Source organism: Tinamus guttatus, unplaced genomic scaffold (assembly GCF_059628265.1).
Source record: "Tinamus guttatus ecotype Peru unplaced genomic scaffold, ASM5962826v1 Tinamus_guttatus_pri_ptg000142l, whole genome shotgun sequence".
Lineage (NCBI taxonomy): Eukaryota > Metazoa > Chordata > Aves > Tinamiformes > Tinamidae > Tinamus > Tinamus guttatus.
Window position 1 is genome coordinate 380932 of NW_028288676.1, and position 72089 is coordinate 453020.

Below are 72089 nucleotides of genomic sequence, written 5' to 3' on the forward strand. Positions count from 1 at the left end.
CATCCTCTTTATATTCTCCCTTCAGGTATTTGTACATGTTGATAAGATCCTCTCCCTATCTTCCCTTCTCAGGCTAAATAGGCCCAGGTCACTTAGTCTTTCCTCATATGATAGATGCTCCAGTCCCTTAATCATCTTTGTCGCTCTACGCTGGACCACCTCTAGAAGCCCCATGTCCCTCTTATACTGGGGAGCCCTGAACCACAGACAACCTCTTTCTGGGCATGTTTTAAGAAACAAGTTCCAGTACCAAATTACCAGCTGATCAATAAACAAATAACCAAACTCCCATTTAGGCTTGACACAGTATATCATAGCATGCTCAGGCTTTTTGGCCTGTGCCTCAGGAAAAAACCTCCAAGTGTGCCTGGACACATGTGGCACATGCTACAGCCCAGCACATGAACAGCCTCTCCTTGTTCACCCCCTTGCCTGCCCCTTCTTGCGGCTGCCAGTTTTAAGGAGCTGTGCTGAGGTTGTCTTCCACAGAGAAGAACGGTTTCTCCCGTTCATGGCATGACTCAAATTTCTGGGGCCTGGGCAAGCTCTTGGCACACTGCTGCTAGTTTACAGGGCAATTGTTTCATAGTTAACTGGATTACAGATACCAATCTAAGTCCTGCTTAGCGTGGATTGTACTGTGGACTAAACCTGATGCCTTTGCTTTCAATTTATGCTGAAATCACAGGGCAATGGCCACTGCTACCAATGAGTTCATTATTCAGCTTTACACATAAGGCATTCTTAGGCCTTAAAAAGCTAAGAATTAAATTTAAATAATATATAGCCAAAAGAAGTTCCATGTATGGAACTCCTTTCTTGCTTTGTAAGAACTTTTCCTAAGGTAAACTTGTATTTTTAATTTTGCTCTTGAAAATAGAAATACTTTAAATAAACAAGATGGAGAAACTAAAAGCACAGATTATAAAATATTTGTTTTATAAATAAATATTAATACAAAAATCTAGCAGGCTAAGCAAAAGCAGAGCTGCCATCCAAGTGCTGGCTTGCAAAGAGATATAAACCAAAACAGTAGCGGCAAGTTAATGTACTAATGTTTGTGAGTATAAACCTAAGCATATAATACAGAAATAAAACAATTGTCTCAAAATCTGGGTTGATGTCAGTATACTGAATGTGGAGAGTATTAAAAACCCTCCAAGAGGTTTTTAAGAGTTTTTTTTTTCCCTGTTTTTAGCAGCCCTGCATATTTTGAGTCTTTGTTCTGAGCTTTTAAGTATTGCGAACACCAGGTGAAATCCCAGTTAATATTTTTACACTTAAGACCTCATGAAGTCCCTGCCCTCTCTCACAAGCAATGGGTTTCTTTAGTTGTTTTATTTTATTTGAGTGCCATTTTTGTAGCAACCTTCCTGCCTCAAATCCCTAGACAGCTGCAGGCATGAAAAAAAGAACTCAGATCATTTCCCAGCTATTATCTATCTAAAGAGGTAGAAATTTAGCATTACTATCTTGCTTTCTTGCTTTCACATAGTGAAATTCCTGCATCATATCACCACACACGTATTTTACGCACATCAATGGATATTTTCTGTTTGTATCCCATGAAAAGAGTATTTCCTAAATGGAAAATTTCACTTACATTTACAGAAGAATATTGCAAAATCATCAAGAGTGTGTACATTCTTGACACATTGCAGTGTACCTACTCACACAAGTGGTCCTTTTAAAGCCAGGTGGATAAAGTGCTTGACATAGGTATAGTGAAAGAAGAAAAAAATATTTGCTCAGTGATGAAAGCAACAGGGTATCCTAAAAGCCCAATAGTTTAAGGATTTCATTCTGATTATATTCCTGTGTAGCGCTTAGGAATCAAGTCCAACAAGTGGCACATTTGGGCACATTCAAGAATCAGCATTTGTAATTCAACCTAAAAACTTCCCTGAAAATTCCTTTTCCAACCCTTTGGGATCATTTTAAGTTTTTTTTTTTTTCCTTTTTGAATGCTCTTTCCAGAAATTGGTGCATTATATGCATAGTTCCCCAAGACAACAGACCCATTTCAACAGAATTTGATTTAAAATTCTCTGCTTGTGAAAAGTTAGAACTGTTCAATGAAAACACCAGCAGTGTGGCTGATGTCACATTGCTTCCAAGTGTCAGTCGGGACACATGTTAGCATAACTTTTTGTAATGTATTTGTTCATATTAACTACCAATTTAATGGGTATGTAGTGAGGACAAGGTAAGATGGCACAAGATTTGCCAGCAAACTCCCCTTCTGATGTGTTGTGTTTGTAAAACAGCTTGAACTGTGATATTTAAACAAGTTCAGCTTTTTGCTTCCTTTTCTATTGAAGTTGTGACAACCAAGAAATCTTGGATTACATGTCAGCCTTTGTTTATTTAAAATCCTTTCCATTCTGTTTAATTGCTTCTCAAACTTTCCCTCCGATGACTGGCAGTCCTCCAAAGACAATGTACTCTAAGTGGAATCTGTTTGTCACCTTCTCCTGGGGTCAAGTCTAGCAATCTGAAATGTTACTAAAGTCACAGGTAATTTTGACAACTAATTTAAACTAACGTAGCTGCATGCTGGTGAGTTACACACTTGGAACAACTGAAAGGCAACCTAAGGTTCAACTAAGATGGTTAATAGCTTACAAGTTGTGGTAAGAATAACTGGACATAGAAATGGGTGCTATTAAAAAAATGTTCTCCCTAGCCGCACAACCAACTAGCTTTTATTTCCATCTATATAATGGTGTGAAATGGAACAAGAAGAGCATGCGGTAGTAACTAAATAAAAGGTGCCAGCAGGGAACATCTGGCGCTATTTAACTCACTGTCCTCCAAGGATATTTCAGCAAATTTTCATATGCAAGTTTTTTCTTAATCCAATCTGTCAGGGTCCTGACTGTATCAACAAGCTCTGCAACCTCTTCCTCCTGTGGTGGGATTTGGTGCCTAGCACAGTGCCACTGCGGGAAGGAGCACGAATCTCTGCCCACCGTGCTTATGACCTAACACCGAGGTACTGAGTCCAGCTATTGCTCACTTTCTTGTCTTCTATCATCTTTGCTGTTCATTTTTTTCACATCAATCACTCAGGCGGATTACAAAAGTCTGCTTATCATGTGTTTCTATGACAAGCTGGAAAATACTGGAAATGTCCTCAGACTTTAAAGACGTTTGGAGTTATTCCTGAGGGCTTGTTATGTCTTGATATCTTAGGTGTCAGGGCCTGAAGGGCATTAACAGACGTTGTGGCCTCCCTGCACACCCAGCCCATGGGTTCAGGGGTTCCTCAGACCTGATTTTCACTCCTTTGTTGAGTTAGACTGTAGCAAAACGTGGCTCTAGCTCAGTCGCACTGATGCCTCTGCCAGGCGATGAGCCCTGTTGATCTGGGCTCTGCGTCATGCATGGACTTCCCAGCTTGACCTTGGATCTGTCTTATCACCTGGTGAACTGGACTCCGCATTAGAGTATGTATTCCTGGGCCTGCCCTGCTTGCTCTGCTCAGAGCCGGTGGGATGAGACCTGGGTGATGAGGCCCCTGCCCGACAGGCCATGCTGTTGCTCTTTGCCCTCTGTCCCTCAGGGAGCAGCTAGCCTTTGCTGCTCCTGACCTTTGGTCTACGCTTGGGCCCTCTGGTCATTGAAACATTCAAACAATTGTCACCTTTTACCTTTTTACCTCTTACGGTCTGTTGTAGTGTCCTTGGCTGCACCTCCATGGCTTGTGCTTTTCCTGGCCTCGTGCCAGCAGGCTAGCACTGATGTCTCCACATGCACAATGAAGATGTTTAGTGGAGGACACTGAGTAGACCAGGAGCAGATTGATGGCTCATCTCCCACAGCCTGGCTCCCACTTGTTGAGATGTACTGAGTAGCAGCAGGTGGATTCAAGGATTGTCTTGTGTTCTTGAGCCTCCCCTTGAGAGTATTAATTTTTTTAATCTCATGGAAACCTCTAAAGATGTAGCAGCCTTATAGCTCGGTAGATTGAGCTGCCACTGCTTGTGACCGGTCACAGGCTTTATATTAAGCTAACAGCATAAGCCTTAAGACTTACCAGGCTTTGTAGGGACCTCTCTTTGCCTGCCTGTAGAGTTGTCTTAACTTGTAAGAGCCATTATCTTATGACGGAACAACTCTTGCTTACTTTGCTTTAACTTTGCCAGCTGCAGGCTGTAGCACCTACACTGATAGGTATTTTTGTAGTTATTCTGTGTAGTGAACTACCTATGACTCCAGAATAAAATACAGTGTGGAAAAGTAAAGACATCAGATGACAGCAGAGTCTTTGAAAATGCAGAGGATGATTCTGGGCGACCCAGGGCTACAGACAACTCCCCAGGCATCAACTGCTGGTTCTGAGAGGAATGCAGACTTGGGAGCTGAGGAAAAACAGTTTTCAGGACAATGAGGAATGAAAAACAAGTATCCAATGCATGCAAAATACACCATTCCTAACAGTTCGAGGAATCATGTGGGCTTACAGACCAAAGAGGAAACATCAAGTTGTGAAGCATGTAAGGGCATGCATGAAGCATGCGGTGTTTGGGATTTCTAACGTGATAATTTTCATCATAACTTCTCTGGAAAAATAAACTGCTGGCTAAGAGCAGATTTTCCTTTGCAATCTATTAAATAAAGCACTTAATAATAACAAATCTTTACAAAAAAAAAAAAAACCTCAAACTGCTGTGGCTTAATTAGACAATTTGGGAAGTTCTAACATATGAAGGAGATGGCAGCTGTTTTAAGCATCCTATAAATTAGATCTGCTACATAAACAGGATGTTCAAAGGACTATTGGAGCAGGAAACTTGGTTAACCTTCAGCTAAAATATTTTAAACTCCAGCGAGTGTTTAAAAAAAGTTTTTTTTTTTTTACATTTGCATGTAACTTTTACAGGAGTTTCTTAAAAGTTGATATCAGTATCAGTATTTTGCTGTTTTTCCAGGTGAAGAGAGATATAAAAGGCTATCATCACAAAAAAATCATTTGCACATCCTTGTATATCAGTTCACAACAACTTATTAGAGCTTAATTAGCTAACATCATTATTTTGATAGTGATTCTCCAGTGTTTTTGACACCCTAATAATTTTAACATACAACTTCTCCATTCTTTAACATGCATATTAAGACTTTCCAGCTTCTATATTTCACACACACAAAAAACTATGACTAAGCAGACATTAGGAAAGCTGTGCAAGAACCATTAATAGTAACAGTCTTCTGGCTAGGAGGATAATAATGAATGAAGTTGGACTTGGGCAACTTCAACAAACAGATGCTTTATGTATATTTAGAAGTTGGGAAAAGTCTTCAAAAACCCCGGGCAAGTTAAGTGACATCAATAATAATGTGGTCAGTTGTGTAATTTCCACTTTGCTGCAAATTGGCAGCAAAAATGACTCAAAAAAAGCTAAGTCAGTTTAGTGAGGCATTTGAGCTGTGCATGTAGTTTTAGTAAGAATCAGAATTAATTGCTTAGAAACTTGCATATCATTATCATTGCAAGTTATCATCTAAATCATTGCTGACTGCCTGCCACTAGAGGTCATGAAGCTGATCAAATTTAATTTGTTTTTGTTCAAACTAGGAACCAGGAAATAAAACAGAAGAGGTCGCACAGTTCTAGGAAACACTGAAGCTAGTGTTTCTGAAAAGAAATGAAATAATTCTTCTCTGTTTGCCTACTCACTACATTCCATGAGCAGAAAACAGTTAGTGGAACTCATTATGTGAAAAATCAATGACTATGGTAAGGGATTTTGTCATGTTTCCACTGAATTTGTTTATAGGTCGAAGAGAACATGAAGAAGCTCACAGAAGGCAAGTAAGGTTTGGTTAAAAATTTAAGAACATAACCTGGAGAATAACAGTAAAGTGTGTTCACATTGAGGTATAGTTGTCTAACGAATTTCACTGGTACACTCACTGCATATGATATGGGAATAAAGATAGAAAATCATTTTTAGGATGCCAGTATAAGCTACTTTATAATCACAAGCATACCTAAAAAGGTTGATGTGCATGCCTAAATATATATTGCTACAGGATATGTTGTCATTCCTTAGAGATGAAAAGGGCACAGAAGCAAGAACAGAGGATCCACTAAAATTCTAAGAAAAAGCATCCAAGAAAGCTCTTCTTTGCCATATATTCTGAAAAGGGGAAACTTTGACGATGCTTTGGACCAACACTTAAATTAGATGTAGGACAGATTAAATTAATTGAGGTAATGTAGCTATAAGACTCCAAACATGCTGCCAGCTCTAACAGGTTAAGTTTGCGTTGGCAGCAGTACCTTACTCTGCTGAGCTATGTGATGCAATTTAGAGATACCTTGAGCTTGTTTGGATCCCACAGCAGAAGAGTACACAGCTGTATGTTTTTGTCTACTTTCAAAAGAATAATGCATTTAAGAAGAAACAAAAATGGATTATTCTTGCATAAAGAACTAGAAAAGTGTGCAGAGACAATCAAAATGATGATTTGACATTTTTTCCACACAACAAGCAAATAATCAGGGACTTAAGTGGAATTAAGACTTTATTAAAAATATGAAACAATTGAGACAGTCATGAAAACTTCATGAACTCTTGGTACTGCAAGCCAAATAGGCAGGCTAATTTCTGCTCTCTTATGACTCTCATGTGCTAACATACTCCAAGCTATGTGTCCCTTCCTAAGAGGGGAAATATATTTTGAAGAGGTGGTAATTAATTTTTAAATATTGTAAAATAGGAGGAAAAAGAAAAAAAAAAAAGGAAAAAAAAAGTCATGACCTGATTCTTGTATCAGAAGAATTAGTTATCCAAGGTTTCTCTTCAACTGAGTGGGGACAGGAAGAAAAGCAGAAGCAAAGGAAAATCTTTCATTAAAAAAGAAGCACTGTTTTTTGACAGCCTGCTTTGAGTGTATTCCAACCTAGACTAAATACTGGAATGATGTGGAGAGAGCTACCATAACAGAGATAAGATTCTTCATGGGGGAGAAGAAAAGTATTCAGATTGCCAAAGTACCAGAGACAAAGAATTTGATGGCTCAAGCACTCAGCAAACACTGAAAAGCTGTTTGGGAAAAGTCTTGTAAAAATCCATTGTAATCTATTCTGTATCTTATTTTATAGCCAGTTGATGCAAAAGGAATACTAAACTTACAAAATACAGTGCAATGTTTCAGGAAGGTAACCTTTATACAAGGTGAGAGGGACTCGGTGCCCCACTTGGCTTCGAAGTGAAACAGGAATGTCATAGCACCTACTCGCTCCACCTGGCAGGTGTTTTGACAGGTAAGTTTTCCCCTCCTCTCCTTAGCCCCTGAATTCTTCATAATAAAGAGTAACACAATATAGCTTTATTTCTTTTAATTTCTCTACCCGTTCTTATTCCTAGCTGCAGCCTTATTAGTGACAGTTTATGTTATCTACCAGCCATTGATATGATCTCTGATTTTGACATACTCGAAAATAATTCTATTCAGTTGGTTGTCTTTTTCAAAAGTGAATAAATTTTAAAATATGCATCTTTTGCCTTATCTGAAGTAACCTGTGACAATTTTCCCAATTCTGGGAATGACAGGTCTCACACTTTTTACAGCACACTCTGTTCTCTTAAATAATTCCACAAATCGTACCTAGTGATACTAGGCGGGGGGTTGGGGGGGGTGTGTTTATTAGCCATCGATATATACCAAGTAACAGAAGAATTCCCAGGAATTTCAGAGCCTGCAGAAATAAATTATCAAATACAAAACCTCAAAGTAAGAAGGGTGATTTTACAGATTATATTCCTTCCACAAATTTAGCAAGTTCCTTCTTTAAAACACTTTATGACAGCTCTGCCAGGTATTCCAGCATCATTTTTACAATATTCTCCCAAGTGAACCACTGATTTTCTTTTAGCTTGTTAGTACTTTTCCATTTGCATCTCACAGAAAATTTGGATCAGGATTTTTCCTAGATGAATAATTCTAGTTTTGTTTTTCTATTCATAAATTGACCAACCTCCATTTAAACAGTTCTAGAATTCACTATATCAGTTAGAAAGTTGTTCCAAAACTCCACTCCTTTGAAGATCAAAAGCCTTCTCACTTCAAGGAAAAAAACAAATATGATCAGTTTGCTCATTTTCTCTTAAATTTTCTGTTGCCTCAGTCCTCCTTTTCCTTAGGGTAATTTATAATTTCATGGAGAAGGACTGTATTCCTTTCTGCCTTCACTTTGCCAGACCAAGCAAGCCTGTTTCTTGCAACTTCTTATTGGAAAATAACTTTTTATAGTAAGCTTTCTGCACCTTTGCTCATTTAAAGGTGATTTTTGGAAAGCTGAAGATCTGATCAGTGCAGCACAGTGCGAATATCCATCCTTTTTTATTTCCTTCTCTGTATCTCCCCATCCTTGTGTCTTTCTCTGGAAACCTTTTTTATAGTTCTGCACTCTCTGAGCAGAGCCTGAATCCTGCTGGAAAGAGAGTTTCTCTTTAGTTCTCTGGATTGTTCAAACTAGGCCTGGTTCAGACACCGCAGTATTTATTAACCTACCAAGGTTTCCCATAAATTTTGTTGACCAAGTTGGGCTGACACTATTTTTTTTTTTACAGCATTGCTCACTTCTCCTTTTTCCTTCCCTTCCAGTACCTTGCCGCGATGACAAAACTAAAACCATCAACTGCGAGGGGGAAAAACAGTGAGTACAAGAAGATCAACTTTCTTAAACAGGCTTGTCCTGCTTTGTAATGAGCCCTTGCTTTGACCCATCACATCGAAGGAGGACTTTATTAGTCGCAATAGGTTGGGGACATTCAGTAGGGGGAATATTCACCTCTGCAAAAGTGCCGTGAGATGGTGGGCAGTGGGGCAGCCCCAGCGGTCCTCCACTGGCAGCTGCACTATACCTATATATATATATATACACACATACTCACACACACAGATATATATGTATTTCTCCTTTTGCAGCAGATTTTTGGCCCTCTCTTACAGGACTGTGGTTGGCTTTCTTGCCTGTCTCCTCGGGTGCAGCCCCGGTGCTGCTGCTGTCATGAAGCCTCGTCGTGATGCCTTGCCCTCATCATGGAGCCTGCGCCAAAGTGGCTGCTGATGTCTGTTTCAGTTTTATTTCGCTCATGCCCGAAATGTTAATTTTTGAAAGGGGAAGCAGTCTCCTGTGTGAGTTGTACGGCACTAAGATTCATGCTAGCGGTGGTGGTTAGCTGACCCCTCAACCACCTCCTAGTTGCACACTGGTGAAAACGTGTGTGGTGCTTCCTTGTACACTTCACAGCCTGCGACACTGCAGCTTTTCAAGTGACTGGGAGCTCCCGAGGCGGAAACTTTTCTGTGGCACTGGAGAGGATTACTATTTGCCAGCGGTGGTGTTTGCAAAACGCCTGGGCTTTTTTGCTTAGTTATCGATGTGTTTCCCCATCCAAGGGGCTCCTCTGCCAACTCTCTTGCCTAATGTGGGGAAGTCCGCTAGCTGTAATATCAATTTCACTTTTTTTTTTTTTTTTTTTTTTTTTTCCCCGAGGGTTATAAAGAACATTATGGAGTGTTTGATTTCGGGAAAAAAAGAGAAAAAGAAAGTCAATGCGGGCTTTTTTTTTTTTTTTTTTTCCCAGGCACTTGTCAGTGGTGAAGCCGCTGCGCCCCGCTCGCGGCTGCGGGCCGTCCCGCGGGCCGTCCCGCCGTGACCTCCCGCCCGGGCCATGGCGCTGGCAGCTCGGGCGGCCCCTCCGCGGGGCCCACGCGCGCCTCCCGCAGCCGCGGGCCGGCGCTTTGGGGAAGGAAACGTGGCCGCGCCGCTCCCGCGGGGCCGGCGGGCGGCAGGGGGCGGCCTCGGGCGCCGCCCGCCTCGAGGCGGGACGAGGAGGGAGGTGCCGGCACCTGCCCGGCCAGGGCGGCCCGCCCGGCCGCTATTTAGGGCAGCGCCGCGGCCCCCTACGCTCCCTGCGTTGCTTCTGGCCGGCTCGGGGCAGCGACTGGGCGGCGCCATGAAGGGTGGCGGTGTCGAGAACCCCGTGTTTGAGCCCCCCAGCCCCGACCTCTCCCGCCAGCGCGGGGCGAGCGCAGCCGCCGCCAGCCCGCAGCCGCCGCCGGGGGCCGAGGAGGGGCCCTGCGGCTGGGGCCGCTGCGCGCCCAAGGCCCTGCAGCTCTGCAACAACCCCGAGGGCTACCTGGCTGCCTACAGCCTCCTGGCCATCTTCCAAGGTAGCCGCCGCTCGCCGCGCGGGAGCGGAGCGGCCAGGTGGGCTGCGGGCGCCGGCAGGTGCGGGCCCTGCGGGGTGAGGTGGTGCCACCGCTGGGACAGGAGCTCGGGCCGGGAGGAGGGAGCTGTGCGGGTTTCCTCTCAGCGCTCTCCTTGTGGCCCTGCCTTGCTGCTTTCCGGTGGCCCCCAGTGTGGGATGGGCTGTGTATGCTTCATGGGATGAGACACATGAGCCAGAAAATTAGGCGTATGATAGGACCAAAGAGCTGCATGTGTGCCCTGTTACCTACCTGCTGAGGTGAGGGTGCCTTGCCTTGCTTGGGTGAGACCTAAGGCAGTCAATGCAACCTTGGTTTACTTCTAACTTCTGCTGTTCAGGTGTTCTGATTCCTGTTTTTGCCTTACCTACCTAGCCTTGGCTAGCCCTAGGGTTGGAAAACCATGGAGGTGCATGGAGGAAAGAATTGCATTGGTGTGTGTACTTAAAGCGTGTTTAGATCCTCATCCTTCAAATGGAGTGGGTTGATTAATGTTTGCAGCCCTTCAGCTGCCTCCAGAGAAGGGAGCTGCATTTCCTGAACTCTGTCAGGGCTTTAAGCTCATCCTCCTGCATAAACAAGGAGTGAGACTGCTGTGCTATATAGATGCTGTACTATAGTAGTAACCTGTGTCTAAGGCGCAGGAGGCAGATGCCTGAGTTGCTGCCCACCACCAACCTGAGATAATTGGGATGCTTTTGAGGTTTGTGGTGGAAGCTCCTAAAATCTAGGTGGATCTCATCACTGCTTCCATTGTTTAGAAAAGCCTCAAAAAGTTTAGGGTCTCTGAACTCAGAGCTTGAGTAAACACATCTATCTGTTTAGATTCTGGGCCTTGATTAGTACACTTTTCTTTGGGGTTAAAATCAAGTGTCTGTGTAGTTTTGAGGTAAAAGCTTTGTTTCCTTCTTGTATTTGAAAGACTGCACTATAACTGGTCCAGGAAGGTGACTTCTTGCAACTACCTTGCAGTAGCTCAGACTTGCCAAGAGGAAAAAGGGAGAGGTGGAAGAACTTCATACATGGCTGAATTCAATGACAGCAGAGTTAGAGAAGGCACATTTATATTATCCCGTTTAGGATTAGGAAGGAAAACAATGTCACAAGTTCCTAAGTCAAGGAAGGGTCTTGAGTTATGTCATACTTGATGTATTGAGTATGACGAGTATTTCCAGCATTTCTAAACTTGCTATAGCAATATCTGTTAAAATCTAGTTTGCACCAGTTGTCTTCTTGGTTGAGTAAAGATTTTTAGTATCAGTTTAAATTTATCTTTTAAAGGTACTATGGACAGGTTTCCAATCACAGTCTTTTGTATCGTAAGAATCTTTGCCCCCATAGGGGCAACATTTGTTCCTTATGCAGCTTCTCCAGGTCTTGGTTCTTCGCCTAAAAGTAGGTGTATGTTAGCTTTCTGTGTATCTAACCTAATTCAGATTTAGGGCCTTAAAGTAAGACTGTCTAATTGCAATTCTTGGTAAGTGAGGGGAAAGAGTGAAATTCAGTGTCATATGTGCAACTTTGCAGAAACAGTTAGGTCTTGCTGTTTCAAGGTCAAGATAACCTGGCAGCACACACAACTGATTTGCTGTTATCTACTGCTTTGCTCTAGTTTTAGGTTCAACTATTTTGTTTACCCTTCAAATCACAGAAGTCATCCCTGAAGAACATAATCTTCTCTGTGAAAGAGACTGAAGAACCATAAAGTAATTCTTAATAGGGATTAATGTCTATAGCCTTGCATATGCATGCTAGACAATTGAGTGAATACAGTAGGTAGGCATTTCCAGTGAGCTGGTACAAGTATGTGGATTTTAGCTATGTAAAATATATATATATATATGTATATGTGCTTATATAGTTAGGTGACTAAAGGGATATTCTCATTGTCTAACTGCCCTGTGAAAGGCTATTGCTGTCACTAGCAGCTGATTTCCCTGTATTTTAGCTACTTGAAAGGCTCAAAGTGGAGCTTAATTCTTCATTTCTGCTGGTTTCAAGTACAGGTGGAACCTGTATTTCTAGAGTAGAAAACACTCTGTGTAGAACAAGATGACATGACTAATAGCTGATTCTGTATGGCACTTGAGTTGCCTAAAGGTATGATTGCATCGTGTAATACAATGATTTGCTGCACTTCCTAGCTTGTAGCAGCAAACAGGGTAAAAGCTATCTCAATATTTTGAGTACAAGAAGGGCTGTTTATTCCTTGTGTCAGTAATACTTACATTAGACAAAACAACAAAACCTAGTTTTGAGATAGTTATGTTGGCAATATGTTTGAAGAAAATATTCTGCTCAAAAGCTCTGGATGATGCTAATGATTTATAGCCAAGTTAGATTGATGTGGGTTCTTTGCTTTTGTTTTTTTCAGCTGGGTGTCTGAAGAGCCCCTATTTCAGGATGGGAGTGTGGGGGCAGGAAAACTTGTATTTGGAACATGTTTTATTAAGTAAGTGAAGGGAAAAGAAGCTCATGTTCTTTAGTCCGTTATAGAAAGTGGAGCTTAATCTGTTTTTTTTGGGGGGGACTTTGTAACATATCTGTCAGGACACTAATGTATTGAATGAGAATAGCTGGAACACAGTTAAGTGTAGAAATGTCCTGTAGGATTTTTTTTAGCTGGTATAGCGTTAAGATCAACCAGGTTCCATCTGTCCTGAAGAAAATCTAGTGAGTGTTGGAGAAATTTGAAAAACTGCCACTCATCACACCTAATTTTTTTTTTTTTGCAAAGGACACCAGATTATCTAGTCAAATGAAGTGCAAGGTTTTATGGCTTTAGGGGCTATAGATTAAAGGTGCCAACAAAACTGTAGACAAAAGATAGTGTCTTACAATCCTGTAATCGACTTTTTGAGCAGCTCACCGGCTTCATATAAATGTTCTAAGACCTCAGTAAATGTTTGAAGTGTTGTGCAAATGGGAGAAACTTGTTTGTTCATTCCTTCATGCCAGTATTGTTCATTGTGGGCACCACTCTTTCATGCCTTTGGCAGCTTTCTTTTGTTTTCAATAATGGCTGTGGAAACATCTGACTGCCGTTGGTCCCGTATGAACTGAAAGGTAGTAGTCGGTCTAACAGATAGGTGAAACTCTCAGCCTAGATAAAGAGGGTATGGGAGGGATTTAGGAACACTCCAGTGGTTAGTGAAGGCACCTACGCTGCTTCCTTTTAGAAAGCTGTTTTTAAATAGCTGAGGTGTCTTCTCATGGCAAGGATTGCCCTGGTTAAAGAGGATGTAGTGAGTTAGTTCATCACAGTTTTGGAGCAATATCTCCCTTTTGTAGAGCTCTCCAAGCAGGTCTGTTGAACTTCAGCCTTACGTAATTTCACTTCTGTCTCTAGTCAGCTGTCCCATGCTGTCAGTCTCAACATGATGAAATCTTCTCTGAATTTGGGCAGTGGGAAGGATAACTGAAAGGCCTATGTCACCAGAGAGTCTGGGTCATCTTCCTCACATGGCCTTATATATAGATATGCCCCCACAAGGCTCTGCTTGACGTGTCTGTCCTACAGGATGAATGACAGTCTTAATTATATCTGTAAGTAAGAAAGCCAAATGTCTCCTGAAGGATGCGAATAATGAACACTGCAGCTTCGTAAGTAGTTGATCCAATGGAAGTGGATTACTAAACAAGAAAACAAGGGAAGGTTAAGCATTTCTTAAAATATTTCTGTTACAGTACTATGCCAGCACCAATTAAGAAAAATCATCTTGAATCACTTTTTCTTATTTGGAATAAAGGACTTTATGTCAAAATTCTACATTTTTCTTAGGTGTCTTGTTACAGGATTGTGAAGAGATGCTTTGTAATTATTGTTTTCTCAATCTTACTAAGTTTTTCACCATTGGTAAAAGATGGATGAAAAAACAGGAATTTTAATGTTATGAAACAATTCTGATCTAGCATTAGTGTCCCTATCATGAGGTTTCCAAATTCTTGTTTACAACTGACTTGACTCCCCAACTCTTCTTGGTAGCTTGTTTTGTTACAGCTAACTTGTAACAGAATCCTATTTTGGGAGTGTAAAATGGAAGAAAAACAGAGGTTAGCATCTTGGTGTCCCACACTGAAGAGACACCAGAAGAAAATGATAGATAAGATCAGGATAAGACACAAGTTATATCTGATGTTTTTTGGCAGTGACTAGTGTGTGCACTGGTGACTGTGGCCAATAGACACCTGCTCAGGCTGTCTTTTTGATCTCTATTTTTAATTCTGCCTGAAGAGAGTAGCTTTTACATGCCTTTTTTGGGTCTTGTCTGATGGAGCTGCCTTAGAGGACTTTGAAGTACAGTATGAATTCTCAGCAGTTAATGTCTAAAGTAAATTTGATAAGGAGCTAAAGTATTTTTAAATAGCTTTATATATGTATATACTTTTTGCAATTCCAAGGAAGCATATCATTTTAAAAGCTTCCTTGTTTTGCCCCTTTTTGATAGGTATTAAGTGGGAGAGGCAAGAATGACCTTTACAAAAGTAACTGTTTGAAAACCATATCTTGTTAAGTAACTTGCTTCAGTTCAGCTTGCATTGTCATGTTTAGCAGAATAATGTTCTTGACTAATTTCCTGTCAACTCAGATAGTATCTTATGACACTGTAATGCACTGTGAGGAATTTCTGTGCTTCAGACAGAATCTAGAATGTTAATATATTAAAAAAAAAAAAAAAAAAAAAAGCTTGTGCCACGGTGTTTTGCCAGCTTAATGCTTGACTGTTAAATGTTTAGTGTCTGCAGGAGAGAAGAGTTGAATAGAACCTGTGTGGTGTGGCTGGTTTGTTGGCACTGTATCAATCCACTACCTGGATTTTAAAGCTAATAAATATCTTAAAATGTTTTGCTTTAAGTATATTCATTTCAACTCTTCTGTCATACAATGATGAGTTTACTCTTGTGTCTTTATCAAATTAAGTACCTTCCTTGACTGCTGTTTTTTTCTGTTGTAGGTATTGTGGTAAACGGCCTGATCAACATCAGTATTTCTACCATTGAGAAGCGTTATGAGCTGAACAGTTCCCTCACTGGCCTCATTTCTGCGAGCTATGACATTGCTTTCTGTGTATTGTCACTGTTCATATCCTTCTTTGGAGAAAGAGGGCACAAACCACGGTGGCTTGCTTTCTCAGCATTTATGATGGGGTTGGGCTCACTTGTATTTGCCTTGCCACACTTCAGTAGTGGAAAATATCACTATGGATCTAAACTTGAAGGTAAGATTATTTCTGTTCTGCAAATAACAAGAAAATCTTTGTAATTAGTTGGTGCAACTCTGTTAGTTAGTACACTATAGTTGGTAATACTGTTATCAGCTGTTTGGTTGGTATTTATTGGTCTTAAGAACAGAAAAATCTTTCTCATACTGAAACCAGGTGATTCTCTGAAATCTGTAAGATGAAGAGATCTTTCCCTGCATGCTGAGCTCGTTTCCAGATCTGCGTCAATATCGGCTCTAAATACACATCTAGATATCTATAAAATGCAGGCTGGCGTAATCTTTCAGGGCAACTCATTGCAATTGTTATTGCAATGCTTGAGCAAATTTATGCTTTCGGTGACTAAGCATGTTACAGTAATCACCCAAACAGTTGGTACCTGTTAAGTGATCTGAGAAAAGGTTCTCTGTCTTCCAGTTGTTGATGACTTAGAAACAGATCAGTTTCATTCCAAGTACTAATCACATCATGAACTTCTATGCGGTGTCCAGACATGGGCCATTAGTTAAACAGCTGTTGCTCCCCATCAAGTAAATGAGGATTTGAGGCAGAAGTCAACTGAACTTTTAACTAAGCAACACCAGAAAAGATGCTAAGTATTTGGCGTCTGTGAACAGATGCTTACCTGTTAATCCACAGCAGAGAAGCAAAAACTTGCTTGCTCCTGGCTCCATTGCAGTCCTGTTACTCTAGAAGACTACTTCCAATATTATGCTTCCCACCAGGTATGTGGTGCATGAGATCATATTCCCTTATCCTTTTGCATATCCAAGAAAAGTGCAGGAAAGGCAGCTGTGCAGCTCAAGTAGATGACTTTTTGCCTCAGCTTTATCTGAGTTTAAACATGATAACGTCTTGGGTGACCAGGAAGTGTTGAGCAAAGTAACTACCATGGAAGGGAAGCCGAACTAAACCTATAGAAAGATCTAATCTATGTTCGTTGTTGTGGGCAGGTGCTTTGATTATGTATGCTTTTATGGACGGCCCAAATGTAGCTTAGATATAATCAGCTGTTTGTTACTATGACTTAAGTTACTGAGGGGTTTAGCTTCTGATCTGGCTCTAAAATTTATAGCCTAAACAGGAGCTCCATCTAGTGGGTTCTATAATAAACCCTTTCTGTGTTTGATTTTTATTTTTACTGAGGGTAATACAGAGGGTTAAAAATGCAATAGGAGGCATGTCATGAGCAATGAACTCTTAAACTTGCATGTCACAAATATATGCCACTTTGTACAAGATGAAATGTAGATCTTAACACAACTTTGTTTTGAGGCTAGTCGACTGTTGATGTCTACTTTTTTTTACACATATTTATACATATGACTATTTGTCATAGCCCCCTAGCCATCTGGGTTGAAATGTGTGTTGTGTCTTTGAGGAAAGGAAGAATGGGGAGGAAAGGCTCAAGTGCCTTTCTTCAGTTCTCTGTCAGGAAACTGTGTGGGTATGGGGATTCAATGTCCAGTACCCCTTTTAAGAAGGGTGATAATTGACTCCTACCCCTTTCCTAGAAGATATTGAGGACAAGTAAATTTAACTATGACGTTTGCTCACTAACAGTGACATGTGAACCTTTCTTTAAAAGTTGGAGGGTGGTGGTGGATATGTTTTAAGCCTCTAAGTAGGTGTTTGTCTGTCTTGTAACAGCAGCCTGTCTGATTTAGGTTGGTTTTGCTCCCTGAACAGACTGCTTGACTAGTCAGGTAATTTGCAGCACTGCTGCCATCTACTCCACTTGACTAATTTCTCTGCTCCATGTAGATGTCCCACTGCTACAGAACATCTACCTTTAGAAACTAGGAGTTCTTGGTATTTATTCAGCATGTTCGTTGAAGTCTTCAAATATGCTTTCCCAGTCTAAACTTAGACAGATCTTTATGCCTAAAATGATAGAGGAAACCGAGCTGTTCCTTATTTATTGTTCTTCACAACTCTTTCCTTCCCTCACATCCCACTGGCTGTAGTTTAAATGCGGTTAAAGCTACCCTTGATCTGCCTTACTTATAACTAACGTTATTGCTAAAGCATCTCACAGTTGATTACGCTTTGGCTTGGATGTTTCATTAGATCTTTGGAAACACTTTAGCCTTTATGGAATTTGGATTCAGGTGGGTATGTCACGATCAAAACATATGGAAGATTTACAATGATTATTCCATTGGCTGATGTTGCAGTGTGAGTACTTTTCTGCTCTTCAAGATATAAGTCTAGTTTTAGGAAAGGAAAACAGGTTTATGGCAGGGGATGGGGTGGTGGTGGGGAAGGTAGTAAAAAGATAACAAGCTAAAAAACTGTAGGTAAAGAAACTCTGTAGGTTTAAAAAAAAAAAAAAAAAACTCTTCCTGTAGCTTGGTTTATCTGATTTTGACTTTTTGTGATCATGTGAAAGCCAATGTCCTCTCTCCAGACTTCTTATGACTGCAGCAAACAGGCTTGTGGATCTAATCCAAGTTAAATTTAACTGGTCGCTTTCCCAATCTGTTTAACTGCTCAAAATCTTTAGCTGGCAGAAGTGGGTGGCATCATTTGATAGCAGTTTTGGCTGGCAGAGGTTGGCTTAAACTACTCTTAGTTTCGTTGTTAGTCATCCCTGTTTTGTCCCTAGAATATTTCTTGAGTTGGACTATATGGTGTGTGATTCTACTCTGCAAATGCATCTGTTGATTGAGTCTTCTGAAAGAAGCCTGTTAGGTGCTGCAAATAACAGGATTTATAATTATGTTAAAATCTTTTATGGTAGTTCTCTTTGCAGCTGGTGACCTAGTTACGTGGTTCTGAAAACAGACTAATGTGATGGCTTTTTTCCTCTCAAAATATCAGGGTAATTATTCTAGGGCATATAAACTGAAGGGCTGGAAGACCCATGAGAGAGAGACAGTAATCAATTAGTTATCTAATGACACAGGTTCTAAAAACTCAGTTCATATGAACAGAAACATATAGAATTTGTTCACCATTATAATATGTAGCTCTCAAACTAGGCTATAGACTCTTTTAACATTTGTTTGCTCTGTTACTGACTTTGACTTGGATGTTTTAATGAGAACATAGCAGTCTTTTTATTAAGCTAAAATAATAAGATAAATGCAGGTTTAGATTTGTCTAGTTGTTAGGTAGTAACGTAACAGCAGATATATTCTATACCGTCTATGTATTCTATAAAATCAGTTGGATGAATAATTGGTGTCATAAGACATGGTGTCTTTTTACAGTCAAAGAATTTAGAACTCTGCATACAAATAAATATGACGTTCATCTAATGGAGGATTTAAAATTGCTTCCTGCAGAAGAAAGGAATATTGATGAAGAAAATGAATTTAACATTAAATGGAAAGTACTCTCTAATAACTTTAATTTTAGAGCAGTGATTCATAATAAACTGCCCGCAGTGTGACCACAGAGCAGCATCAAAGTGCAGGCTATTGCTAAGTGGAAAGCGGGGGGAATGCTCTCTTGAAGGGAGGAATTTCTGTGTCTCCCTGTTGTGCACCAAGTTCTTTCCTCTATTGTGCTGTGCCATCCCTTCCACAGAAGGGAATAATTACAATACCTATGGATGTGCTTCTGGTAATTTGGGTGTATGCTGCTGTTTAAATGCCTCCTCTATGGCAAGCTTGTCCTCGTGCCCTGGGAGCCTCCAGCATGGGTGAGCTTGTCCTCTGTTTGCATTTGAGATCACCTTTTACTTGAGCAAAAGGAGCTGAGAGAACAAAGTAGTAGTTTTGTGGCAAACTGGTGAATATACTGGATCTGATCCTGAAGGTGGCTTTCATGCAGTTGGTCAATATGTACTGCTCCCACCAAACTGATGGGTTTACTCTCTTTCTTGGGGTTGTGTGTTCTTCTGGAGAAGTTTGGGAAGAACTATGCTTATTTTTCTTTTTGGTGCTATTGGGACTGCAGCAAAAGTGTAGTGATACCTAGAGGAAGGAGAAGAGAAAGCCGATTTTGTCTTCATTTCCTCCTTTCCCTTCCTTTTTCCTAGTGCCAAACACAATGGGAGTAGGCACAAGCTTAACCTGTTTGACCTTCTGACTTTTATTTATAGACAAATGCATCAGCTCTTCATTCTGGGAATGTGACAGCATGCTCTGTGAACTAGTTTCTTGTGGTTGCTTTTAATAGAGAAACACTTTTTTCTAAGCAGGATAGAAGAGAGAAGGAATTATTTTTGCCTGGAACTCCAAAAGCTGCACTTTCTCTAACAGTCCGACTTCCCTCTTGTGCTTCAGGCTGCTAATATTCTTGCTTTGTCTAAAAATGGAGAGTTAGTGTTCCTCAATCATCATATGGTACAGGAACAAGTTGAAGCATCTCTTACCTATGAGTTTTTGTTAAATAGGATTGTATAACTATTTGACATTTCTTTTACATACGTTTGATCAATAATGCTTTCAAAGGTCCAAAGGATTTTAATATGGTTGTTTCTTCCATTTTTCTGTGCTTACTAAGGAAACAAAAATGGGGTCATTTTTGTAAGAGGAAATTATCTTGTAGAAGGTCAAGGCCTTGTCTCTTAGGGCAAGTGGGAATAGTAGGGCTGAATGGGAGCCTGGCAGCATCTGTGCTGTGTGTGGAGCTTAGCTTTTGGCACGTGTGTTTGCTTGGTGGGATATGTGATGAGCTGGATAACTGAATTCCCAAGTCTTGCTATTTCTGTCTTTCAGATACATGCCAAATTCCAGGAACAACCTCCACTAACTCTACCTGCAGTGCCAGCACAAAGTCTTCCCTCTCCAACTACCTCTATGTGTTCATCCTGGCCCAGCTGTTGCTGGGAGTTGGAGGAACACCACTGTACACTTTGGGGACAGCTTTTATTGATGACAGTGTCCCAAAACACAAATCTTCCCTTTACATAGGTGAGTGTTTTTTTTTTTTTTTTTGAGCTGATTATAATGCATTGCCTGTATAGATCATGAACTACAGCATCTTAAAATGTTTTTATGGAGTGACCTTGGGATTAGTCTTCTTCATTGCTTGCTTGTGTGCATTAAGTAGTTCAGTAATACCAAACTGGCACAGAACCTGACAGCCTGCTGTACGTGTCCAGTCTTTTTAATAGCTATTTAACTGAGCACAGTGTGGACAGTTTGTGCACCTGACTTAACCTGCTGTTTCTTTGTGGCAGTAACTGAGCAGGAGAAGCTAATTGGTTAGTGCAGCCTGTGAGTACATGAAGGGATAAGCTGTTCTAGCAAAATGTGCTTTCTTCTGTCATAGGTATTGTGAAATGCCTGTGTGTCAGCTCTGCAACCACATTTTACTGTATCCTCCAGTTTTTATGTACTTCCCCTCTCATGCCACGTTGCCCCCTCAGTGTAGGGACATTTCTGTGCAGTGCATCGCATTATCTATGGAGCTCTCTAGTCATACATAAATTTGATGCTTATGGAGGAAACATTGCAAATAGATTTCCTTAACTGAAGATAGGAGGATTGCTTAGGAACATGGAGAATGGGGCTGTATTTCATTGTGGACTATTAAAAACTAAAAGTATTAATTCTTAGTTGTGGTCTTTAATCTCTTCAGTCAGTGCCCTTTGGTCTGTGTGCACTTTTACTGCTTAATTTAATGCAGTCCATGTTTTCTGTGGTAGTGAAATTTCTCAGCGCTTACGCATTTTTGGTCTGTGCTGATAGAAGTGTGTTAATTGTATTGATAACTTGCAGTAGGCAACTCGAGCATTATAGATGCTTGGCTTCCTTCTCAGATTTGAAGTCAATGTTTAATTAGGGCTTTGGTTCTGTCCCTGTTGCATAGAATTTTTGCTTAATAGATCCAGACGAGCCACTTGATACTAACAGATAAACCAGTTTCTTATACTACATCTTCAACAATGATTGCTTTTAGTTCTGTTGCTTATCCGCAGAGACTCTTAAGCTTTTTCTGAGGCTAGTGAAATGGAGAAGGGCTACCTGCCTAATTAAGGGGATCAAAAAATAACATCCAAACTTGGGAAAATGGCGTTGTCTTAAAACATAACTGACCAATTCAAAGAACTGATGCTACTGCAGCTAGTGTATCAACTCTGTTTGCATTTTTTGGTACTTAGATATTCCTTCCTGTTTTCTTTTTTTGCTGTTAAAAGAGATTGGAATAACACTGAATATTTAGGAAGCAGGTACCCTGAAAATAATTCAGGCGCCTGGATTCTTCAACCCAGAAATGTACAGAATATACCTGTCTCATGGTTTACTTAGACAATTCTAGTTACTATGAATTGCAAACCTTTATCTGCAGAGACACTGCTCTTAGCTAGCCACAAACACCTGGCTGGTAGGGCAGAACAACTGCTGGGGGACGGAATAAATCTTCCACTCAGGCAGAACTAGCAAGTGAAGCAAACAGGGCTCTTTCATAGGACTTGGCTACATCTTCCACTTTTTTTTTTTTTTTTTTTTTAATTTTGTCAAGAGCTGCTAAGAGCCCTGATGTGTATGTGATTCAGTCTTCCACAGAACTTCAAGTGGCAGATACTACTCCTGTCAACTTAAGCAAAATTGTTGCTTCTAATCTTGACTGATTTAAACTCCAACTAAAATTAAATATTTAGCTTCTTGCACATTGCTTCCATGTGCTGTTAAATGCTGTTCAGGAACTTTTAACAAGGTAGCTTACGAGTATAGGCACAAGACATGATAAAGGCAGTATAGGCAGAAGGATGCTGTCAGAGAGGTGTCTTTTAGTGTGTTGAATCTCTGAGAAAAGGCAGGCTTAATGAGCTGCAAGTTTACAAGTAAATTGCCACAAGTATGGACTTCTGTCTTCTGCACGCTGAAGGCTAAATAATGACACTGAGGGAACAGGCTGAATTGCAGAAACCATTTTGTCTTAAGTTTACTTACAAATTCTTTAAAATAAAGCTTTGAAAGTGTATGGTGAAGCTCGACACCTTCTAGGACACCTATTGACACCTATTTTTCCTTCTAGGAATTGGCTATGCCATGTCACTGCTGGGCCCTGCTGTTGGTTATGTCTTAGGAGGGCAGCTGCTTAATATTTATATTGATATCCAGATTCCAGAAAGGCAAGACATTTAGTCTTTTGCTTTATATTTTCTTTTTTTTTTTTCCTGTAATCTTTAAAGTCTTCAACCTCTCCCTTTGGGAGGGGGGATCTAGCATTTCCTTGGGAAATAGCTTTTCTAAACTTATTTAATTTGGTAACAAATTGCATTGCATGAGCTTCTTGCAAGTAAGATGCTTCCCACAGCGAGTAATCTCTCCCCTGCAAGATCTTTTTGTGTGAATAGTTCAAGCTTTTGGAGGTATAAGTTATTTTAAAGCTGATGAACAAAAGGGGCTTCTGATTAATCGCTCCTTTAGTTGCTGGAGTTTGTCTATTGATACAGTGTGGGAAATGTTTTCCTGAGGTGGTATATAAGCAGTAGGACCCAGCTTCTTTCTTGCCAGGGGAGAGTTTGCTAGAAAATCTCATCAGCTGAGTGACAGTTCACCCTTCAAAAGGTAATATTTGAATTGTAACAATGTCTTAAACCGACAACTTTGTGTATACTGTACTTGCATTTCCCATATTTTAATGACTTGATCAATGCAGTAGCATTCCCCCGAAGTATTCAAACTCATTGATTATGAAGATTCTTAGGAGCAGCTTTAAGTATTACAGTGCTACAGCTTCCTAAAATCAAGGTCAGAGTAGCCTTCAAATCAGATTGAATTTAATAAATAAAGATCAAAGCTGGTTTCACTAGAATAAGGTGTTACTATAATAGATTTGCCAAGTACACTTAATAGTATTCAAGCAAATAAATAAATAGAATACATGCAGAAAATAAGGAAAAATAAATAGCAATATCCAAAGGTTTTTAGGAGCAACTAGTGTAATAAAGCTTGCCAGTGTCTCAAACTTGCTGCTTTTGAGTTCATAACTGTTAAACCTAATTTTCCAAATTATCTTTTTAGTACAAAGCTGGATCACGATGACCCACGTTGGCTTGGGGCATGGTGGATAGCATTTCTTGCATGCTTTTTTGCAATTTGGCTTCTGATAATACCGTTTTCATGCTTTCCAAAGCACCTGCCAGGTAAATGTTTAACAGTAATGAAATACTTTGGAAGGGAGGGAGATTTGTTTATCTGTTTATTTGCTTGTGTGGATTATGCAGTGCTGGACTGAGAATGATTGATTCTTGTCTGGTTCTGTTTCTCATTTTGCTGTGTTTTTGGCTGGATTTTGGAAAATGCCTGCAGCTAAGCTTCTACAACTGTATTTAAGAATACTTTCAATGTACTTTTTGCCTTTTTGTTCAGGTAGCTACTGTCTAGGAATATCCTCAGAGGAGCATTTTAAGGAACCTATCCTGCTTCTTTGGAAGAGAAGTAGAAGACAGGGAATAGTGAAGCAAACAACTGAGAAGAATGGGAGGGTTATAAAAACATTGATCAGGCTTCAGACTTGTCAGAAATTCTTAAGATATTTCTGATAACATCTCACAGCTTCAAAAGGATGTATGGTATTCAGTAAAACTCCTCTTTCAACAAGAATAAGTTACTGATCTTTATATTGATCTGTATCAATAAAATAATCAAAATTCACAATTTGAGCTTGTTTTCTGAAGAACTCAGAAGTTGTGACTTCTGACTTGTGACAGTTTATTGTGATATTGCTCAATATTTACGGAGTTTAAGAATACCGTTCAATGAATCCATTGTCCAAAAATATTTCCTTCTGTAGGCACAGCAAAAATACAAGCTGAAAAAATCTCTGAGACCCACAATGATGGAAGTGAAGCACTTGTTAAAATCAAGAACATCGGAAAAAGCTTTAAAGACTTTCCTGTGGCTCTCATGGTAAGATAATCCGGATTTTTTTTAATTAAAAAACACATTTCTTACTATTATTATGGGGATTTTTTAGGTTTTGCATGAGTATCTAGAAAGGTAAAAGTTTTTCTTTTTAATCATGCTATGACAAAGAAGTTTACAGTGATGCAGAAAATCTTTAATGCATGCTGCTTCGTTTAGCTCATGCTTAAGATGGTTAAAGCAGGAAGAGCATACTAATGACCTTCAACATAATAAGTATATTTGAAAACAGATCCTACTTCTTGATTATCTGGCTTTACAGTGAGATAATTTCCTGAGTGCTATGCTACTTTTTCCCCATAGATACTCTTGAAGAATCCTGTGCTCATGAGTCTAATAATAGCAAGTACTTCAGAAGCTTTAATTGCCACAGGTTTTGCCACATTTCTACCCAAGTTCATAGAAAATCAGTTTGGACAGACATCAAGTTTTTCAGCAACTCTAGGAGGTAACGTGTGTGTGGGGGTTTTTTTATGTTTAATCTTACATTATACCGAACACCTTATTATAGCTGAGTGATTCATTGGCTGTCATGTACTTCCTATCCAAGACACTTCTGTGGAGGTATTTATATGAAAGCTGTAGAAATGCAGCTTTTTAAAGTTGTTTTTACCCGTCCTAAGGAAACTGACGCATCAAGGGTGCAAATCTATTCGCGGTCTGTCAGTTCAGTGGACTTAGTACAAAAATTCAGAGCAAAGAGACTTCTGTGAGAATCTGAAGCAATTGTGTCTACCCTTTTTATTTTTGAGTAGCATTTAGTTTTTCGTAATTAAAATCAACTGAAGACATACTAAGCATTAGCCTTGAAGGGCAGCTGAAGAAAAAGCACTGTCCCTCTAAGAGGCTGAGCTGGCCTTTTGCTTCAATCCCACTGTAATAGTGCAGTAGGTGAACATTTGATAACGTAACTGCCTAGCTGTGATATAGTCTGAAAGGACTGTGCATCACACTGTGTGTTCATATCAGATAATAAAAATAGGTGGAACATGCTGAGTACTGGAAAACAAAATCTGAAAAACTGATGGAGATGCCATACTAGATAAGAATGCATCATTAATCCAATGCTTTTTTATTTTAAGAACAGCAACTAGATCAAGGTAGATATGCCAACAGAGGCTTGCAGTATGACAGACCTGGTACTTCTGAAACGTATCTTGCTGAGTTAGTTGTCAGCTCCTTAGTATCTGCCTGCATGGCAGCACTAATTGAAGTGCTCCTACTCCAAAAGACATGACGTGCTGGGACCATTCTGAATCACTTACTCTAATAGCAGAGAACTAGTATTATTGCTATTCAAATGACATTGCCTCAAACAAAAAACCAAACAAACAAAGTACCCTGCAAGTTTTACATTGAAATGCATTGAAATCCACGGTATTGCAAATGATAATTTGCAATAAAGTAGAAAACTTTCTGCCCTGGCCCTCAGCTTGTCTTAAGTTCTTTTAATTGGAGTTGGAAATATTGGTAGTGTTAATCAAATGTGCACCTTGAAGGAAATGCTTGCAGTTGAAAACTGCCTAGTTGTAGTCTAATATTTAGCTAGCAGGACTAAGTATTTTCAGCAGCCTTATTAGCTATTTAAATCACCGTTGACTGCAGGTATTTAACAGTTCTGTTGCTGTACCTGAGCTGTCTCTAAAATGAATTTTTTCAGGGTAGTGCAAGTCGCACTAATCACTTCTGGGCTGTTTTCTATACTAGCCATAGAAAAATATTCAGTTACCCACCTAGTATCTTAATTTATTCTCTTTGCATCACTATGGATGGTATCAATGAAAGGGAAAAATGGTTCCTCTCTCAGCAACTTGAACTATCTTTCTGGAACTGCTTACATATATTTTGTGCTACATATTGTACAATAGGGTTTATGTTTTATAGGAAGCTTGCAGCTTAAGTGTATAATACAGACACCAGGTAAGCACATGAAAATATTGAGAAGAATTCAGGTAGCATTTTGAAGCTTCATATAACAGCCTACTGGTGTTTGGAGATTTTTGCCAAGTATAGCAGTGTACAGTTTGCAAATTTAAAAAGTACCTTGCTTGCTGTATCAAACTCTGGTTTTGGACAACTAAGTCATGCTCTTAGGTTGTACTTCTGAAGAGATTGGAGATAACAGGCATTTCACTGAAAGTGATTTCTTCTAAAGTCACTCATGCTGACAAATTCAGGTAGGATGGTTTTAAAATGACATCACATGCAGTGCATCTAAAAATACAGGTAACTGCTATGATTTTCTTAAAATTGCACTCAAAATTGCTTCACTAATTGTCTTGCATTTGTGTGTAATTGCTGATGTCTTGTTTTCCTCTAGGACTTGTATTAATTCCAGCAGCAGCACTAGGCCAAATCATAAGTGGCTTCTTGGTTTCCAAGTGCAAAATGGATTGCAAAAGCATAATCAAGTTCATGATAGGCACTTGTTCAGTGGCACTACTATTAAACACAGTGTTTTTATTTGCTAAATGTGGGAATGAACCATTCGCAGGTGTCTCTGAAACATATAATGGGTAAATATATTTTAATGCACTCTTGGGATTGGTATTAATGTTTAAAATATATAAGCTATTTCAGAAAATACAAACTCTTTAAAATCTCATATCGCTCTACCTTATGTATGAAAACAACTGTTTCATGGAATTCAGCCTTGTTCTTTGATTCTTTATATAACAGACTAATAGGAGAATGTTACCATGTGTAGCCTCTAAAATGTCCTGAGTACAGGACCTCGTAACCCTCTTGCTGTGACAACTATGGTCTGACTAGGGCTAGTTCTGTATATGTGCAAGAGTGGGGTCTTTTATGTCTTCTTAAATTACCCAGTGGTGGACAACCTGTGCAGACTGTTCCTGGGGAGGGATCTGCCATCCACGTGTTTCATGAGAGAATCATTAGATGAGCTATAACAGAAACTGCCTCCAAAGTGATTGCAGACTTGTCCCTAGAAAAGGCAAGGTATTATAATATCAGGTTCTAGTGCATCTAGCATCTGCTTACAGAAGGGGACCTTATTTTATCTGAGTAAAATGTCTAATATTTGAAAGCAAGATGCAGAAGATGAATGCAGGGAATGCAGCTCAGTGACCCAAGGTGAAGAATAAAACATGTGAAGTAAGCCTAGCTTAACAATACCATGATTCAAAAATACTTCTGACTGACCTGTATAGGAGGGGTGTCTATAAACAAAACCTATTTTTTTTTTTTTGGATCACCTAAAGAGCATGATTTGCATTCCTAATGAGAATGTAATCTATGAATCATATGTGGGTCTTTGTACTCACTGCGATAGCAGGGTTTTAGGATGCATGGTCTAGAATGCTGTGAACAAAACTCAGTCTGGAAATCAGTATAGCAAGGGAAGAACTTTCAGAAAAGTGATAGTAAGCATAAAGCAAGATTTAGAAAGTTTCTGCAAGAATAAGTTTGAGTGGAGTCCTAGGACCAGTTTTAAAACTTCACAGCAAATGTGTGCGATCAGGGTACCAGCACAGGCATGATGATGTGTAAAATGCATGATCATGTCTTAAGGAATAAACTACAAGATTATAATGTTCAATTTCTCAAACAGTTTTAAAGGGTGTCTATTTGTGATGGCTAAAGGGAGGAAGAAGGAATGCCAGCTCTGTCAGGACTGAAAACTCAAGTCATCAGTTACTCTGTCATGAACTGAGAGAGCCAGAGGCAGCTCCAATGGTTTGAGGGTCTGCCAAAGAGACAGATGCTGTTGTACAAAATAACTCCAGTGGACTGGCATACAGGGGCTCCTAGGTGCCACATGAAAAAAAAAGCATATGAGTATGAGCAATGCACTGTGCAACTGGGTGAATAACTTGTCAATATTTCATTTGGTCACAGTAATATTATTCCGAAAGTCTAATCTGCAGGTTATGCTCCAGTGAGTAGAAAGGCATTTATACCTAATTGGAATAGGAGAGATCTCTGTACTGTGTGTGTGTATATATGTGTGTGTGTGTGTGTATATATATAAATATATATATAAATATATATATATATATAATGTCTTACATGAAATAGCATGAAGTGCACCTTGAAAATTAAGAAAACTGGGATGGGGAGTAGAGATAAAAGAAATACTTTCCTAGCTTCTGCTACAAAGAAAATGCAAGGTGGGAATGCTTCTAGAAAAAAATATCCACTTAACAGCTATGGCTTCTTCTCTTGATATTTATCATGACTTTTATTTACTGACTTGATGAGAAGAATATCTAGTAATAGAGGGGGAAAACTGTGACCTGAAGGACTAATATCCATTTTGGGGGTCTCATTAGGTAAATGCGAAAACATTGAAACAGATAATGTCATGTTAACAGGACAGCAATTCAGAAGACTTGAAGGTGATAGTGGTTAGATATCAGATTTCTGGCTCTTATCAACATTAGCTGTTGTATTTTAAGAAGATATATTCAATTTAAATTTGGCCTAGCACATGTGAATACATTATGGTGTGCCATATGCCACTTGCTCCTTGTATCCAAGCCATTCACTGCATTGCCTAGTAAGCTCTGCTGTGCTCATGTGTGCCAGAAGCATCTGAGATGTCACCTTGTTTGTCTAAACTTTAGAGTGCTAAAAGAAGGATAGGTTCAGTTATGCCAGGAAGGTCAGGTAAAATTTTAGAGTTAGAATAGAAATTTAATGATGTGAGACGTGATGTTTCTGTGTTTGTGTTTTTTTGTTGTTGTTGTTGTTTTTTTTTTTTTTTGATTTTTTTTTTAAAGGCATGCATAATGAATGAAATAGCTATATACTAGTAATTGGGGAAAAATCCTTAAAGCTTGATTTATGACTCAGTCCAGTTCTTATCCATGCAACTTGCTGTATCAGTTGACTTTGTAGTCAATAGCACGTGTTGACATTTCATGCTTAAAATATGGCATTACTTTAGGATATGGAAAATATTGGATACTTTCCCCGCAGCTGTGGAAATTGATGCGAACATTGGTTTTAAGTTTATAGACACTTATTGAGCAAGAAAATCTGCATGTAACAATACCCAAGAGGTTATATAGAAAGCAGAATACAAAACTAGCCTCAATTCTGATCAGGTGCTCTGGTGATAAGAAGCTAAAGTGCAAAAAGCACAGATGAACAACTTGTTTTCCTTACTTAAAGCAAACTTTTAAGAAGTTAAAAACTCTATATAACTTGAGTTATATACCTGTAACTGTTCCAGATTTATCCAGAGCAATATGGAATTAATCAGTCCTGGGGGGAAAAAAAACCAAGGCTTTTTGCACTCCTAATCAATTATAAGAAATTGTTCTACTTCACTGTTATGTGTTGACAGGCAGCTGACCTGATGCATGACATGCATCAGAAGGAGATGCCACTTGTGAAATTGCTTTATTTTAGTTGCCCATTGCTTCAGGCAAAATTCATAAGCAAATGAGAGAATAGAGAGTGGTTGTAGTACCTAAAAGTTAAGCTCTGATCTTAGTTAGTTCTCTCATCAGATAAGACAAATCTTGAAGGCCTTTTTGGGTGGGATAAGACTTTCTTACAGCACCCTGTAGTTAGTGGGCGCAGACTTCTTGGTGCTGGAACAGTCCAGGTGCCCTGCCAGCAGGATTTTAAAGAAGTAGAAATGCAATGAATTTACAGTTGGACTTGAATCTAAAACAAAAATGACTAATCATAAAGTAGACATTACCAGATAAACACTACTTTAAATCTTGCTATTTTTGTAGGCAAAAATGAGAGTTGTAAGAATTAAAGTGTGGGAGGGAGGAGAAATACAACAGAACTAGGATGGGATGGAATGGAATATGGAATTTCCTTCCTCTTTTATTTGGAATGGAAATGGGAGATATCTGTGGGAGTAATGATAAAATAAAGATAAGGCCCAGAATAGATGTAATTCCCCCTCCTTGATTTGGAGCTACTAGGATCATAGCTTGTTTTTTAAACATAGAAGTGAATTAATCACATGAAATAAATACTTTGAGATTTGTGTACCTATAAATTCTGCATTACTTATTTGCATGCCTGCTGTTTTCAAACTACTGTTAACCTTTGTCTTTCAGGACAGGCATGTTACATAACCTGACAGCGCCGTGCAATGCTGACTGCAAATGTTTGCGCTCCATGTATTACCCGGTCTGTGGCAGAGATGAGGTTCAGTATTTTTCTCCCTGTTTTGCAGGATGTACAGCACACCTTTCCAACAACAACAAGAAGGTATCTTATCTACCTTCAGTGAAACATATATGATGGTACTGTTTGAGATTGATACAGCATGAATGCAAATAAATGGAAAATGCTCTTTCCCTAGACTGCAAACCATAGCATTTCTTAATCTGCGTAGTTGCTACTGCAGGAAAACTTAATGCCAACTTTGAAGCAGACATCTGTCGGTAGAATGAGTGTTGATATGTTTGTGTGTGTGTGTGTGTTTTTTTTTTTTTGTTTTTTTTTTTTTTTTTTTAAGCTATACAGTTTCTCGTTACAAATGTGTTTATCTCTACTAGCACAAAAAGCCCTTGACCAAGGGTATGGAAGGAGTGCAGGGAAGAAAAGATTGATGCGTGGGTGCTGAAGTGGGATTTACTGTGCCCCGCTCTGTGCCCACTGCCTCTTGTCCTGTCAGCAGCCAGGGCAAGAAGAGAAGTCTGAGAAGAGTCTGGCCCCATCCTCCTCACAGCCTTCCCTCAGATATTAATAAACATTGATAACATATAAGCAAGAAAACAGGTATTATTCAGAGTAACATGTGAGAAACTAGCTACTCCCTCCGGTGGGTATCTTAATTTCACTTATTTATTCTTTTGTAATAAACACAGATGGATTTAAATAAAGAAGGTAAAACTTTGATTGTGAAGGATTCCTTTTCAGATTTCTCATGCTTGTACCTAAAAACTTGTTGCCCAGAAAATGGCAGGCATACACCATCTTTTTAGTTTACAAACATAATTATTCCTCAAACTGGATTAGCCTAGTTCTCCTCTACCACTTAAAAATACAAAAGGGTTGTAGTGTCATGTGATCCAAATGTATTGCATTTTCTATACTGTAATAATATTCTTATTTTTTCTTGTGCCCCATGGGATACAGGAATCCTCAACATCTATTGCCTTAATTTTAGTCAGTGTCAGAGAGAGCTAACACTTGATTTCTAATTTACAGACTTTCTACAACTGTTCCTGTATTGGGAAACCAGAAAAAGAAAATAATTCAGAGGACTTTCTGTATGAAGCTATCCCTGGGAAATGTCCAGTACAATGCAAACTTTTGCCTTTATTTCTGACATTCTTCTTCTTTGCTGTTGTATTTACATTTATGGCTGTTACTCCAACAACTGTGGCTATTCTCAGGTATGTCTTTTAGACTGAAAAGTAGGTAACATGAATTTCTAAGATAACTCTTGTTGGTAAAATCTTCATTCTTTTTCCTCTCAAATAGACTCAAATCAGTGTGCAGTGATTTTTGTGTTTTAGTACTTTATGTAGTAAGCTATCAGTGCTTAACAAAGAGAACTCGCTCTCTATAGTTATTTTTGATTAGTAGATGTTCTTCATATTCATTTGCTCTACTGAAAAGAGAAAATAATAAATGTACCATGTGTTTGGATGAAGAAAACTTTCAGTTATACTCATTATGGTAGTGCATCAAGACTTGAAATTGCACAAAGAAAAATAAAAATGGTCCTATGTGTACTTAGAGGAAGAATTATCAGCACCTGATCATCTTGTCCTTGGATTCCTGTCTCAAATTCAGACTGAGTCCTGAATTTAGAAACTGAAGACTGTTGCAATCTCTGTTGCCTAACATATGATACTAAGGCTGTAAAAATGGAATTATGTGATTCCTCTTAATATAAAATATTGTGACATATATGTCCCTGTTAAGGAGTGATTTGAGTGGTTACACATCCCTCAAGCTCCATGCACCAAAGCTGGATACATTTTGGTATTAATTGGTCTTTGTTTGAAAATTTGCTTTCACTTTAAATTGAGACCTGACTTGCACCTCTAATACCTGTTATGTAGAAGAATAAAATGATTTGTAATGGTTAGTACAGACTTAGTAATACTGTGCCTTTATGTTTTAAATGTGTTGTTTTTTAAGATACTATTTTTCCAGCCTCATAGGCTGGCAGGGTGGAAACATACTGTAACCTTGTTTGTTGTAGCAGCCTCCAGTTCAGGGTTGGTGTAAATGGGCATTTAACATGTTGCCATGCTAGTCTGGGGGCAGGATAATGTGGAGTGTTGCCTTGTGCTCCAAATGCAGAGCTGGCAGTTGCAGTGAATTTTAAGTAATGACACTTGGACTTTTGGAAGCCTCCTGCACTTCAACTAAAATGGTGAAACAGTTTCTATGGGGAAGGTAATAGCACAACTTGAATATTCAAGAACTCATTTAAATGGTTAAATGTGAAGAAAATATCATATTCTGATATGTTTTTAGTAGCCTTGTATTTTATGCCATTTTAATTTCGAGGATTAATTTCTGGATTTCTAAGATCTTCAATCAACAAGTTAAAAGCATATATCAAGACAAAGCATATTTATTTAGGATTAAAGCTCCTCCAAGTTTGTCAAGCTCAAACTTGTTTACCAAGGCCTTAGACTCTGACTCTCTTTTCCAGGTGTGTGCCAGATAAGCAGCGCTCATTTGCCCTTGGAGTCCAGTCAGTGTTTCTGCGCCTGCTGGGTATGACTTCCCGTTGAAATACCTGTCTCTTACCTACTTCCCTGATGGTTTTTCCAACCTTAAAAATGATGCTTTAAGACTTGTTAAAAGGCAGGTGCCATCTGTAGTTCAGTACTCGGAGGCTCCTGTGGAGCAGAGGGCAGACCTTGGTGCCTAGTGACTGCATCTGGAGAGGGCAGCATCTGGCAGCGTTGCTGCCAGCAGGTCAGATAAACTCCATCAATGCCCAGCCTGACTTCCTTCCTGTACACAGAATCTGTACACAGACATCACACAAGGCTCCTAGGTAGAAGAGCTGCGGTGAAGATATAGCTGCTTGTTTGCTTAAGATCAGCTTAAGCCTTAAGCAGGGTGGGTAAACATGCTGTTTGTGCCTAGGGTGTTTGCAGTGGCATGGGCTATACTTACAAAGTACAGATATTTTACATCTAAAAAACTGAGAGTTCATGTAAATCCACTGAATTCTAAAAAGGAACAACCTCAATACTTGTTCCACATTCCCCCCCCCCGCCCAAAGCTTGTATGGAAAAATAATGGAAAAATGAATATAGGTTCATCCTTTTCATTTGCAGCTATTTGGTATATTTGATCTGAAGAAAGGGCCTTTTTCTTTGGTTAGAATTCTACTTCCTTGATTACTTCTGCTTCCACCCAACGGAGGTTTTATTCATATTTTTATCTTCCTATGAAAGCTTAAGAAGTTGTGAGAAGTTCTGAAGAAAGCTTTTACTTGACAAAAATATGCAATGTGAACTACATAACTTTGACTAAAATGTTTGCGGGATGTCGATCTCATGTTCCTCAGCACTTTGGAGTTTCACTGTCTCCATTCAGGTCAAATACTAATTTCTATGACTTCAAATATTCAATCATGTCCCTTTTTTTTTTTTTTTCTCTCTCTCTTTTAGGCACCATTCCTGGACCCATATTGTTTGGTGTGGCAATAGACAACAGTTGTTCTCTATGGGATATTAATGAATGTAAAACTAAAGGAGCCTGTTGGGTCTATGATAATGAAAGAATGGCCTATCTACTGATGGGTATAAGTAAGTGACTCTTCTACATGTGAATTAATGTGCAAGAAATAGATTATAATGTCCTTGACTGTTAGATGGGAACAAGGCTATTTTAGAATGGCCTTTTAAACTTTTATTAGCTTTCTTAGCAGCAGTGTTAGAGTAAAAATAAAAAAATCTTAATCGGGGATGTCTTTGTCTTTAAATATCAAAAAGCAAAACATCGGAGAAGGAGAAAGACCCCACCGAGACGTTATTAAAAATGGATAATGGAAGATTATTTTATGACACAAGATTTTGAAGTAGTTTTGCTCTTCAGTCTCCTCACGTTATTTTCTGAGCTGTACAGAATTGGCAGACATCTCAGTCTAATTTCTCTTAGCTTGTCAGCAACTTATGTTCTGAGGCCTCTTCTCACTCTTGTCATGCATCATTTTTTTTATTACCTTAATATAAAGGTTTTAAAATTTCTCTAAACACTGGTCAAAAAGCTTCTCAGTTTGTGTAACAATTTCCTTTAGATGTGCATGGGCAGTGTGTGCATGCGTATTTTGGGAGATAGTTGCAGTTGTCCTGTCTTGTGATAGCCATCACACTCAAACTGCCTAAACTGAACTACTGATATCTAATATTCAAACTTGAATAAGCAGCACAAACAACTTGAGGTTTCAGTATCTTTCAGGCATATTTCAGTGACTGAAAACAATCCCTTCTAATCTGTCTTTGCAGAAGCAGCTCTTGGTATCAGTGAAGGGCTAAAGGGCTTTTCTTAAGGTAGCTGAGGGCTGAATACTTAACAGGTTTATGCTTGGGGAGCTGCAGTGTGTGGGGCAAGAATGTTGAAAAGACAAAAAAATAGTAATAAAGCAAGAATCAAGGGAGGTGTATACTTCAGGCTGCAGTGGGGGAGAGAAATAGAGGCTGAAGGTATGGAAATAGCTGCTGCAAGCAAGAACCAGCAGGCAGTTGTAAGACTTTTTTAAACCTACTCTCTGTAGTTTATCCAAAGTTCCCTGCAGTTGATCACATCCAACTAAAGTCTTTCAGTATAACTTGCTGTGTGAAGTTTTACAGGTAACAAATACTCTTGTCTGCTGTTGAAGGTGATTTTCAATGAGAGGTCTCCCATTGTTTCTTTTACTTCCAGGTGCTATTTGTAAAATCATCACCATCATTTTTGTTATTGTGGCGGTCTGTTTGTATAAGCCTCCACCAGCAAGTTCAGCCCTGTCACAGAAGGATTCAGAAATGGTATCTACTGTGTGCACATAATCCTGAGCAAAGTGGGACTTTCAAAAAGAAGTCCATAGGAATAAGCTCTGTTACAACATTTGTACCAAAATTACTGTGCGATATTACCCAAGCATAAAAGAGCAATATTATAAATCTTGACCAATTTAAAATATTTGTGAATTCGTAGTGTTCACTAATTTCTGAACATGATTTTATGTGTTCTACTATGTCTTTCCAAAGAAGTGGTACGTTTTCCAGGTGGCTGACTGCAAATTTAAACACCTAACTTAAGTGAAATGAGATGGAATAGTCTAAACAAAAGGAAGAAATATGAGCTGAACCAGACTGACTGCAAGGCAAGTTTCTGCTGCTTGAAAGTAATACGTGAGACTGTAGTAGCAGAAAATGTGTAACTGGATCCATCCAAGGGAACTGGCAGTGAGGATTTTAATGTGCACATCGTTTGGACTAGTACCATAGATGCAAATTTTGACTGTAGATACTCGGGAATGTGCAAATATGGATGTGTGTTAAAAATATTTTTAAATGCTGTCTCAATGGTACAAACTGTTCACTTTTTAGCATTTGTAGAAAAATGTAAATAGTTATGACCGGCCGGCCAGACTTGCAACAGCAAAATGTTTGTTAATTTAAGTGCCTTATTTTCTATCTGGGATGTATAGAGCAGGTTGCTCTCAAGCTTTTCTCTTCAGGCATTGTTAACATTTTTCTATGAGATTTGAAAATAAAAGCTATTTTCTTACAGCTTCTGTGCAGGCCTGGTTATTTCTAGGTGGTGGCTGAGCCTCCAGTCTTCACCACTCGGTCAAAATGCTGGAAAAGCAAGGAATAGGTGTGTAAGCACCAGCAATGGGCCAGCTTGTCTTCCTTGGACCTTCTGAGCAGAAGCCACTACATGTCCTCGCTGCTTGCGGCTTCGTGCCTGCTGAGGCAGAGGAGGGGGGGGACTGTAACAGCTCCGGCTTTCTGTGCTTAGATCAAGGTCTAAAGATAACAATTTCCTGATAAATGCGCCCAGGACAAGATGGGTAACTTGGCCTGCAAGAAGTAAATACTGATCTTCCCCCAAACTTGGGAAAGGACCTTAAAACTGAGCTCACTTTCTGGCTCTGTTGTGAGGTATAGCAAACTGCACTTTTACTACAGTTTAGACAGAAACTCAGCTTTCTCCTCCTGGTGTGACTTGGTCTGAGCTCATGGGTTACAGGTTTGCTGGGCAGCATGACTGGGCATTGCAAAACTTGTGGGGCAGAGCGAGAGCAGCTTCCTCTTCTGGGGGAGCTGCGGGGCTCTCGCTGGAGCAGTTCCCAGGGTGGAGAGGGAAGGAAGTGGTGCCACAGTGTGAAATAGCAGTTAGTGCTCAAGGCTGTTGCAACTGCTTTGTCCTGTGACTTGTTAAAGATTACACCCGCTAACTCAGGGGGATCAGCAGAGCGATTAGGAAGGACCGCAAATATTTAGTTTTGTCTTGGTTCTTGACAACTGTGTCCTAAATGAGTTTATCCATTTACGGGGAAGCAGGCCCTTATTTTAGCTGGTGATTAGCAAAGTTAAATCAATTATCTAAAGCAATAGATACTGCTCAGTGTGATCTCCATTCTATGCTGTGTAATTTCTACCTAGATTTTTGCCAGGGAAGACCTGTCTGCTCTTGTGGTGTCCTTTTCTGGGGCTTTTATCTCGGCTGGTATCTTCCATTAAACTGTGTTTAGCAACTTAATACCGTGCTTGTGTGCCTCAGGGGCGATAGCTGTGCTTTTCGCACTAGCAGGATACTCTTGATAAGATCTTTATAAACAGCAGTTGACAGCAGATTTTGTGTTCTATGAACCCTTGTTTAGAGTGCTGGGACTGCTAAATTCATGGACCTGGTTTTCTTATTAACTACCATAGATCTGGAGCTTCAGAGCAATCCTGGGTGTTGTCTAAAATATGTTTTGAAGCTTTTAGAAGATAACTTTCTAACTAATGTAGTCTTTTGTAGAAACAATTTCTAATACAAATGGAAGTTGGGCAAGCAAGCACTGTAGTTGAGAGAGTTTTTAATTTATCTGTGAGCTAGAAATAAGCTTGTGAACCTTAAGTACATTATTTTGCAGTCCTAGTGTATTATTTTGCAGCTGAAAATCTCCCAAACGTTATTGAGGTCCTTGCCTTGGTAATTGTCTATTATTTTTGTAGTGGAAAAATGCTCTTTAGAACTCCCTAAAATATGTAGCTTGTTTTTGGTGCTTTCTGTCTAGACCTTGAAAATAGTGGGTGTTTCAAGGCTGCTGCTTTTTCTTTTTTCCTCCTTTTCTCTATTTTAAAATACTCTCTGCTGGGTTAGTGGAGTAGAGCTCCACTAGCAGCTACTATAGATGTTTGCAACATAGTTAGGATGAATAAATAGCAACGGGTTTTCAATTGTGAGTATCAAAAGTGTTTTCTTACTTGCCAGCCTGCCTCTGAATTCAGAAGAGGATTATGATCAAACACAAAACCAGGGATGTAGGAATACTTTCCCAGAACTCCAACCCTGTGTCCAGGGATATTGAATTTATCATTGAATCAGTTTGGCAGTGAAGTAGACTGAGGACTGGCTGGATGGCAGAGCCCAGAGGGTGCTGATAAATGGGGCAGTCTGGTTGGAGACCTGTGGCCAGTGGTGTTCCCCAGGGGTCAGTACTGGGCCCGGTGCTGTTCAGCTTGTTCATCAATGACCTGGACGAGGGCACAGAGGGCACCCTCAGCAAGTTTGCAGATGACACCAAACTAGGAGGAGTGGCCGACACCCCCGAGGGCTGCGCTGCCATCCAGAGGGACCTGGACAGGATGGAGAGTTGGGCAGAGAGGAACCTCAAGAGGTTCAACAAGGACAAGTTGGTAACAAGCCACTGCTATGTGTGTAAATGAAAAGCCTTGATGGCCCAAGTGGGAAGTTAGCCCTGCTCTGAGCAGGGCCTTGGACTGGATGATCTCTGATGCTTTCTAATCTAAGTGATTCTGTGAGGGAGGCATCCTTTCCCTGCCTCCAGGGACTATTTCCTTAGCCTGGCATTTCCTATTTCTCCTGCTCAGAGTTGTCCATGATGCATCTTTCCTTGCAGCCAGCTCTCCATGTGCTCGCAGGTACCTCTGCCTATCTTTTGAGATAGTTTGGTGCTTATCGAAGAAAACTCTGCAGGGTTGCTCTCATCGTGATGGGCTTTGAAATCAGCTGATATTGCTACGTGCTTGTGAAGGGCCTTGTGGTCCTGAAAGCATATTTAGTTTTTAAAAATACAGGAATTTGTGTAATAACCGTTGCTGCCCTGTGGAAATCTGTGTCTCTGCCTGAAGTTTTGAGGCCTGTAGCAGTGCTCTTTGTTATCCCAGTGACACATACTCACTATTGAAAATACATTCATTTACCATTGTGGCAAGGTAGACAACATATTTACAGCATGTTTGTTCCTTTTGCATGCTGTGAAGCTTGAACAACTTGAATTTCTGTGGCTTACAGTGTGCTTGAACAAACAGGAAACAAGATTGGAGCTGCCTCTTCTGCCAATGACTTAGCCATAGGGAGCCTCACTTTTAAAATTTTATGCCGCTTCAGAATTTTCCTTGTTGCTGTGTAAAATGATAAGATAGGTTTGCTTTCCAAAAACAGCCTAGTTTAGTTTTAAAAATCTGGGGAACATGCGCTGCAGGAGTATGAGAGCCAGGCTTCACTCTGAGCAGAGGCCAGTGCATGGTCTGCTCTGCATCCTCCACAGCAGCAGGTAGAAATTAATACAGCTGCAGCTACTCACACCATTCATCTTCTTTTGTGCTTTTGGACCTTAGAATGGATCTGACTGTCATTTTGGCTAAGGTAATATTTTAAACAGCCTATAGGACAGTTGTTTTATGGAGCCTAGAGCTGACTTGTGGATGTCTGCTCAAAAGAGGCCAAGATCTGAAGGATTCCTGGAGAGCAACAAGAGCCTTTGGTGGCTTTTACAGCCCAGGTAAACTTCTGGTCTGAACTTTGTTAGCTCAAAAAATATATATCTTTTTAATTTCTCCCTCTTCTGCAGAAGAAAGAAGATGTTAAGGGAATCCCAAGCTGAATTTGAAGAGTGGAAGCTGGAAACCCTGTTAAACTAAGGCAGTTTTCCATGTTTGAATGCTGATGAATAGCTGCATGCTGAAATTCAGTGCAATTGTGGGAGTATATGCTTCCTAGTTTCAAGAATACCTTGAGAAAGGCTGAAAATCTGGGGTTTATTTTGCAAGTGGTTAGCACATGTACCTTTACTTACAAAATACTTTATGCTTTGGGTTGTATACATACCTGGCTTAAAGCATCTTTTTGCTTGTGACTCCAGGTAGCTGAACATGATGATTTGAACGGAGAAATGGGCCCTACCCCACTTCTTGGTGTAAAACGTCGTAAAAGTAGATCAAGTGTAAACAGCCTGGAGAAAATCACTGAAAAAGCATTGTTCACGTCTGGAACTTTTCAAAAGCCTTGCAGGTTGAGGAATAAGAGTGGTATTCCTGTTAGGGAATAAATGTGCAAGAACTACATTTCCACATGCTACTGTAGCCGAGTGCCCAGCTCGGGATTTAGCAGCTGACAGGGTTTTAAGGGCTTTTCTTGTCAGCAGATGGCTCTGTTGTTTCTGCTAACACAAGTCCCACATTGTTTTAGTTGCAACATTGAAAAGTGCAGAGTAGAAAATACGCAGCAGTTGCAAAAATATTCTGTTAATAAAAGTGCTGCCTCTTGATTCTGCTTTTGCAGCAGCAGTTGCTTTTGCATTGTGGTAAATGTATAAACATGCTCATGTAGGATCTCTGCTCTTTTTTTATGAAGCACCTCTGTGCACCCCCTGTCTTTGCACGGGTGTCTCAAAGGCAAGAGGGGAGCTAGGTGAAGATCAGAGAAATAAAAGAGGGAATGAATAAATGTTACATATGTAATAATAATGGGGGAAAAATGTAAAATGTTGCTTGTGTGGAGCTCCCATGGAGGCTGCTATGTAAAGGAGACTTATGGATTCAGGCACTTGGTTTGAAGAAAGTGGAAATTTTGCTGTCACACCCGTTGATAACCATTGAACAGCCAGACATGACTGAGCCAGGACAGACATGCAGGCTGGAGAGGAAGGAAAGCAGTACTTTGCAGGATTACATTTTTCCATCATAGGCAACTTTTTTTTTTTTTTTTTTCTCCAGGTATCAGCTATGTGTCTATCATATGCACACATATGTACATCAATGTGTGGACATTGATTTCCTAGTTATGAAAATCCCTTGTTAAGAAATAACTTAAATGGCCAGTGATGAAAATTTAAGGAAATGTATGGAAGTGTTTGCACTAACAGAGAGGTGAAGATGCAACCTAAATATTTCATTCTGGGCATGGAATTGGTGTTCAGTACTGCTAAAAATTTGAAATATTCTATCCTCTAGATTATGTTAAAGCAGAAAATAGTTTTATAACATTTTAAAACATATTTTTAGAACAGATATAAGCAGAACTGGAGGTTGACTTAAATGGAATTCAAATTATAGATGTTTGACAAATATTTAAGTAAGGTGATTTTTTAATGATGACTTAAGGTTTAATTATTTTAAATTATTACTCCAAATTTGTTTTAAGTTGTATGATAGATAGCTTCATATAGTATTTTCCTCTCAGTAAATATTACATTAATCAGTGTGCTGATGTCTGCAAAAGCAAAGTGCATTTTTTAGGCCAGCCACTGTATTAATGACTCATGTGCACTACTTTCTTGCTTAGAGCAGAAGAAATCTATTTTACAGTAGCTGCAATGGGAATATATAGGCACACAAATACTACATGATACAAGAGAGCCTGAATCTGTGGTATTTGAACTGAGACCAGAACTGTCATCTGTCTTGTATGCTGTTCTTCATAAACTAAATGGCACACATCAAATCCACGGTTTAGGAGAACTTGATTCTCACAGTGTTCAGGAAGTGGAATTCTTAGATCAACACATTTCTATCAGGCATGTGTATGGAAGCTTTTACATCCATCAAACATGGACACCATGACTTTCATTTTTTTCCTAATTTTACACTGTGTTTCAGAGTAAGTGATCTGCCTAAATGTGTCCCCTAGTTCAACATAATGTAGGTATATGTATTTTTTCACTCCTCCATATCACATTTCAGTGGATATTTGATTTATTGTTTCTCAGTTGTGTATTATGGCAGATATCAGGTCCTGACTACTTGCTATTTCCCAGAAGGGGATGAGTTTACCAAGCAAATATCATCCATTAATTAACTTTGGTGCCTAAGCTAGGGCATTAGACTGTGCACGTATTCAACTGAGAAATACGAATTTGGGAAAAAATGACAAACGCTCTGAAACTGGTAACCAGCAACATGTTATTCGGAGATCAGTGAACACCTGGATTCCATCAGTGTTCAAAGATGCATGAGATCCTTCAAAATAAGAGCAACTGATTTGGCAAAACACCTATACCACTGGGGAAAGTTATGTGCTTTATTTTAGGTTAGATGGTACTATATGATGACTGTTTTGTGAGCATTGTAGTCCCAGGAAACCAAACCAGTAAATGAGCCATTAGGATGGGAGTGGAGGAGCTGCATCTTTGCCGTTGCTCCCGTGGATGTTGGGTATGAACATGAGCTGGATGCTCCTGATGTGAACAACACAGTATTGCACTTCTCTTTATGACAGCCCTTACTGAAGGCTTTCACTACTTCCCTCCTCTCATTAAATGCAAAGTTATTTCTCCATCTTATTGTTTTACACAACTTTCTGTTGCTCTTCCTTCAAATGGCGAGCCAGTAGCAGCTTGTGTCCCAGCTCTCTGAAACTTGGGATGAAGGAGGGAGAAAGAAAAAGTGGGGAAAAAAAAATGCTGAAGCGAACAGGGCAGGCTGTTGGAGGCTCCAATGGAGGCTCCGAAACACCGAGCTAATTACCTACAGTAAGTGAATTGAAACAGTTCCAGTGAGTTATTGGCGAGTAAGCATATTAAAGCAGCTATAATAGGAGTCGTGAAATGAGACAAAAGAAATGAGGGATGAAAATGTAATGCATGGAAGGAAATTCATACAGAAGATTAAGAAAATTACATTGCCATTGTGTTGCATTCTAGTAAAAGTGAACAACCTTCATTTGAAATGCTTTATAAGTCAGTTATTGGTACCTAAGGGAACACAGTGGTTGATTGCAATAACCTCCAAAGCCTTGGAAGTGAATTTGATGATGTGTGCATGTTGCAAAGTATGGTAGGATAACAAGAAGAAACAAGACGCAATGTATGAGCTTTAAAGAAATTTCTTTTTTTTTTTTTTTTTTTTTTTGTGACGTAAAAGTGATCTATCTTCTTGCAAGGTTATATTTTTCATAGGCATCTCACTTTTCAATTTTTTTTTTCTTTTTTTGGCTTACCAAAAATGTGCTGCTGTCTCCTTTTCTCTCAGCAAGACATGATTGCTTAGGATTTTCTTTTGAGCATGGATCAGCTTTTTTTCGCCTATCATTTGAGATAACAATGCAATGAATTTTTTATTTTATTATTATTTTTTTTTTTAGGAAATAAGGCAAGTGACTTGCTTTTTCAATTCCATTCCTTCTTAAGAATTTCACCTCATCTACCTTGCAGATTTTCATGGCTGAGAGTGAATGAGGACCAAGTTTGACGGAGGCAGAAAAACAAACAAGTAAAATCCCCAGAAGTTTCCTTAAAACTGACTGCTGACTGCCAGTTCACTGAAGAAAATCTTAGCTGTAAAACTCTTTATCCGAGCCAGGAGGCAGCTGATGATGGTGTATGGCTCCAAGCCAGTGGGGCAGGGGTGATGGAAGCACAAGGAAGACTGGAGAAATGCTGGGGTTTAGGAAAAGTCCATGGGAAACCTGACTAAAACCATCCTCTGCTTGTGGGTCAGTTTATTCCTCCTTGTAAAACCCTCTGGTTTCCTTTGACCTGGACATAGTTGTTTACTTTATGGGTGATGATTTACCCTTCTGATCTTGTCTTACTCTGCTATTTTTTTTCCCCACTAAGAGTTTTAGGAATCCTCGATCAAATCTACATGCAAATATTGAACTTCAATCGTGTGCACAGTTCTCAAAAGGTATCTCTAGACCTCAAGTTGAGCAGAAGTGCAAATATTCCTAAGGGAAGGGAGGAAAGCAATCCCACGAGTGGCTGGGTCAAGGCGGTGGGTCTGCATGTAGAGAGGTTTTCCCATTACGGTCAAGACAAACTCTTGCACTCCTTAACAGTGTGGAACCGAAAGGGGAGGTGAGGCTACTAAAAAAAGAATTACAAAAACAACTACATTTTAAAAATTTAGCTCCTTGGTAAAAAAAAAAAAAAAAGTGAGTCTTTTAGAGAGATTTACTGCAAGAGATTAAATTGGAAATGATTTCATTTCAGTGAAGGAGAATTAGTGGCTCCAGCATGGAAAGTGGCAATTCATTTATCTGCCTGCATCTGTTGGATTGGCAAGACTTGCAGATAGGCCTGGTGGGGCATTTGTTTCCTCTAGTACTTGAGCTGTTATGGGAAGTAGACTTGAGCCCTTTGAAGTTTGACTCTCTTAACTCGTTATACTACAAATAGGATTCCTTTCTTCTTGCCTCCTGCATCGTGCAGCTGAAGCATATGGGAAGCTTTGAATCCTGAAGCTATAACTCAGTGAAGGCCTATGTCTTTATTTTTTTAATTAAAAAGTTGATATGTATTTTTAAAGCTTTTTCTTTATTTTTAAACAATTTAAGGCTTCATATGTGTTGAAGGCAGCTGAGCTGAAAAAAACCCAAATCTAATTATTTTTTCTCCTCTTTAATACTGAGGGTCAGGCTATAGACGACCATAGCACAATCAAAGAAGCTACTCAAGAGTTTTTTTGTATGCTCTTACTTGATGTCCAGTGCAAACTTTGAAGTGCTTTATCCCAGTTGCCAGTGAGCAGTTCTCAAGCTGGTGGCTGTAGGGGCATTGGCTAGTGCAGTGGGTTTTCCTCTGCTATGTATCTGTCCGTTGTTTTCTTTCATTCAAAAGAAAAGCAAACTGAAAAAGGATTATCATGTGTGTAAAGCAAATGAGATATTTTCTGGAATCCCCTGCATTATAATCAAATAATTCAGTGTGAAATGGTCTATTACAGAAGAAAATATTATTCAAATCTACCTAGTTAAAACCTTCCAAATCAACGCACGCAGAAGTAGGTGAGTAATAGCAAATCAGATTGATAGGATGGGCCACAGCTCAGTTAAACACAGTAGATACTAAAAATTTTGCTTTTCTTTTCTTTCTTTTTTTTTCCCCTCTTTGAACCAATTTGGTGTGCATGCTGTGCTAAAGCTGTCTTTGATTTGAAGTAATTTTAAAGTTTTTGTCAGTCAGTTCAGACTCATGCTGTTGCAAATGGAATTGTTACAGTGGCTGCATTGCATTCAGCATACTACTGGTGTGGGGACTGCACAATGTTGTTTAAGTAACTGCACCAAGTTTGGCTGAGCTTCCCATTCCTTTGTATTCCCTGCTATGCATAGGTGTGTAGTGGGGGCTTAAGGGATGGTGATGGTTGTTTTTTTTTTTTTTGCACTAGGGCTTGCTGCAGGTAAGCTGGCTGCTGCTTGGAGGCTTTCTGCTTTTGAGAGGTAAATAAATAAATAAATACATAAAAACAACCATTGCTTTTTCTCCCTTTCCCCCTTTAATTAAAAAACAAGCATAAAACTACTTGGAATATCATAGCAACTTCTATGTAAAATTTTTGTAAAAGTTAGTTAGAAAACATAATGTGCAGCTGCTGTGATGACTGCCTGAAATATTTATGGAGATATCACTGCTGGACCAGAAAGTGTGTATCATGTAACAGGATGATTTGATGTGCACACTGAAGCTCTTAAGCTATAGAGCAGCAGTTTGTTGACGGTAAAATGTGGTGGGAATTCAAGTGAGCCGGACAGACTTTGATGCAGGAGAACATCTGTCCTGAATGCTAAAAGTTAGACATACTTATGTCAGTAGATTGGCTACAAGAGGTGTCCAAATGATGGAGAGTTGGAAATTTATAGATAAGTTTTAGTAAATTGTTACTTAATCAAGTACTTAGTGGCTGGGAAGATAAATGCTATGTGAGAAAACAGTGTCAACAGATCATGGGGTATATTAATACACTAATATAATGAAAATAAACAGAGAACAATACCTATGAAGTTTCAACTGGGTGTTTTCATATTCAACTACCTTGGTATCATGTTTCCTACTCAGCTGGAGTATATTATTATATGCTGTTTGTTAATTAAGTTTATTGTACTATAAAGTCACTTTTTTGGAGAAGTGTTAAGAGATGGGATTGTTGCAAGCATAAATCTAGAAAGTTTGTGTAATATGAAGAGTGGACATGCTGTGCAGTACTTTGCATATATGTATGTGTATATATATATATAGTTGCATAGTCAGGTACTTCTTGGAATGTATATTTCAACTTCAGTGTATGGGGGAACTTTGAATTTTATTCATTGCCTTATGGTAGAGCTAGATACTGAAGTAGCTACATTGAAACAGTGAATCCCTTACAAACATGGTTGTATTAAAGTTTGTGTGGATGCAGTGAAGAGGTTTGCCACTTCCTGAAGAACTGGCAAACTAAATAGCCTGGGAGAGGCTGTCTAATGGAATCCCTCCATTTGATGGATTCGATTCGTCAGTTTTGCTTATATGTGGTAGTCTCTACAAATACCGTGCTTGTAAAATCATCACCATAACCAAACAGCCCCTATTGGGCTCAATCGCGTCATTATCTCTTCTATGGAAAGAGTCTGAAAACTCTTAATTTACGCAGTCAATAATTTATAGTCTCTAATATATGAGAATGCCCTGTTTGAACAGATTCAGATTTAATTCAAATGGCATTTCATTGTCTTCTGAACACAGTAGCAATCTGCATGGATCGGTCAATGCATCTGTTACATATTTTTGTCCTCTGAAATTGAAATGAATGAAGTAGAAAGTGACGGTTACTTACTTTATCTTATATCCTTTCCATAGATGTTGTTTCTGGCAGACAAATGTTTTCCTTTTATTTCTGTTCATAAATTTTATTTCCAACATTTCATATGTTTTTTATGGAATTAGATATGGGGAGCATTGTTGCAGATAGTTAGGGAACGGCGGCCGGAAGGTATCGTGCTGTACGGAAAGATAGGGCCCCTAGTAGCCAATAGTGTTTAGTCTATGGTGTAAGCAGACGGATGTGACGTTGTAAACCTAGATATATAACACCTTGTTTCCCATCAATAAACGCCATTTGCCGTCCACCACATTGCAGTCAACTAGCTGATAGCCCGAGTGGTTTGGGGGTGGTCGCCGTGCCGTCCCTGAACCAGGTCGCTGCAGCCGTTTGAACTGCAACAAGTGGTGCCGAAACCCGGGAAGTCATCGCCTGGATGAGCGAGCAGCGTGAGCAGCAGCCAGAGCAAGTGGACCACCCCGGCGAAGGGGACACTACCGAATCAACAAGGAGGATAGAAGCCCTCATAAAGGTCGTATTGCAATTACATAAGTACTGGGGGATTGATTGTAAGCCAAAAGATTTTACTCTTGCAGTTACAAGGCTTTTGAAAATTAAGGCTATAGACCAGCCGGTGGATATTCTCCACCCTGAACTGTGGGACAAATGTACTATGGCATTAGCTGAGGAGACAATGTTCTCAGGTTGTGGGAAAAACCTTAAGGCTTGGGGAAAAGTTGTACAAGCCTTACAGAAAGCTATGAAAGAGCAAGAGACTTGGGTAGCAGTAAAAGACTGTTTATTGGCCACGTCCAAAGTGGGAATCGGGACAACTGCGCAGACTTTGGACCCCCCAGATGATGGCAATTCTGCTGAGCCTAAAGGTCAGCAAGAGGGTGAAACATCCCCTCCATCCCCGAGCCCCGCCCCGCTTACAGAGGAGCAGAAACAGCCGAAATCTGTTTGGAGCGAGCTAGCCGAGGAAGCTAGGAACATTGAAAAGAAGTCAGAGCATGGTGACGTCTGGGCCAGGCCACCACCCTATGCCCCTCAAAATGGCGCCGAGCCACAAGGGGAAGGGCGGGGCGAGGGTGCCCCCGGCGCGAGTGAGGCGCCGGGAACCAATGGGAGTGACCGGACAGCTGAGGGCGGCCCAAGTGAGGGGCCGGGAGCAAGTCCGAGTGAGGGGCGGAGAGAAGACCCGAGGGAGGGGCCGGGAGCGAGCCCGAGGGAGGGGCGGAGAGAAGACCCGAGGGAGGGGTCGAGAGCAAGCCCGAGGGAGGGGTGGAGAGAAGACCCGAGGGAGGGGTCGAGAGCAAGTCCGAGTGAGGGACGAAGAGAAGACCCGAGGGAGGGGTCGAGAGCAAGTCCGAGTGAGGGACGGAGAGAAGACCCGAGGGAGGGGTCGAGAGCAAGTCCGAGTGAGGGACGGAGAGAAGACCCGAGGGAGGGGTCGAGAGCAAGTCCGAGTGAGGGACGGAGAGAAGACCCGAGGGAGGGGTCGAGAAGACGTCCGAGTGAGGGGCGGAGAGAAGACCCGAGGGAGGGGTCGAGAGCAAGTCCGAGTGAGGGACGAAGAGAAGACCCGAGGGAGGGGTCGAGAGCAAGTCCGAGTGAGGGACGGAGAGAAGACCCGAGGGAGGGGCCGAGAAGAAGTACGAGTGAGGGGCGGAGAGAAGACCCGAGGGAGGGGTCGAGAGCAAGTCCGAGGGAGGGACGGAGAGAAGACCCGAGGGAGGGGTCGAGAGCAAGTCCGAGGGAGGGACGGAGAGAAGACCCGAGGGAGGGGTCGAGAGGAGGTCCGAGGGAGGGGCCTGGAGCGAGCCCGAGGGAGGGGCGGAGAACCGATCAGAGCGGACATTTCAAAAAACGCCGAAGCCCAACGAAAAAGTACCGGAGCCCGGAAGTGACCAGTCAGTCGAGTTCCGACTCCGGATCAGACACTAGTCAGGACGAGTGGCTCACAACCGATTCAAACTTAAGGAAGGAGAAAAAGAAGGTAAACATCCGAATTAAAGAAAAACCGGCGGGAGCATTCATGATTAAGCATGTTGCAAAGGAAGAGCATCTGACCCCAATTCAGGTGGCTGTTACCTTCAAAATAAAACTAATGAAAATTGTGAGTTTCTGTTCACAGGACCGGATCATCGGACACCCCCCTAACCCGTACACCCCGGTGACAAGCGTCCCGCCCGAGCCTGCGAGTTCCACGCTGACCGAATCCAGAAAACAACAAAACAGCCTCCGCAAGAGGGGGCCGCGATGCCTTTGCGTTATCTTAATTTTGCAGCTTGTCACTATAGGACAGGTAGAGTCACACCGGCCCTTTAAATGGGGTACTTGAACAGATCGAACAATCTCGAGCAATTAGTACAAAAATAACTACAGGGCCACCAGTTTTCAGTGCCATGCCTTGCCAACTAGCACCCATTGAACCCTGTTCCAAACGCAGCTGGTACAAAAATTTGTTCACCGGTTCGCCGTGGTTAACCACCCTGATATCCACCTTGATAGGGCCGATCACAATGATCATGATGACGCTAATCTTTGGACCCTGTATATTGAATAAGCTCATGCCGTTTGTCAAGAATCAGCTAGAGAAGGTTAACATCATGTTAGTAGAACACCAACAACTGCTTTAAGAATATATCCACTCAGTATTACCCCCAAGTTATCCCAAGGTACACCCTATTCCTACACCCTGGTATTACCTGTCATCCCCTACCTTCTACGCGCCTTCTTCTTTGTGCCTTATGTTTTATGTCAAGTTTATGATATGTAATTTTAAGTTGTTGCAGATAGTTAGGGAACGGCGGCCGGAAGATATCGTGCTGTACGGAAAGATAGGGCCCCTAATAGCCAATAGTGTTTAGTCTATGGTGTAAGCAGACGGATGTGACGTTGTAAACCTAGATATATAACACCTTGTTACCCATCAATAAACGCCATTTGCCGTCCACCACATTGGTGTCAACTAGCTGATGGCCCGAGTGGCTTGGGGGTGGTCGCCGTGCCGTCCCTGAACCAGGTCGCTGCAGCCGTTTGAACTGCAACAGAGCATTCATTACTTTTGGTGTAGAGTAGCAAAACTATGTCAGCATGTGAAAAAGTATGATGGTTTATTTGTATTTACCTGAACAATAATATCCTTTACAGTAGATTGCATAATGTTAGGAATGGTTAACAAAAGAATATTATTTAACAGGGTGGCATAGTGCTATTTTCCTTTATTATTTTAACGTCAGCCTTGTTAGAGCGCTTGTGTTTTGTTTTGAAGGTTCTGCAGGATGTCTGGGGAAAACTCTGCTGGAATTTTTGTCATCAGCAACCTGACAAATCAGTCCATTTATTTAATGAGATCTCTAAATACGGACTCAGGGTTTATCTGTATGTCCAACTGCAGTAAAGTTTGGAGATACCTGAGCTCCATTTTAAAGGGATTATCTTATGTGCTGAAAGAAGAAAGTTCCCCATGGACTAATTTCCTCAACATTACAGCATTTATGCTAGTTCAGGTAACATCTGATGAATTGAAATCATCAAGGTAGATATCCTCAGAGTATGCTAAACTTAAGCTTGCATTAAAAAGAAAAGTCTTTCATGACTATGTATTTGTTGTCTTCACTGGGACCAATATCTAGTTGTTCTTGAATGGGTAATTTGTTTTGAGGAAGGATATTTGGAAAGTAAGAGATATTGGGATAAAATGGGGCTCTGAGGCCCCCTTCTTTGCTCCCAACCTGCGTACTTCTAAATTATTGTATTAACTACACTGCAGTGACTACATGACCTAGCAATACAAGTATAAGCAGCTGCTGGTCTCTTAAAATTATGATCCTAATGGGAGTATATTCCTTCAAGCAGCAACTTCATTTGCTGAGATCAGCATATGGGTAACAGAAAATTTAAATAAAAATAAAATCGAAACTGTCAGCATTTGAAGCAGAGCGCTACACTAATATGCATTAAATCTTATTGTTCTCCCTGCAGAAGGAGAGAGGGGCGATGATGATTTAACTCTTCCAATTCAACCCTGTTGCAGAGCCCGTATTTTAAAGACCTACGTGCCTCTGCAAAATGGTCTCGGTTCCTTGGGTTTACATTCGCTTGCTGGCTTCCACAGATTGTTTTAGCCCTGCAAAACTAACAAGCTCAGGTTTGTTCTTTCACAAAAAGAAGCTGGAATCAAATCTGAAGAGGCCTGACACACCATCAGCTGCAGTGTGTTAGAGAGGCTGCTGTGGTCTCCTTGACAAGCTGACCTGTCATCTAAATTGTGTGCTGCTGAGAAATCACCCAGGGGCAGGAAACACAACAGACCCCTCTTCCGTTCAGTGCCTCCATCCTGACACTCAGCACAAAGGTGAGTCTCAGTGGAGCACAGTACGTGTGTGGGGCTCAAAGGGCTCTTGAAGCTGTGCAAGGCATTGTAGGTACCTAGTAGGGCATGCCTGGCTGCTAGGAAAGGTCTGGTCATCTGGATTAACAGTGGAAACTCAGTGGAGGTTGAATTTTTCAGTAGTTTGTTTCTATAGAAATGTCTCAAGCACAATTCCTGTATGCTCCTTTTTTTTTTTTTTATTTTCCTGAAATATTTTTATGTAATATCAACATTAATTTTAGACAAAATGTTAAACTTTCCTGAGTGCCAGGTGCCTATAGAGTGTGTTTCAGGTCTTGGATCAGTAAATAGAAAGCTACTTGTCTTTTCTTAGGTGGCGGCTCTTCAACATTTATTTTGAACACTGGAAATATTTGCTAAAAGTGAAATAAATCTGCCGGTGACAGGTCAAAAGTTCTTTTTACAGCGTAGTATACCAGCCTTGTTACCTTTTGGTTCTCAGAGTTGTGTTTCATTAAACTAATTGTTGAGGTTGCCGCAATATGCCTTGAGGTGACTAGCAAGTGTAGATCTACAGTGGTGCTTGTAGTCTTCAAAAACAGCAAGATGAGCCATTTTTTCCCCCTCTTATTCAGGTCCTCCCTTGCGGGGAGGAACTCAGTTCCTCTCTTATTACCCTGATTTTATCTTCAGGCCCTGACTGTACTACCAGTGTAATCAAGTTAGTGGGTAAGTAGAAGGGCCTCTGGGAACTAGAGATGTAGTTTTATTTGCTGCTGGGTTTAACTCTGGAATAATATAATTATAGAACTGGGTTAAAGAAATGTAGTAACTGGTAGTAGTATGATTCAGCAAGTTCTAAATATAAGGTCAACTTTTTACACTTCATGTTAGTTTGTTGATATTTCTCCCTGTGTCATGTAATTTTTATAACAATAAAACTGTGCTTAGATTCATTCGTGGCTAAGTCATAAGTATATAACTTTTAGAGCTCTGAATGCAAAACAATTCCTAGTATCAATGTTTTATGATAGATAATTGAGCTTCCGTATCACAAGACAAGGTTAGAGAGGAGAAGTGTGTTTTTTGATTCGGGAATCCATCCCTTCCACACAGCTCACTCTGCTGTTTCACACTCCTCATGTGGCAGTATTTCCTGGACTTCCAATTGCGTAGCTGCCCAGCACAGTGATGTTGGCCTGGGCTGAGACCATCGAGTTAGGGGTTGGACCTTCAGGAAGAAAGTTGTTTAGGACATAAGTCCAAATTTTACTTTCTTGAGAGACAGTTTGTTGCCATCTAGCCCAAGAACTGCATGAAGTCTAAAAGTACCTCAATTACAGCCAGCAGACTTCTCCAGATGCTTAAAGATGTGCCTTTGGGCATGTCTGATTAATTGTATTTGAACTAATTATATTTCAGTGCTAATTGGAGCTGAAATGCACATCTCCTACTTCCAAGCTAATTGTCCTAACCAAGGTTTTAATGAATGCGTTGTCATGATGTTTTGCAAGCAGCTGGGAGCTAGTTCTGCTCCTGTTCTTTTCTTACCAAAAGACACATGACTGTAATTAATGTGGTGCTAAACTGCAGCTAATAAGTTGTGCTGAGGACAAGACTTTGTCGTTCAGGCTCAGCACCACGCTCAGGTGGCTGCATGGCCAGCTCATGTCGAGCATCTCATGTGTCTACAATCCTGATTGGAGTATCTCTGAGCTACAAATATTGAATGGCTCCATGCAAAAGGGACATGCTGAACAGGAAGGGCTGGATATGCTGTATCTAATGCCAATTAACTTATGTTTTCTTCCTTATTTTTTGGATGGGGAAGACCATCTTTACTTTTTGGAGAAAATACAAGTATATGTGCATATATAACATCAAAAGAAGAGACAGCAGTTCTATAAAGCAATCAGGTTGGCAGGGTTGGCAAAGCAATGGCAGGGTTGGAAAACTAGTTCTGAGAAGACGACATCTTGGAGTCCCATATTTATTTTTCTATTGATGACTCCAGATTGGATGTGTTCAGTTAATAAGTCAAAGCAAGATTTTTTAGCAGCCCACACAGCCTGCTCAGTGATTTATCTGAAATTCAAGCTGTGTTCATTCCACTTCCTACATCCTCACTGATATAAACAGTCTGGAGTCAGAATTTCACTGGCAATCCTGTTGATGCATTTCACAAATTAAACATCTTTCTTTTCCTCAGTTATTTTGGCTCTAAAACATTGATGGAATATATTACCATAAACTTGATTTGGACACTAAAGTAAACAGATGCATCTCAGACAGCAGAAAAGAATATATATGCAAATGACAAGGTGCCTTTTTTAAAATCATTCAATCAGAATTGTAAACAAAATACATTTGTTTCGAGGCAGTATGCAAGAACCTCATTTCACACCTAAAACTTCAAAGCTCATACTACCTTTGGGTCTCTCCCTGTCCAAAATTAAACTGAAATTTTCTCTCTGTTGTAGAGAACAGACCAAATTCCAGGGAATGTAGTCCAGCAGTTTCTTCCAATCAATGGTTGCAAGTAATGAGCATATTTAGAAGGATGGTGATGGTTGTTAAATTTAGAATACATATGCATGATACCTATAAAATGTTATACAATATTATATTTATTACAGTGCAGTAGAGAACATGAATGAGGTTAGAGAACTTTCTGTGTGGAGTTCCGGCAGGACATACAGTCCAAGGCTGTAGCTTTGCAGTTACTCGAAGCTGCCATAGCCACAATGCCCAAAAGTTACCCTATTCCCAAAATAATCAGTTTTCAGCTGGTCACTGCTCTTCTGTTCTTCAGTTGTTATCTGATCTGTGTCAAAATGTCAGCTTACTCATCTGTGTAACATTGTTTAATCTTATTTAATCTGTTTATCTACATTTAAAAACCCCCCTAACTAAACAGCAATAGAAGAGGGAAAAAGTGAGCTGTTTTTCTATAAGGGGAGGATATATTCTATGGAAAAAAAAACCTTTCTAATGGCAATGACTGCAAACAGATTGTCCAGAAAGGCAGTGAATCCTTGAAGACTTTCAGAACTTTGCTTGACTTGGCCCCGAACAAACTTGGTCCAGTTTTCAAGTTAGCCCTGTTTTGAAAAGGAGATTGGACTAGATTTCTCAAAGTCCCTTCCAATCTATGTTCCTATGATATTACCACTAAGCAACATCTGCAAGGTTACACATTATGATTGTGGTAAAGGGGCTGTGGCCCTTCACAGTTCAATGGGAGGTCGTCTCTATGCAGTCTATCTCTATCTTTTAATCTTTCTTTGGCATATTTGGTATAATTCTTACCTTTAGAAATATATATATATATTTTCTCCTTAAACTCCCTTTTTCATTGTTAGGGCATCCTTGTTGGATTTTTTTGAGGGTGGGTGGGCATCTTAGATAAAGCAGAATATTTATTTTGGTGAAATGCAGCTGTTGATGACTTAATGATGGTGATTCTTTGCACATGGTGATTCTCCTTTCTGTCTACTCTGATTTAAATTGAAGAAGCAGACAAGGTAAATTCTTTGTGTTTTAATGTTTGTGTGTGAAAAAATTGGCTTAGTATCCAAAGAGCTAAATGAATAGCTGTTAATCACAACTGGATTATTGTTCTTTTGCCAATTAATGACCAGTTGGGAGGAGTTAATGGACCACAGCTGCATCTTGGACCATTAACCTCTGAGGAAATTATTTCTTAGTAAGTGCCCTCTACTAAGAGCTTTAGTATTACAAGCCAAATATTCGTTAATGTCTTCTGCGATGCTTGTGTTTTTTTCTTCCTTTTCAAGCTTTGTGTATGTGTCAGTGCCCAAGCTTAACCTTTCTTCTTTTTGATACTACCTAAAATGGCAACAAAGAAAGTAGCAAAGTTAGACTCTCCCAGTTTAAAAACTAAAGGAAACAATTCTCAAAATACTTGTTTGTAGTGACTTGTAATCCATCCTTCTCGTTAATCCATTTGAGCACAGAAGGTAGCTTTTGTAAAATCTTCTCTGTTTCTGTTGGAAGGGACCTCTAGAGATCATCTAGTCCTACCCCTCTGCTCAAGCAGGGTCACCTAGAGCACGTGGCACAGGGTGGTATCCAAGCGGGTTTTGAAGATCTCCAGAGAAGGAGACTCCACAACCTCTCTGGGCAGCCTGTTCCAGGGCTCTGTCACCCCCACAGGAAAGAAGTTCTTCCCCACATGGAGGTGGAACTTCCTAAGTCTTAGATTTGTTGGTGAGTCTACTTTGGTAATTTTGCACTTACTTACAAGATAACAAGATTTTTGCATTGCATGTTGTTATCCAAAAATCTCAAGTAGTTCTGATTTGTAGGCCCAAGTTAAGTCTCCTGTTCACTCAGAATCTCACTAAGGTCCATTCTGTGTTGCAGCGATGAGTTCCACACTATTTCCTTCTAAGGCAAGTGCCACCTTCCTTTTTAGTGTCAGTGAGGCTCACTTTGCTCTCACAGGAAGACAAACACAACAGAGGGCTTCTGCTTGTGTCTCCTTACTTGTTTACTTATTATTCAGTATTTCACGTACCTCTTTAAATACTACTTTCTTCAATTCTTTTCTGACATTTCAAAACTCTCATCACATGCAAAGTTTTGCAGTTGCAGTTGTTGACTCTTTCTGTGTATCCCACATGCTTTAGTGTCTTAGCAGATGGAGCTGGACACAGCATGGGTTTTGACACTGATTTATAGAAAACAATGTCAACATTAGAGTACATGTATATGGGTGTGGATATATGCGGATACATGTATATGAGTGTGGATATATGTTTATGTAAAGTTTTTCTTTTCTTTTACTGTATGGATAGAATGGTGGTTTCCACTGAGTTGTTGGTGGCAGTGCACTGGTATTAAAATGCGTGTTTCAGAAATTGTTGCTGCTTACTCTACTGTTGAAACATCTTGGTGTTGCTAAATGTGTTCTCATGGAATATGTATTTGTATGCAGCTTGGGATGATAAAAATACGGTTGGTAAACCCAGACTTAGATTTGATTTCATCTGTCATTTTTAAGGCTTTATTTGCAGAAGTGTAATTGTTCATTTAGATGCTACTAGGCTTTCTATTACTAGTGACTGTCTTCTGCATGTGAAATCTCTTCTCATATTTCAACTTTTTGGAGTTATTGGTGCTTAACTGACAGAGAAAAAGATTACTGCATGTTTTAAGGAGGGACTGCTGTTTGGCAAACTGCAGAGAGTAATATTGTGAGTCTTAAGGGTAGTATATGAAACCTATTGTTGCTTGTTGTATCAGATTGACCTCAGTCCTAGAGTTTGGCCTCTAACCTTTAGCTGTTCAGCTGTTTTGGCTGCTTTTGGAGGTAACATGACTGCATATTTATTATACTTATTGTTTTACATATTGGAAACTTGAATAGTACCCTCTTCATGTTGCATATACAAGACTTCAAGATATAAGACTCTGAAACCATAGTACAAAATCCAGCAGTGACAGCTAATTCTCAAAAGATACTTTAGAACAATAACACAGAGCAGGTTGTTCAACAAAGCTGGTGTTTGATCTGGATGCATACAATCAAATGTGCTAAAGAGGCATAAAAATGGTACTGCCAGGGATATCTGGGGGAATATATTTTAGGGGAGAGTTAAGCAGAACATCATCACTTCATGCCAAATTTATAATGGCTGATATCTTGCATGTGTCTTAATATATTAAAAACATGTTTTGTGAAAGCAACTTTAGCCTAGATGGAGCAGGGCGTTAGGAAACGGGATTCCCTGTGGCTAGTAGGATAGCTGGGCATGGCTTTGGCAGGTATTACTGCTACTTTATGATCAGATGACTTCAAAGCGAGGAGGGCTTCCCTGCTGACTGATTTTTCCTGTTATGGCAAGATGCAGCTAAAGATTGTAATTAAATCAAATTCTGACAGTTTGCAAGACAGACATTTCTTACCACTCTTGTGCCACTCTTGTTCCGGAAAGAACCAGGCTGTTATAATGATATGCAACAGCATGAGGTGGTAATAGCAGGAAAGTCATGTATTTTTAAAGTGGATTTGAAATTGTATTTTAAAGCTGATGTGGTAATTGAACTAGACAAACTTTTTGCCCTTGAGACTTATTTTCTCATGTTTCCTTGGTAATTTTAATGCTGTAATTTGGAACTACTACTCGCTAGGAAAAAAAAGGACATTTTATGGAAATTATAGTGAGATGAGCAGTAATCTCAAATGAGCTAAAACGTGTCACTTGCTGAGGAGCAGAGGTCAAGTATCATTTTTTCTTTTGATCATCTGCTTTTGTTTTTCATTAAGAAAATAATTTTAATTTTTTAAACTTATTATTCTGGTGTTAGGATGCTTTATTTAGCTGCAAACTTCAGAATTGCCCGATTTCTAGATGGAGGATAGAAGGTTGTGTCTTTGCACATACTAAAATGTAAAGGACTAATGACATCATAGTGCTATAAAAAGTTATTTTTATATTTAGAGGTAGGTAGCATCCTCCATACTCCTTCGCACCAACTGGTAACTACCCATCTGCTTCTTTTTTCTCCTACGATCTTTTGGAGGTCCTCAAAGAAGTTTAAATGTTGAGCTACAAAGCCAGCAGTGCATTTGGAAATATCTTCTGCTGAAGTAATAGGTATATAAAGAGGATACTGATTTTTACATTAATGTGCAACGACTCTCTCAAAAGTGCTGCTAAACCTAACAACCTGACACGACAGTTATAACCAGTGCTCATCTAAAACACTGAACAAAACCCACTAAACTGCCCTTGAGATTAATTGGCACTGAAAAATCTGTTAAGTAAGAGAGCTAAGGCGCAGTCTACAAAGTGTTTTGTTAAGAACAGTTTCATTTGTCATTTTGAAATGATCCAAAGACTTTGTAATTAAAATAAGAAAATGTGTGCTGGGAGAAGTGTTAATGCAAAGCTACTGAGCCTTGGTCTTATTTTTACTTTTTTTTTTTTTTTTTTTTTTTGACAAGCAGATGCCTATAGTGGGCTGGATTTATGATCCCTGCCGAGCAAATTTTTAAGCAGCTAGTGATAACAGTCCAAGGTAGTAGTTCAAAGCACAGGAGTATCTCTAGTGAGGATAATTTGTGCTGATAATTGAAAGGAGTGGGTCTGTAAATTACTTTTTATTCTCTAGTGGCAGTAGAACAGCAATGCCATAAGAGAGCTCTCTCTAGACAACGTTGGTGAAAGACAGGCTGCTGGAGGCTGGCTCTGCTCCAAGCAGTCCATTTAGGCTCCCTCTGATATACAGTCATTATTGTGCTTTTGCTTACAACTTTATTGAACTCTTCTGTAGACTTCTTTTCAACATGAGTACATATTACACTTTAAGAGCAGTTGGCTATAATATACATTCAATAATATATAACTCTTTAAACTGTGCCACCAGTAACTGTGTTTTATGGGTTTTCAAGATCCCATTGTGGCATCATGCAGATTAAAAGTCTGTAATTTATGGATGTCATGGCTGGTGCATCACAGCTGTGCTTCAGGATGCATGAGACTTGATGAGCACGGAATCTCACCTCTTCCTCCCAGGCTGAACCTGGGATGGGTACTGCAAACTTCCCTGGTATTTATGTGCTCAAAGGATATAGAAAAAGCTTCCTTACCCCAGTGCAGCTGAAAAGACTCTCTTGGCTCCTGTTCGGCTCTGGCTGTGGAGGCTGACACAGTCCCACAGTCCTCAATGCTGTCATCAGTTTCTCCTCCACATCTCTTGTTTTGAACCTTTAACTTGTGATGCACCCTGCTTTTTAGTCTTCGTCCCCCATAACTGATTAAAAGTCGAGTGTTCTAGAGCACCTTTCTGTTCTGACTGACAGGTTTGTGGTAAAAATGGAGTCCTTTAAGATGAAAATACTGAAATATGTATGTACTTTTTAACGTAAGGAGTACTGATAGTAAGAAAACTCACCTAATAATGGTGAGGGCTTAAAGTTTCACTTGGATTTCACTCCAGACAGGTGGGAATATGAGTTATTCCTACTCTGTCTTTGAAAACAAGAAAACTGTCAACGCACATGGGAGGTGAATTAAGTGCTCGCTTAATTCAGACATGATTTGACACATAATTCAAAATACATCAATCTTTGTTCAATCTCAGATGGGTTCTTTAATGGTTTGTTTTGGAAAGAAAAACTTTCTGTGGCTTGGAGAATGCCTATAAACACTTGTGGCATCAAAGGGCTTCATTTTGCTTCCTTTTTCTGAAACAGCCTTTGCCACAGAACATGTTACTTACTCCTCCTTGGTGCAATGGCACCTACTGATTCCATTTTTTGAGATAGTTGAAATAACTAAATAATAATGAATGTGCACCAACTTGTCAACATGTGGGGCCCTGTAGCTGGAGTCTGTCTTCTAGCTAGTGCATCACAGATTCTTCCTTGATGGTCAGCACTAACTTGGGGTTCAGAACTTGAGGGGAAGAGCATGTGTTTTACACACTTGCTAAAGCAGATAGATGAACAAAATGTTATTCTGGTGGCATCAAAACAGCAAGCATTGATAAAGATTTTTTCCTATCATTTAAATGAAGTAATACTTTTTTTGATAAAGACTCACAACCTTAGTGAAGGATTGAGACACTGGTGCATGGTGAAGAAAAGGGAGGGATTCTCTCCCAAATCACCAAGAGAATTGAAGTCTGGGATGAGGCGCAAGTGAGGTGGACGTGAAGTGTCTGTGTTTTTTATGAGAAATACTGGTCTCATCTCCCTTGAAGCAATATGGGCAATGGAGAAAGATCCTAGCATTTGTAGGAGCACAAATCCAGGAGTTCACTGTATCACTTAACTCAGCATGCAGTTCTCCTACACTCCCCTTCTGACTTTCCAGTTTCATGGTGAGCTCCTCCATTTCCATTCCCTTATTTTCTTTACCTTCAGCAATGCTTCTCTTTACTTTCCTTACAGCAGGCATGTTTCTTTGTTCTTTTGTGGCTTATTATCATAGAGAATCTTTTAGTGTTTTTCTCCCCTATTGTTGCCCTTTACAGTTTGAAAATAACTTCCTCTTATTGATTTTTTTTTGATATTGAAAATAACACTGCAAACAAAGCTGAAATAAGATCTTGGAATTTTTATATTTAGCTCCTGCTAAATTGAAGAGTGGCTTGTAATTGACACCTAGCATAAAGCTACCCTCATTAAAGCATAGGTGGGCTCTGAGGACTGTTTCCCTAACGTTGATTTTAAAAGTTATTCCCTAAGTAACCTGGGGAAGGGGAGTAGAGAAAATGTAGGTAATCAGCAAATTTCTCACATAGTAACTTAAATTTGATATATATTCCTGTCCTAACTTTAAAAAGTACCACGCAAACCTGTCATTTTTTTTCACTTCTATTTCCTTATACTGCCGAATACACTGATTTAGTATATAAATCAGCCATACAATTAGCGTAAACTCTGGTATTAAATTGTCACACTTCAAGGTCTCTGAAACCTCTCATTAACCTCTTGGTAGCACAGCTTATTAGATTTAGAGTGTAAGCTTGTCCTTTTTGACTTTCACTTATGCTCAGTGCTACTGTGGCTGTGGCGCTCACAGAACAGAAGCTCTACAGTTTAGAGTTCAGTATCAATAGATCCTGTTGCTGTGAAATGAATAGGATAAGGCTGAGGCATCCTGTAATGTAAACTACAGCTAAAATAGTTTTCTCTGTTCAGAAGTTTGTGTGAGTTTTGGATAGTCCGCAGCCATGGTCTAACTTGATGATCTTTAGGAGGACTTTGGTATTAAAATGTGTGCTTATTTCCTAAGATGTAATAATCTGCTAAAAGAAATGTTAGGGTACGCCTAGGCAACAAAATACACCTACAGAATTAATGTGCCCAGATTTTTGGAGGTATTTAAACGCCTGGAGATGGTGCGATCAGGTACGTTGCCTAATTTTCTATGCAAGGCTTAAACTATCTTTAAAAGAACAACAACAAAAAATCGAAGTACTTATGTCACTGAAAGTGGGGTTTAGGATCTAGGACACAGCAGGAACGATGCTTGCTGCTTTGCTACCTGAGCTGAAGCAGACTCCCAAATATGTAGATGTCCACACTCTATATACAGCATATTTTAACTTTGGAAGGGTACAGTAACTACCCAACCTGCATAGCAAGAAGCTACCTGAAGTCAGTGAATGTGTCTGAAGCAAGTCAAAAGAGGGCGCCACAGACGATGCAAAAGTTTATTACTTGTTCAGCGGGTTCTTCTTTCTACCCAGTCCTCCATTCCTTTGATATATGCGTATAAAAGAGAGAACAAGCTTTGGGGTAGGAACCAGAAGCTGGATCTTGACAATCCTCTGTTAAATCAAGTGGCTCTTGAGATTTTTCTCTGCAATATGAGTACTGAAGCATTCCCATTATGTGATTGCTTCAGCAGGTGGGAAATGAGGTGGGCACTTGAAGAGGGCTGTAGCGTTGACATCTAAATTCCCTTTTTTGGTACTGACTTTCAAGCTTTAAACTTCTTTTCTGTCATATAAATTCTCAGAAATGCCCTAGTTGGTGTTGATTTGGCTCTTGAGTTATTTTTGAAAGCATTTACCTTATTTTATTCTTTTTTCCACAAGTATGAAGATTACAAGCTTTTTGAGTATGATGAAAGGCCATGTGAGCATTATATCAATCACTCTAAATATAACTGATTAGCTCTCAACTGCCAGAAATCTGGCCTCTGAAAGTACAAAATCTTTAAGTTCACCACATATAACTAAGGTTCTGGTCCATGCTAAGGAGAAGCACAAAAGACTAAGTATAGACTGATCATTTCCTCCTAAATTAATTACAGTCTCCCCATCTTTGGAAAGTACTATGGACTTCCCAGGGAGCTTAGTTGTTTTTGTTGTTTGCTTTTTTGGACAGATATCAATATATTCAATATAACAGTGTAATTTTGTTTTTAACCAAAATATATTTGGGTCTCCACAACACAGTGATCATCCTTCGAACTTTCTCTGTTTATCTAGTAAGGGATATCAACATTGTATTTCTATATATGAATGCTGAAGTCCAGAAGAAAATGCTAATACTTAGACACAGATAAGTTGGGATATCACAAATATGAATTTACACTGTTACAAGGCAAAGATAATTTTATATGGCAGATTCTATTTCAAGCACTAAGTAGATCTCCTGCCAAGAAAGAGAATCAATTAAATATTCTGTAGTGACTTCTGAAATCTGTTGTGGCTAAACAAATCTTCATTTACTTGATGCTCTTCTGAAAAGTTTACAAAATGAAATTAAACTTGCTCACATAAGTTTCCTTCTGGTTTGTCTCCAAGTGTTTTATTCACTTTGTGTAGTCTGAGATAGATACAATTAATTTAATGTAGCATTAAAATAATTAGTGATAATGCTTGCTTCCAATAACATACCTCCCCCAACACTGTATAAATGCACTTGTATAAATGTACTTAGTTTTGGGAACTAGCAACACTGCTAATAAATAGTCTGTTTCTTTTCTAGAATTAAAAAAAAGGAAACTCTTTAATCCAACTGTTTATCAGTACTTTGGACTCACAGAGTCGCCATATTTATGCACCTTGATTCATTACCTGGCCTTATGAAGTTACTTAACTCACTTTATCAAGTTACTTAGCTTATTACATGTGCTTCACTCTTCAGTCAAAAAAAACAACAGTGAAAATATTATCGAAGTACAAGTAAATACAAACATGCTAAGGTGAATAGCTAAACATTTACATGAATGAAGTTATGTATGTGAACACCAAAACCTGAAGTACTATGCTGAAACTTAAGAATAAGTTTGTATTTTGTATTTTCATTCTGGTGAAAATGGGGGGAAATCTGTTTTGTCTGCTCTGTGTCCTTTTCAGATTTACACAAAAAAGTAGGAATGCAATTAAAAGTAGAAGTGCAAAAAAAAGGTGAATGGCCTATTCTCAGACTCATCCCTTCCCCCTCCCCCCCCCCCATTTCCTCCTCATTTCCATTCTTCTACTGCAGTTTTCAATCAGGTGAAAATAGGTCACCTGAAGCCAGAATGAATCTCATTGCAGTTGCCAAAAGACAGGATCCCATTTGCCTTCTTAAAAGGCAGTTCAGTGTGTGGTCTCTATGCCTGCTGAAGTACACCTTCTTGAGTTTGATTTTGGCTTTACTGATATGTATTATTATACACTTAACCGTGGTTGCATTATTTCTTCTGTTTTACATTCTTGTACATTTTCCATTCTTAGTAGATTTATAGTTCAGATAAGCACTAGTGCTTATCTGCATACTCTATTCTAGAGCTTTACACTCCTCCTGTTAACTGCTTGTAAAGTTGTGAGGAGAAGCTGTGCATAGTTCTCTCAGGAAAAAGCCAACAACAGCATAAAGGTCCTGTCATGGGCTTCAAAGAAAAACACCAGTTTATCCTTGCTTACATCCTTGCATCCCCCAGATTACCTGGAGCAGATGTCAGATATGGAAATGCCTGAGATGATGAAGCCTCGTGGATTTGGATGAAAGCAAAGCAAGATGCGTTGTGGACGCAGTGGGGAAGGATGCCTTCACATGCAACCACGGGGCTGAAGCAGGATGATAGCCTGGCTCTATGGAGCTGCTGGCATCGTGCTGCTTTGCTGCTCCATGTCCCCTTGCATGGGGTGAACTGGGCACTGGGTCATGATGAAGCCCCTGCCGCCAGGCTTTGTGCATCTCCTTGCCAAGCTGGAGTCTCCAGTCCGTGGGGTGGATGGCGCCTTGTCTGCGCGGATTTGTTGTGCCTAGTTGATCATGTAATTTTTTTGGACTGGTAACTCCCTGCTGCTTTGTGGTGTGAAATTCCTGCAAATTGCATTACTCTGGTGTCAAAAACAGTCATTAGCTCCAGTGTTGATGCTGAGCCGGTATTGCTTGGCCCAGTTGGAACTTGGCCTGTTACTGACCATTTCACTCAGCAGTAACATGAAATGTCTCTTCCCAAAAGCAATTCACTGGGTACAGTTAATCTTCAGGGAAAAGCTGGTGCATCACCCTCAGTGCTTTATGTATAATTTACTTAACAGGTCAGAATTACCTTTAGAAATGCCATTAATGTTTTATCACAGATCCTGTTTTACTGTTTTTCTGATAAAATTGATTTTGTATCAGATCAGTTGATCTTAAAGACAGATTTATTTTAATGAGGAATTCAGCATTATGGCTCTAATTTCTATTGTTATTTGAAGCAATTATTATATTGTTATTTCAATTATTATATTGTTATTATTGTGTCAAGCACTTGAGTCTTATGTCTTCTCATTAAATATCATGATTAGAAATGTCTTTTGAGATGCAGAAACATTTTATTATGCTTGAATGTTGAATAGACTCCAGATTTGGATAGGACGTGAATGCATTTGGACTTGTTACTGCTGAATACCCATGGCAAATCTGCTTACTGCCTCTGATATAATCACAGAAGGCAATTGAAATGCTTTCTATACTAGCATGGTGTGAGTAAAGGCAGGCAGAATGGGTACACAGGTTTGTGTGGACTGACAGTGTGATCTGCCCTTCCTTATAAACTACTGCCTCAAAACTCCCCTAAGTAAATTTTTTAAGAAAGTAATGGACCGCTTATGTTACCTACTTTTTTAATCTACTTTGAAGGGAGTAAAGGAGTATTGCTGTCTGTGGACCCTGAATATATGAAAAATGTATGTTAAAGAGCATGTGAAGTTTAAAATGTAATTATTAAAGTCCTCATTTTATGGGAAGATATTAATAAGTGTTCTGTCTAATGTATGTACATGATATATGAGAACAAATATGAAATTGATTACTTGGGCAGCAATAATAAATTCAAAAGTATGTACTCTTCTACAAGTGAGGGTGCTGCTATATATAATTCATATATTTAAATGGCAATGCAGTTGCAAATCAGTGTTCAGTCTTGAATTCTCTATTTGAGATATTAACTTAAATAATTGATTGCTACATTGCCCTGGAGTTCAAAATACGTCTACAGTGTTAATCTTCATGTTGCTCAGCAGCTATTGGTGGGTGCAGAGATTGATCTCACTGTGGAAATTGCTGAATGGGAACCTATTGACTGTGTCTTTCAGATAAAAATCAAAAAGGATCATCAGGGAATTTGTATCAGTTTTTAAAAGCTCAGATCTGAAGACCAACTGGAAGAAAACTGAGGATTTCCTGCTATCACGTATTTTTCACTTGAGTTTAGCAATCACTGTGTTGGTTCAAAACACTGTATTATGAAAGCGCAAATCTCATATGCTTTACCCCAAATTCCCAATCAGTTAACACACAGAGGATGTGTTCATCATAATTATAACTGGAAAATATGTGAGACCCTCTTTACTTTCTCCTGCATACTTTTGAAACATTTTCATTTAAATCTATGCTTATGGGAAGGAGAGACTCTAACTCTTGTGATTTGTTTTTAGGTACATACCTTTGACTTCGGCTGTACACCCTCTAGGAGTCTACCAATGTGTTGTCATAGATAACTTTTACTATGGGAATTGTGGATTATTTCATGTGTGTTACTACTTGTTCCTCTGTACAGAATTCAGTTCTTCAAGACAAAAGGTGGAAATGTACAAGCAGTAATTACTTCTATTTTTAGAAGACTATTCTCTAAATTATACAGTGCAGTTGAAGTCTGTGGATAGCTAGTCCATCAATGACTGCAGTGGGCTGATCTTCCCTTCTATTCCAGAAGGTCATTAAACTTTTAGAAAGTGTCATAGGTAATCCAAATTTCTGCATCATTGAGGAAAATTGTCCTGTCTCACAGTCTTAAAAATTCATCATCTTTTCCAGTGTACGACAAGATCCCTAAGCTGCTACTTCCCTCTATTAGTTACTTGTTTTTATCACTAGTTATTATTGATCCAAATGAAAGCAAAATTCAAATTAATTTACCATTCTAACTTTGTCATATTTATCATGAGGTCATAGTGAAGAGTATGTACACAGAAAATTCATTGTGAACTAGTAATTTGAGCTATTGAGGAGATATTCTTCATATTCCCTGGGCATTCTTCAAAGTATAATTTGGAGTTGACCATTGGGTGTCACTGTTGGCGCTCATAATACAGACTGATCTCTATCACTGGCAATTTGGGAAGGGATTTGAGGAGGAATTTGGGAAAAAGTGGGTCTTGTTACTTTCAAGACATGCTTTTTTCTTCTTGGCCACATGGAGAAAAGTAAGACAGAAGTGCAGAGACTGTAATCACTGATACCGTTAAAGGAAAAGATCCACAGTAACTGAAATACATTTTCCAATGCTACTCAACAAGGACTAATGTGTATAGTTAAATGCAATTGCTCAGGGATGATATTGACAAAATTATGATAAATTTTTCCATTATGGAACCAATTTTCACTTAAATCAAATGCTGTCTTGATTGCTAAGAGAAGAAAAGATTGTGCTGTCATGTCTTAAAATGAAGACAATATTTTGATTATAAAAAAATACAGTGAAAATCCTTAAACTGTGAAGAAGCTGTAAAAATAAACTTGTAACTCCTTGTATATTCATTAATAAATGAATGCTTTACATCAGCAACAAGCACTGCTGCATATGGGCTGTTGACCTTGAAAGGTTGATATAGTTCATATAGTTGTCAGATTCAAATGCGTGTTTTTTTTTTTTTTTTTTTTTTTTTTTCCCCTGGGTTAAAAATAAGGCTCTGATACTCTCATGTATGTGTGTGTGATTCACACCATTACCTCTGGCTTTTCTGTATTGGCAATACCTTCCATACTGGCAGGCTCTGCAGTTGTTTAGAATTGTGTTGCCTTTCACGAGATGCAATTCAGGCCCATAGTCTGTTTATATGGAAGTATTTCAGGTCCAAAATACATGTTTTGGATTAGGAAGAAGAAAGTATTTTCAAATACCTTTTGAATATATTTGCATGCATCAGTATAAAAATTATCCTTCGTATCTGGGCAATCACTTAATTGTATAAACAATAACTCTGTAAGATATCATATGCAATGCATATATAAAAATGAATGTGAGAAGATTGTGTTTTTAATGAATAAATGACCTTGTGCTTATCTATTTTTTCAGTAATAACGATTTTATGTCAGCTTTTTCTTCCTCAGAGTAAACTATCAGCAGAGAAGATCAACGCTATAATTTTACTGTATTCATTAGATCAAAGAGCTGAATTTTAGGCTAGGTAGTGCTACTTTAATATTAGCAATTTGCAAGGTTTTAAGATGTCTGTAGACTGGTGAAATGGCTCCCTCCTGATTACTTATATGTTTAGCATTTTTTCCTTCCTTTCCTGAAGCTGTATAGTTCCACGCATATTTCTTGCACGGGCACTGTTATGTTCAGTGAGCACAGCATGTGCCATAATTGCTCAAATACTGGCCTTGTGGTGTGTTCTAAGTTGGGATAATGCTACATCCTCATTTTGACAAGTGGGGAATTAAATAAAAAACAGCCAAATTCCTTACTTGTATTTACATGACTGTTTTTAGTACGAACAAGGAATTCACCCTAATACTATAAAACCTAATTGTTAACTGCTGGATGTTTCTACTACTTAAATTGTAAAAAAAAAATTCTGATAAATTTAGGCATATTTTAGAGGGCTGGAGGTTATAGGGCTAACTCTATTAGCAGAAAATTATCACAGACTCATAGAACACGGTGCATTGGTGCAACCTCTGGCAAGGAGCATCACAAATGTGAAAACTATATTAGGTTATTCAGGACCTCATCCATTTTACTTCTAAGTATCTCTAGGGATGGAGACACAACAACTTCTCTGGGCCATATGTTTCGTTAGCTGACCACTGTCATGTATATCTCATCAGAATTTATCTTGGTGGAACTGAAGCACCCAAAGCACCACAAGAAGCGGCCTTTGGGGGCTAATCTCACAGTTGATGGTGGTGTAGGCAGGTGTCAGGTTTCCAATTCCTATCAAGAGTGCAAAATGTATGTAGTCTGAAACAGGGATTCATTGGGCAGTCTTATACATTGTGTTTATTCCATGTATTTGGTAGCTTCCTGTATAGTTGCAACAAATTAATAATGATACAACATTTCTGCAAAACTTCACTGTCGTTCAAATATACTGAAAACAGCCCCTCCCTCTGGGAGGGAAGCAAGGTGATAAATGAGATCACAGTTTTCCCAACAGGCTATGGCCATCATTTTTGGAGTGAAAAGACTAGCAAATTCCTAGCAGCAGATTCAGCAAAATAAATTTGAAAACAGAAGTCTGAATAAAATAGTTAAATGCTTAACTCACTAAAATGGAGCATAAAAGGGGTGTAAAAAGGCATATGCTATAGTTACAGGGGAATGCAGATATTACTTGTATTATTTTTCTGATATGGAAATGATACACTTGTATATGCAGTGATGTTCATAACATTTCTGCTAGTTTAGGTATTGATGCTCTCACAATATTTCTTGTGAGCTAAGTCTCTTCAAATAATATTTACACTTGAGTCGTGGGCTTCTTTTGACCACTTTTCTTTCTAGGCCTATGAGATTTCTTTTTCTCTTCTATTAGTGCAGCGTCAGTGCACTATGTGATGTAAATGATCGTATATGGGGAAGGAATGTCCAAAGTTTACTTAAATTTTTTGTACAAAACAACCAGGAATTGTATTCAATTTGTGACATCAACCTGCAAGGGTAACGCACAGAAACTTGGTGCTCTAATATCATGCTTTGGCTTTACTAAAAGATCTGTTCAGATCAGGTTTAGGGCTTGTTCATTTTTTTCCCTGTTACATAATCCACAAACTTAATCAGAGGCTGAAATTACTACTAAATGGCCTACATTTTGCTGCATTTCATACAAAAACAAACAAACAAACAAACAAAAAACCTTTTGAGAAATTGTGGAAGGAAACTGCATAAACCAATATTGTCTTAAAAACAGGATGTATTCTGTGACACACAGACTGAGGAACACTTAGAATACTGACTACTATGACTCGTTGGTACCACATTCAGATACAAGGAGGCAAAACAGTGTTTGAGACTTGCTGTATTCCTTGCATAAAAACAGTGATTGTATTTATTGTAGTCTCGTTTTGACCAGACTATTACATCTGCCAGCTGTGAAATAAACACTCTGCTGCTATTTACCATTTAAGTGCACAGAGAGAGTGCGAGGAAAGGAAAGAAAATAGAAGGAAATATTCATAAGAACTGCTTACTCAAAAGGTTTCTAAAGAGAATTCTGGTAATCATGGTTCAGAAATTATAAACTGGGGATTACAAAGCTGAATTTGTCTGATCTGGAATATATGAATTCAAGCACTTTTAGCTGACCTTTAGAAGTTATTTGTATGAAAGCTTCATACAAATCCTGTTCATCAGGACAAGTTAACTCATTCATATCTGCTCACTCATCTGCACATTTGGTTATTACCTAAGTAAGGTCAGTGAAAGTGTACAAAGACTTCACAATAACAACTGATTAGATGATGAGAAGGTAGACGAACTTACTGTGGCTAAATAAAAAAGTAATGCATAAAAAGTGGTTATTTGACCCTTAGAAAATCAAACAAACAAAAATAAATAACAAGCACTGAAAGAGCATGTATAACAAGGGACTGTAGCAAAAATGTGTCCATTAAAATTCTTGACAAAGAGTTTTAACCTGACCTATTTGTTGCATGAAACAAATTAAACGATGGAATTTGCTGTCCCAGGATGTTCTGGTCATCAAAGCATTTTCATTTCAGAGATCTACAATCAGATGTCATTATGGCAATTTTTCTATTGCAATCTTCAGCAAGGCTATATTGTAATACTGATTTCTGGGAAAATTTAAATGCTCTCAGACACATGCTTTTTAACCAAAGAAAAGATCACATGGCCATCCTATGTTGTCTTCTAGTCTCAAAAAAAGTGGGGAAAGTTCAGACTTGATATTGAAGATTGTCTTTCAGGCCCACCTCTATCTTGAATAATTATATCAGCTGCTGCTCTTTAGACTTCAGCCATTAATAAAGACTTTATATATACATATTCCAAGACTGTATAAATATATTAAAAAATAGGAATATTAGATAAGTGTATCTTGGCATTTGTAGATCTTTCAGTATTATGTTTAAATATTCTGAAATAAACAGAAAATACTCTTTCCAATCTCTAGTCTTACATATATGTATATATGCAATTGTTAGCTTTCATGTGTGTCTGTTAGAGCAGGTTTAAAACTTTTTTTCCAACACTGTTTTAGTCATTTAAACTTTAGACATTCCTAATATGCAAGTAAATGTTCAAACTACTCCTTGATTTTGTAAGCTCTGGCTCTTGGTTATCTCTTTAACAAAGAGTTCCAGTTTCAGATCATCTTTGTCTTTTTCTTTCCGGTTTTGAAATTGCCTTCCTTTAATTTCTTTGAAATCCACCTGCTGCTGCAGTGTGAGGAAGAACAGAAAATTTATTTCCAAGTCAGTCTAAGCATTATTTTATATACATTTGTTATGTCAGTTCTTATCTGTAGAGAAAGAAAATGGTCCCTATGTTTTTACCTGGATTTTTCCAGTTTCTAATTGAGGTGACTCCTTCTTCTTGTCTCACTCTAAATCAAGGCACATCATTGTCTTTACAGAGGCATTTCAGAGCTGTCTTGTGTCGTTCCCTATCCTTTTACACTTACATATCTTTAAAACTTCCTTGCCTTTTTTACTGGGGTTGCACTGAATGGAGGTTTTTATTAAGCTATCTTCACCAGTGTTTATTTGTCTTACACTGGTGGAAGTTCTACTGGTGAAGTTTTCAGGTGGAAACTTAAGTTTTATCTTGACAAGTGAGGTTAAAAAGGAATAGTTCAGATTTTCTTATTTCAATCTCAGTTAAAGAGTACCAAAGGGACTTACTAGTCATGGCTCCTCAACTTGTATACCTAAATGGCTCATGTTCCTTGGAGTGGTGTGAAAGAAATCCTGATGTGAAGCAGAGGCAGGGTTTTTGTTTATGAACCGAAGATCAGAAATGGGAACTCTTGCTGGAACTTTCTTAAAACCTGGGGGTGCAAGGCAAGCAAGTAACCCTATTGAGGCAGGCAGGCCAGAACGGATACTACTGGGGAATTCACGTCACCTAAAAAGATTCAGCTCTTCCAAAGAAGATTTTTTTGAGACCATGATGTTAAAAAGTCTGTTCTGACTCCAGTCCCATGAGCTCCCTTGCTGATTCATGTTTCAGTGATGGGACTGTCTTGACTTGATGTGTGTGTGAGATGGATGTGAAGTCCCCACTGGAACTGAACAGATGCAGTGACTCAAGTTTGGGCTGGGTGCTTTAAGGTGCACAGCAGTCAGCTCTGCCTCACAGCTCCAGAGGCCCCATCCTTGCTGTATGTTTGTTTAATTCAAGTGTTAGAATAAAATGAAAATCTTTAATAGAATTAATGCTGTGGAAACATTAAAAAGTGCAGCAAATCTCATACGTTTTAAATGCTGGAAAATGTTTTCTAGAAAAATAAATGTTTGTTTCTAAGAAGTTAGTTATGTGTGCTGCTTTATTGAAATTAACATTCCTCTCAAAGACCTCCTGGTGTCCCAAAATTTGTATCAGCAATTCTTTTCTAGCCTCAGGGTTATGATTACTAAATTATTGCTACTGAAAGACGGAATCAGCTCAAAATTATTATTATTATTATTTTTTAATTTGGTCTCTATAGTCTCCAAGGGTTTGTAAGTTCTGCCTTCTCACCATATCATTTTCACCAAGGGACTGTTGAAGAAAGTAGCTGGCAAGTTCAGGGGCAGAGGTTTATTATTAATTTCAAGAGGCAGCTGATAGGCAGCAGCGATTATGTTTTATGATCACACAGAGATGTGAAGGTGAACTGATGACTCAAGTGTTTGTATACAGTGAAGAAGTATTTAATAGACTTAATTCTTACAGCCCTATAGGATTTAAAGGGCATAAAAAGAGACTTGTGGTGTAAACGATTCTAATGAGACGGCAAGTTGTCCTACTTCCGGGATTTTAGGAAAGTCCTAGTATGTGTTTAAAGAGTTCTCTGACCTAATCTTGTTAGAGAAACCCAATAATAGCTCCCAGTCCTCTTATTATTAAGCTGTGGACCCCTGTGTCACCAATATCTAGTAATAATCAAAATCCCTCTGCATTTTCATGCTCATTATGAAGAAGGTCTGCACTCCAGGCTGATTTAAATTTCCGTAAAAGTGTAATGAATCTAGAGTTTATATTAAAGTGCTCACAAGATGACAAGTTATGATCAGTGTCTCTTCGTATGAAATAGGCTGTAGAAGTCTCAAATTTATTAGTGCTAGCAGGGGGTACCAGTTTCCCGCTGCTTCATTAATCATATTGCTTCAGACATATTACACTTTTTCATTTAACAAGGCAAAGTCTCTCCTATCGGCCATTCAGCATGGGCCCCGCTGACATACGATGCCACATCCAGAACATTCAGCATGACATTTCCACACACCAAGTGAGTGGAGCTGCTCCCTCAAGGAAGGCAGCTCTGCTGCCCAAAGGTTGAGCTCTCTGCAGAGTCTGGCACTCACCTCACTTGCAAGCTCAGCCGTGTG

The 72089-nt window shown here is 39.4% G+C and overlaps 1 protein-coding gene across 1 annotated transcript; it reads left to right on the top strand.

Moving 5' to 3' along the window:
* Positions 1-9974: 9974 nt before the first annotated feature.
* Positions 9975-35355, top strand: SLCO4C1 (solute carrier organic anion transporter family member 4C1). Its single transcript, XM_088522003.1, has 13 exons — positions 9975-10191; positions 15183-15446; positions 20120-20314; positions 22386-22494; positions 23378-23499; positions 24150-24265; positions 24584-24728; positions 26601-26796; positions 30331-30484; positions 31430-31617; positions 32895-32959; positions 33868-34005; positions 35123-35355. The coding sequence occupies exons 1-13, from the start codon at positions 9975-9977 to the stop codon at positions 35245-35247; spliced, it is 2034 nt and encodes a 677-aa protein (XP_088378129.1). The 3' UTR covers positions 35248-35355.
* The last annotated feature ends 36734 nt before the right edge of the window (positions 35356-72089 follow it).

Excerpts from the sequence above, each read along its gene's own strand:
- SLCO4C1 (XM_088522003.1), top strand. The coding sequence starts at position 9,975 with ATGAAGGGTGGCGGTGTCGAGAACCCCGTGTTTGAGCCCCCCAGCCCC. Across the intron at positions 31,618-32,894 it reads ACAACTGTGGCTATTCTCAG|GTGTGTGCCAGATAAGCAGC; the intron begins GTATGTCTTTTA and ends TCTCTTTTCCAG. Across the intron at positions 34,006-35,122 it reads CTATCTACTGATGGGTATAA|GTGCTATTTGTAAAATCATC; the intron begins GTAAGTGACTCT and ends TTTTACTTCCAG.